This window comes from Malania oleifera, chromosome 11, assembly GCF_029873635.1.
Source record: "Malania oleifera isolate guangnan ecotype guangnan chromosome 11, ASM2987363v1, whole genome shotgun sequence".
Taxonomy (NCBI): domain Eukaryota; kingdom Viridiplantae; phylum Streptophyta; class Magnoliopsida; order Santalales; family Ximeniaceae; genus Malania; species Malania oleifera.
The window spans coordinates 21,193,858-21,265,946 of record NC_080427.1 but is presented as its reverse complement, the minus strand read 5'-3'; the positions used below and the strand labels follow the sequence as shown (position 1 = coordinate 21,265,946).

General features: G+C 35.9%; 2 protein-coding genes across 4 annotated transcripts; both read left to right on the top strand.

Annotated features, from left to right (window-relative positions):
* Positions 1-30,111: 30,111 nt before the first annotated feature.
* Positions 30,112-50,990, top strand: LOC131167926 (isocitrate dehydrogenase [NAD] catalytic subunit 5, mitochondrial). Its single transcript, XM_058127005.1, has 7 exons — positions 30,112-30,395; positions 41,436-41,756; positions 41,843-42,004; positions 42,109-42,183; positions 43,032-43,141; positions 43,219-43,291; positions 50,313-50,990. Exons 1-7 carry the CDS (start codon positions 30,207-30,209, stop codon positions 50,502-50,504), a joined length of 1,122 nt encoding a protein of 373 aa, XP_057982988.1. The 5' UTR covers positions 30,112-30,206; the 3' UTR covers positions 50,505-50,990.
* Positions 50,991-54,181: 3,191 nt separating this feature from the next.
* LOC131167925 (adenosine kinase 2-like) lies at positions 54,182-62,905 on the top strand. 3 transcript variants are annotated; one of them, XM_058127004.1, is made up of 13 exons: positions 54,182-54,312; positions 54,459-54,549; positions 57,805-57,858; positions 59,382-59,428; positions 59,554-59,585; positions 59,676-59,777; positions 59,931-59,998; positions 61,296-61,372; positions 61,462-61,559; positions 61,643-61,713; positions 61,795-61,861; positions 61,962-62,145; positions 62,543-62,905. In XM_058127004.1, exons 2-13 carry the CDS (start codon positions 54,467-54,469, stop codon positions 62,683-62,685), a joined length of 1,026 nt encoding a protein of 341 aa, XP_057982987.1. In that variant the 5' UTR covers positions 54,182-54,312; positions 54,459-54,466; the 3' UTR covers positions 62,686-62,905. The 3 variants fall into 3 exon arrangements, with proteins under 3 accessions (XP_057982987.1, XP_057982984.1, XP_057982986.1); XM_058127001.1 differs by having other exon boundaries at positions 54,196-54,304; XM_058127003.1 differs by having other exon boundaries at positions 54,205-54,344.
* Positions 62,906-72,089: the final 9,184 nt, after the last annotated feature.

The following is a 72,089-nucleotide window of genomic DNA, read 5'->3' as shown; positions in this document are numbered from 1 at the left end:
CTATCTCTTGAGACAAGTCATTTATCTTCTTCATAAGTTCATCAATATGTGATTCTTTTTCTTTTTCAACTAATTTTGATGTATCAAGTTGATTTTTGAGTAATTCATTTTGTTCTTTTAAAGCAATGTTTCTTTTTATGACTTTTACAAATCTATTGTGTAAAGCAAAAAATTCATCTTGCATTTCTTTGTATGATGGCATACTATCACAAGAATCACTGTACGAATTATCACTTGATTCATCAGATGAATTGTTGTAGGAATTTAGCTCATCATTGTGCATCATGAAGCATATGTTGGCCACTTTTTGTTCACTTGATTCGTTCTCTGATTCACTTGAGCTTGTACCATCCCATGTAGCTTTCATCGCCTTATTTTTCTTCTTTTTGGCATCTTTTTTTAGTTGTGGACAATCGGGTTTAATATGTTCAACCTTTTTACAACTGTAACAAGTAGGGGGTTCATTCTTATTTTTATTTTCCTTTTTACTAGTTTCTCCATTTTCAAATTTTGACCCTATAAACTTTCTAGCAAACTTCTAGTTTCTTTTAAAGAATTTTCCAGACCTCTTAGTAATGAATGCTAGTTCTTCATCATCTAAGTCACTTGTATCTTTGTTAGTTTTGGTGCAACCCCAAGAAGGGGGTGAATTAGGAATTTAAAATTTGTCGCCTAGGTCTGCTGGATTTATCAACAGAATAACACAACCTAGGGTAAGTCTACACAATCAACAAATAAACATACACGTACAGTAAAAGTAAAGTGTGAAAAGTAAACAATACACGCAATATGTTGTCAAGGTTCGGCCAAATTGCCTACGCCCTCGCCTTGGCTACACCAGCACAAGGATTTCACTAAAACTCACTTAACGGGTGGAGTGGCAGCGGTTACAGTTAGGTCAATTCAAGGGGCTGACCTCAACCAACACGCCTTACCAAGATGGTGCACCTAGCTTTCCCAACTGAGTCTAAGCCAGTCCAGGACTATTCCACAGGGCTAGTCTCCCTCTTCAGGCCCGTGCCAGGCATACAACCAATGTGTATAAAATTTGTACACAGAGATACGCTTCTACACAAGCAGATATGTGCACCAGTACAGTTTAATCAATATTGCAAGGATGAATGATATGTAAATATGCTTAGTGCTTTAATGTGTGCTAAACACTCAATCAAGTATAGATTATCAGTCCAGATCTAGAGTGTATATCAAAGCAAGATTTGAAACACTATACGTGAATAATGCAAGATCAGATCAGGGTTTCAAATATACTAAGCAAGTTGATTCAAACAAATTCAACAAGATATTTCAATATACAAAGGACAATAGAGTGTTTGAAAAACTAACTTTTGAAAAGGATTTTGCACACAAAAATTATAGGTTTAGGTGTCTTGTAATAACAATGCAAGAACCACAACCTTCTAAATCTTCCCACACAAGATTTATCAAGTAAAATCCGTGGAAGAACATAAGGCTATACTCTCAAATAAAATCAATCAAACAATATACCAAATGAGAGTATTAGCTAGTAAGACTAAGCACAATCAGTTTAGAAATACTCACAACACTTAAATGATCAAGAAATATGGTGTATGAGTGTTTGGGAGTAGTATAGGCTAAAATAGGGTTTTGGAAGTTGAGAGAATTTTGGCCTTAATCAAAATGCTAATCCTTGCTAATTATGACAAATGAACAGGTATTTATAGGCAAAGAGGATTTTTTGACCGTTGGGGACACAATGGGAATAATTAAATTTGTTTCAAAAGCCATTAAGAAAATTAACTTTGTTTACCCCATTAAAAAATCGGTAAAAAATATTTTAACCCACGAGGTTCGAGTGCCCGAAATCTGAGTCGGCTGGCTGAACCAAAGTCAATAGCATTCTGTCTGAGGCTCAGGTGCTTGAATCTAAGTTCAATTAACCGAACCAACCAATTCAGTCACCCGAGCCCAATTTGAACGTGATCATTTGGTCACCCGAGTAGTTAAAAAGTGCTCTGACACAGGTTCAGGTGCCCGAGGGAGATACGCTCAAATTAGGTTCAGGTGCCCAGACACAAAGTCAATATATTGACTTGAATGATCGCTTGAGCCGTTTTACAAGGCTTGGATTCAGTCGTCCAAACCCTCTCACAATTCTCAATTAAGTTCATTTTTAGCCAATTTTAATTCCCCTGATATGAAGAATGATATGGAGACTTTGTGTGCTAAAAGTAGGTACCTAAGGTCCAACTAGGGTCTATTATGAACATACCTACCTACCATGCATGATGCAAATTATTACAAGCCACAGAGTGTACAGTCCATGATAAATATTACATCCCAGAATGAAGAAAATAAAAGATAAATACAAATACAACACAAAATTCTTCATTCTTTAGCACGAACACCACACACCATCATGGTATGTCTCTCAGTCCGAAAGCACGCACAAGGTGAACCTGCATGCAAGCCTTAGTACAACCATCAGTACCAAGAGTATTTGTCATGATCAAAACTGGGTGTGACCTATCAGGTCAACATTCTCCCCCTTTTTGATGATGACAAATACTTTATACAAAAGTGGGTACAGCCAAGAAAGACTCCCCCTGACTTTATGCATAAAGATAATTAAAGCAATGGGTAATTTTAGATTAACCATTGTTTACCCACTTCTGCCTCTTCTCCCCTTTTTGGCAACAGCAAAAAAGGTTAAGTAATATAACATGAAGGAAAAATATGTCATTTAGATATAGAAGGTACATTGGGAGGAATTAAAAAAAATTTGGTAGCATGTCGTTTGAAAATGAGACATTCCCAAGATAACCTTGTACCTAAGTGACCTGTTTGGAGTTTCAATAAAAGATATATAGCACATTTCAATCAATCAACTCAAACAAAATGTGCATCAAAGAAGTAAAAGTAGCATGCTGCACATTAACAATCTTAATGTTTTATACTCCCCCAAAGGATGATTATGCAAAGATGAATATTGATTTTTCATTTGGCTTTCACTTATCCTTTCAAAAAATATTTTAATATTAATTTTATCATAATCATTTTTGGTTGCCAAAACAAACATGTATTCCTGTTGGCCTTACTAGGTTTGGTACTCCATTTTGATGCTAACAAACAAGTAGGCTTTAACATGCTTTAGTTGAGTATTGTGTTTTGTCAAGAATTCATATTGAAGGTACCCATATAGCATGAATCAATAACTGATAGCATGGATCAAAGTCTGAAGACCATAAGAGCATAATGATTAAAGAAGAACAACATGAGAGCTCAAAGTTCAAAATATTCTGTGAGATCAGAGATTAGCGACAAAGAAAGTTCAAAACAAAGGAGAATTTTTGAGAAATTAGGACAAGTCTCTGTAAGTACTTTAAGTTTATTCAAGTATGAAGTTTTCATTTTGAAGCTCATTAAAAAAAGAAACTTAGAGACCATAAGAAAATAACTTAGAACATGTTTTCAAAGTTAAAACAAATTTATATTCCAAGTAAAAATGAGAGAGAAATCAAAAAGTGACTAAGGAAGAAATCAGTTCAGTTGACAGATGACTGTTTGGTTATAGGCAGACAACTGACTAAATTAAAGACTTAAAGTTGAAACACAAAAGCCTGATAGACGACTGTTAAGGCTCCCATATATGACTGTTAGTGAAAGGTGAGAAGTCTGTGAAAGTTTTACCAGACGACTGTCCGTATTATATGTTACTAAAAGGCTCAAAACTTCACATGGACAGACGACTGTCATCATATGGATATACAACTGTCACCTTATATTCTGATGAAAGACGACTGCCACTCAAGGGACAAACGATTGCCACCTTTCTGCCTATGAATCTTACTGTTATAATTAATGGACAGACGACTGTCAAGACTTCATAGTCATCTGCCTCACGGAAATTTTCTGTTTTCCAATGGATATAATTTTTGAAATTCAAAAATTTGGAAACTCAAATAAGTTTATTTTATGGAAACAAGTCTGAATATCCTTTGGGGAACAAGCAAAGAAGTTTTATATATCTATAAATACCCCCCAAGACTCATTGAATTAAACACCAAGATTATTAAGAGCTCACAATCTGCTGTCATATTCTCTCTTACTCTAAAATTCTGAAAGTACCTCATATTGCTCTCATCCTTGCTCGAAATTAAGAAGATCTTGCTGAATCTCATTGTGTTAGATCATTGAGTTGCTGATTCTTTCATTGAAAGATATTCACGGTGATAAAATTTTAAGAGCTTCATTCTGAAAGTTCATATTCTAAATTTACTGAAGTGCATTAGTGTTTTAACTTGTACTAATCAGCTTTTTGAGGAGCAAGTTTTTGTACGTGTTGTTTCTCTATCATTGTAACAGGACTTGTTGACAATTTGAGTATTGAATCGTTGGACCAAACAAGGGGAGATTGTTTGGAGAAGGCAAACTCTAGCTTTACCTAAGGAATGCTTGTAATTGTTTTTGTTCTAGCTAATAAAGGAACGGTAATAGTGAATCCTTTGGCGGTTTGGCCAAGGGCAAGGACGTAGGCTGTGTTGAAGCCAAACCTCGTAAAAATACTTGTGTTCTCCTTTCTCTACTCTTTTCTTTATTTTTCAAGGATATAGTCTGCGTGGTTGTTTTTAAGTTTTAATCCTAAATGTTTGGTTGTTAAATAGATCGAAAGGTAATTCATTTTGGATAAATCAGCATTGATTGCGAAAACCGAAAGGGACTACGTTGGTTGATTATCCTTGACCTATTAATCTGAAAGTTTATTTAAAAACTGAACATTGGGAAGAAGAATACTTGTGATACAGGGCTTATATTGAGAACAACAAATTTTCACATATATTGTTACTTAAAATTGAGAGTTTTATCTTGTCGTGATTGATTGTGATTGTTTCTAAGATTTGTAACTTAAAAGAACTAATTCTAAAAGAAAATTTTTTTAAAACCAATTCACCCCCTCCCCTCTTGGGAAGCTATTCCTAATTTCAATTCCCATAAGGTATAAGATAGTGAAAATATGTGGGCCTAACACCAATTGTTATAACTACATGGTAGAGAAGATATTAATGGTTAAATACCACTAGTTATATATATAAAAAAATGTTGTTTTGAAACGAACATGATATCGAGCAAAGATTTACTAAAATGTGCACATTGATACCACATTATTAACGTATTTTCCAAAGGATATAAAAATGAAAGCAAAATACATATTTATTTTCTCAGAGTCTAATGATTTTAAGGTTTAGTGACTCCCCCTAAGAATATATTTTTTCTTTATACATCAACTTGGGCATAATTTAAAAAGTTATTTTTTAAAAGCACAACTCAACTTTTAAGAAGTTTAGCACTTAGAAACAATATAGAGTTATGTTCAATAATTTTGAAAAAAATTTGGCAGCATTTTGTTTGAAAATGTGATCTATCCATAAGACCCTGCCAATTTCAAAGTATTTTAAATATGTACGTTGTAAGAACCCAAACCGTGATATATGGATTAATTATGTAGAATAAGGGTAAATTGGTAAATTGTGCAGAGTTTGTCGACGAAGTCCCTTCTGTTCTCGTCGACAAAATTCAGAGGCTCATCAACAAGGAGAAGCCGAGAGATTTCGAGAAACCGAAAATCTCAGGCTCATTGACAAGGCGTCCTCAGTGGCACGTCGATGAGGATGCCATTTCATCGACGAGGGCGGCCAAGTCAAGTGTAATAAATATCACTTTCCTTTGCTTTATCACTAAGTTATCTCAAGAATATCCTCTCCCTCTCTCTCTAGAACTTTAAGAACTCTCTCTCTCTCTAGGTTTCTTCGTCGTTCGTCACTTGATTCGTAAATCCAACGTTACTGCGTAGATTAGGGGAGGATTCTCTACGTTTTTAGCGAATCAGAATCTCGTTTCGAGTAGTTTCGAGTTTTGGGCTAAAATCGAGCTAAGGCTCAGTTTTCTTTTCTGATTCGAAATATGTATAGTAGTACGAGTTGTAAGCTTGTATTGTACTATGGTTTATAGGTTTTAGAGTCTCGGCACATAATTTTGGGGACCGTAGAATTCGTAGTTGGAATTTGGGTTAAGGTAAGGGGATTCTATTTATATCAGTTTATTTTCAAAATCAGGATCGATAAGCTTGTAGGCTACGATCGTATATATGTTTTGACTGCTTATTTAGGAAAAATCTATCGGGTAAAATACGAGATTTTCAAGTTACAGTTTTCAAGAAAATTTGGGGATTTCGGGTATCATCTCTGCTTTGTTTTGTAAAATCATTTGTTTTGTTTAAACTGTATTAGTGAGATGATTGTTATCCATATTTGTATAAAACTATATGCTTGAATTAGAAAACGATATGATTTGTCGTAAACCAAATAAGTGTGGAATGTATGGCTGTATGTAATTGTTCCAGGTATTTTGTAAAATAGCTATGTGGCGGCTAATTACCGTACGCTGATGAGTATAGAAAAGTGAGTTCCAAAATGATTCCAGGTTTTGTAAAATCAGCTATGTGGCGGCTAATTACCGTATGTTGAAACATCTATGTGGTGGCTAAATACTGTACGCTGCGCCATGTATCGGTTCATTATTGTGGGCGAGAGTGTTCGGCTCTATATCCGAGGGTGTGAAATATCACCAGTGTGTTTCGGCTAGTCACCGAGAGGTGTGAGCTACACTGTATTGGCAACGTAATCACTATGAGGCTCTGGTCTTCGTAAGTTAGTTGTGTATTAGTGTGACGACACTGACCGTATGTTTGGGTATCGTATGTACTGGAATGGATTTTTGAAAATACTGGAACTTTATGGAAATGTTTTCGATTTGTATTGTATTGTATGGTGTTATGTTTTATGTATAATAACACCAGTATGCCACACACTGATATAACCTGCTTTCTTCCTTTCTGAGAAGTGTCTCACCCCAAATGTATATACAAATGTTTTCAAGTCCTTCGGGTAGTCGAAACTAGCATCCTAGCATCCAGAAGCGGGGGTGTTGTTTAGCTACATTTAGTGCCTAAGTAGGTACGAGTTTTGTAACCGGGTTGTCATGATGGTTTTTGTAGACACCCGGAGTATGTATTGTAATTATGGGATTGTATATCTTAGTGTTGTATGGGTTTGTATATCCTAGTGTTGTATAGACTCTGGTATGGTATGTTATATGGATAGATGAAACATTTTTCGCTATGCATTTGATGAGAATGGATGTATATGTGTATGTGTATAGGGCATCCGTATACCCCACGGGGTTGGACCCTCTTATTGTATTGTATCATGTATGTTTTAATTGATACAGAGACAGGTTAGGTTAATATTTTCACACCTGGGACCCATCTATGGGTTCGGGGCATGACAACTTGGTATTAGAGCTTACCAGGTTGTTCGGTCTTGGAGACTTGGTTAGGTGTATTGATGTGTACATACCAGAGTATAGGATGTAGGAAATGGGTAGTGTAGGTCGAGCATTGTGTTGTTGTTAGACGGGGACTCATTGGTGGGGTTCTGTGTCCTTCCTAGAATGACTATTTTCAGAAATATCACGGCAAACCATTGATGGATTCGTGTCAGTGTAACGAGACAAGCCTAAACCTGTGGGATTGTTAGTTAACATGATTAGGTGATTGATTGTGTTAACTGTGTACAATATAGGAATTCTAAATGATTCCTATTCTATTTTCATAATGGAGCCCAAGGATAATAACTTGGAAAGCGGTTCCGAAAGAATTGCGAGTGATGAGACTCCTTCTGTGCCTCGTGGGTTGACGAGGCAGGTTATGGGAGATATTGAGCAGAGTGTTAGGAAACGCGAGAGCTCTCCTACGGATGCGGGGTGCACCATCGAGAGGTTCACACGCATGCACCCTCCGACATTTGCAGGAGGACCCTATCTAATTATAGTTGAGGACTGGGTCAAGAAGACCGAGAGGATTCTAGAAGTCCTCCATTGCACAGATAGGCAGAGAGTCCTTTACGCTACGTTCCATCTATCTGGAGAGGCCGGGCATTGGTGGACTACGATGAGTCAACTTGAGAAGTACAGAGCTGGTCCATCAGGTATGACGCGAGGCCGCTTTAAGGAGGTATTCTTCGAAAGATGCTTTCCGATTTCCACTCGTGATGCGAAGGCCAATGAGTTCTAGGTCCTGATGCAGGGTACCCTAAAGGTGCAAAGATATGCTGCCAGATTCATCGAATTGCCTTGATTTGCATCGTACTTGGTCTTGAATGAGTACGAGAAGACTCGGAGGTTTGAGAGGGGTCTGAGGAAAGACATCCGCCGACTTGTGGGGATGCTGAAAATCCGTGAGTTCTCTGTTTTGGTGGATAAAGCCACCATAGTTGAGAACGACCTTCGGGGAGATGAGGTGGTGCAGGATCAGAGGAAGAGGCCGGTATCTTCTAGTTCTCAGAGTGGTCCTCGATAGGGACAGTGGAAGAAGAAGAAGAACTACAGCTCAAGTTATCGACAAAACACCGAGCGGCAAAGTTATCAAGGGGATCCATCCTCTGCACCGTGCGCCAAGTGTCGTAAATGGCACGATGGCGAATGTCAGCCGTTTTGGGGTAACTACTACAACTGTGGCAAACTAGGCCACCTTTCACGGAGCTATCAGGCACCGAGGAGAGATACGCCCTACACAAAACTAGAACCGTGGAAGTAATCAGATGCCTCGGGGGAACTACTAGGCAACCACGGCTCTGGTGAGAGTATTTTCACTTACTTCAGCAGATGCAGAACATGTCGAGAACGTGGTGACAGGTACCATGTTATTGCTTTCGAATAGAGCTATTGTTTTATTTGATTCGGGAGCAACCGATTCGTTTATACCTGCTAGTTTTGTGAGGTTGTGTAGGGTTGAAACCCGAGCTATGGATGATAGATTGTCTGTGTCTATGCCAATTGGGAGTGTAACAACTTGTAGTAAGATGTTAGGAAACTGCCTAGTTGTAATTCAAGGGAGACTGCTACTAGCGAATCTTGTAGTGTACGACATGTCTAGTTCAGATGTCATACTGGGGATGGATTGGCTATTCTCCAGTTTTGCGGTGATTGATTATCATAGGAAAGTAGTAGTGTTCAGACCTCCTGGGGGGCAAGAGTACAAGTTTGTAGGATCGTGTGTGCGTTCTACGCCGCAGGTTCTATCAGCATTACAGGCAAAGAGGCTACTCTTGGACTGATGTCAAGGGTACCTAGCTTGCGTGAAGAAACCGTCACGAGAGGAGTTAAGGCTCGAGGATATTCGAGTGGACAACGAGTTTTTGGATGTGTTTCCTGAAGATTTACCTAGTTTACCTTCGAAATGTAAGGTGGAGTTTGCGATAGAGTTGCTGTCTGACAAGGCATCGATCTCTAAAGCTTCGTACCGAATGGCTCTAGCGGAACTTTGAGAGTTGAAAGAGCAGTTGTAGGAACTACTGGACCAGGCTTTTATTCGACCAAGTGTTTTGCCCTGGGGAGTTCTAGTTTTGTTTGTGAAGAAGAAGGACGGGTCGATGTGTATGTGCATTGATTACCGTGAGATCAACAAGGTAACTATGAAGAACCGTTACCCGTTACCCGTTACCTCGTATTGATGATCTCTTTGACCAGTTGCAGGGAATGCAGGTCTTTTCGAAGATCGACCTACAGTCAGGGTATCATCAGGTGAGGGTTAGATCTGAGGATGTAGCGAAGACTGCTTTCTGAACCAGATACGACCACTATGCGTTCTTGGTTATGTTGTTTGGTTTGACCAATGCTCCGGCAGTATTCATGGATATGATGAACAGGGTTTTCCATGAGTACCTGGACCAGTACGTAGTGGTGTTTATCGATGACATTCTAGTATACTCGAGGAGTTCGAAAGAGCATGAAAACCATCTAAGGTTGGTACTACAGTATCTGCGAGAAAGGAAGTTGTATGTTAAGCTGAAAAAGTGTGAATTCTGGTTGAATCATGTCACATTCTTAGGCCATGTGGTGTCTAAGGGCAGAATCTCAGTTGATCCTAACAAAATTGAAACTGTGGTTGACTGGACGAGACTGAAGAGTATGTAGGAGATTCGAAGTTTTCTAGGACTGGCAGGTTACTATCGTTGGTTCGTAAAGGGTTTCTCTAAATTGTTTGGACCTCTAAAACATTTGACTAGGAAGGGGGTGAAGTTTGATTGGACTAATGATTACAAGCAATGCTTTCTTGAGTTGAAGCACTGGCTGGTTACTACTCCAATATTGACCATTTCTTCAGGGGATGGCAGTTTTGTGATCTATAGCGACACGTCCCTGAAGGGTTTGGGATGTGTGCTTATGCAACAGGGTAAGGTAGTAGCTTATGCTTCTCGGCAACTTAAGGAGTATGAGAAGAATTATCCTACATATGACCTAGAGTTAGCTGCTGTTGTTTATGCCTTGAAGATCTAGCGACACTACCTGTACGGTGTTCAGTATGAGATTTTCATTGACCACAAAAGCCTCAGGTACTTTTTCATACAGAAGGAGCTAAATATGAGGCAGAGGCGGTGGCTAGAGTTAATCAAGGACAACGATTGCACGATCAGTTATCACCCAGGGAAGACTAATGTGGTAGCAGATGCATTAAGTTGGAAATCAGAGCATGCAGCAGTATTTGCAGTTGTAGCTCAGTATCATGTCAAATGGGATCTGGAAAGCCTTGGCGTAGAGTTGGTGTCTGGTGATCATCAGTCTTTCATTACTTGCTTGGTGATCCAGTCGACCTTGTTTGAGCATATTAAAGTTGCACAGGATAATGATGCAGAGTTAGCTGAGGTTGTGGAGAAGATACAGGAGGGGTTGGCTGCGGATTTTAACATCTCTGACAGAGGTGTGTTGAGGTTTGGGACTAGGCTGTGTGTTCCAAACAATGACGAGATCAGAAGGACGATTCTAGAGGAAGCGGGTTGTTATTTTTATACTATATATTCAGGTCGTACGAAGATGTATCGGGATTTGCGTGAGTCCTTCTGGTGGAGTGATATAAAGAGGGAGATTGCCCGGTTCATGGAGCAGTGTATGACGTGTTAGCAGGTGAAAGCTGAGCATCAGAGGCCGCCGGGGCCATTGCAGCCTTTACCTATTCCAATGTGGAAATAGGAGCACATTTCCATGGACTTTGTCACCGGATTACCGCTAGCGCTTCGTAGGAAAAATGCTATCTGGGTAATCGTGGACAGGTTAACGAAATATGCTCACTTTATACTGATGAAGGTTAGCTGCCCTTTGAGTAGTCTAGTGGCCTTGTACGTGCATGAAATAGTAAGAATGTATGGGGTACTGGTGTCCATTGTTTTAGATCAAGACCTGAGGTTTACTTCTCGATTTTGGAAGAGCTTGCAGGAAGCACTGAGGACGAAGCTTACTTTCAGTACAGCGTTCCACCCCTAAACTGATGGACAGTCGGAGAGGATGATACAGATCATGGAGGATATGTTACAGGCTTGTGTATTTCGGTGGTAGTTGGATCGAGTTTCTGACATTAGTGGAGTTTGCCTATAACAACAACTTCCAGGCTAGTATCGAGATGGCACCATTCGAGGCTTTGTAAGGTCGGAGGTGTCGATCTCCTCTGTTTTGGGATGAGGTTGGTGAACATATGGTGTTAGGAATGTTCGCCGCCACGAGTTAGAGTTCGAAGTAGGGGGTAAAATATTTTTGAGAGTCGCTCCGATGAAAGAAGTGATGAGATTCGGGAAGAAGGACAAGTTGAGCCCGAGGTATATCAGACCATTCAATATTCTAGAATGAGTGGGTCTGGTGGCTTACCAGATTGCACTACCCCCTGCGCTCTTAAGGATCTATGATGTATTTCACGTATCCATGTTAAGAAGGTACGTGTTGGATCCGTCACATGTTATTAGTTACGAGTCCTTGGTGATTAGGGATACTTGGGTGTATGAGGAAGTACCTATTCAGATTCTGGGCTGGAAGGTTCAAAAGTTGCGTACCAAGGAAATACCATTAGTAAAGGTATTGTGGCGGAATCACGCGGTTGAGGAAGCTACCTGGGAGTTAGAAACGAAAATACACCAAAAGTATTCGCAGTTGTTCTGAGTAGTAGTTAGATAGTAGGGTCGGTATAGGTATGTATATATGCATGTAGTACTCTGTTATCGTATTAGTATTGTGTGGTTAGTCTCTAGGAGAGTCCTGTTTTTATTGTGAGCTTCTGAGGCTGTGTATGTATGTAACCATGGTATTCCTCCACCATAAGTGAGGGAATGTATGTAGGTATGTATGTATGGTAACGGGGCTGCATATAAATGGCCGTCAATTCTTCTTAAACTATGTATGTATTCGGTAGTATAATTGAGTTTGTAATGAGAGATTGCAAATTTCGAGGACGAAATTTTTGTAAGGAGGGGAGGTTGTAAGAACCTGAACCATGATATATGGATTAATTACGTAAAAGAAGGGTAAATTGGTAAATTGTGTAGAGTTCGTCTACGAGGCTAGAGTTTGTTGACGAAGCCCCTTCTGTTCTCGTCGACGAAATTCAAAGGCTCATCGACGAGGAGAAGCCGAGAGATTTCGAGAAACCGAGAATCTCAAGCTCATCGACGAGGCCACCATCTCATCGACGAGGCGTGTTCAATGGCTCGTTGATGAGGGCACCATTTCGTCGACAAGGGCGGCCGAATCAAGGGCTATAAATATCACTTTCCTTTACTTAATCACTAAGTTATTTTAAGAATATCCTCTCCCTCTCTCTCTAGAACTTGAAGAACCCTCTCTCTCTAGGTTTCTTCATCGTTCGTCGCCTGATTCATAAATCTGATGTTACCGTGTAGATTAGGGGAAGATTTTCTATGTTTTTAGCAAATCAGAATCTCGTTTCGAGTAGTTTCAGGTTTTGGGCTAAAATCGAGGTAAGGCTTGGTTTTCTTTTCTGATTCGAAATATGTATAGTAGTACGAGTTGTAAGCTTGTATTGTACTGTGGTTTATAGGTGTTGGAGTCTCGATACATAGTTTTGGGGACTGTAGAGTTCGTAGTTGGAATTCAGGTTAAGGTAAGGGGATTTTGTTTATATCAGTTTATTTTCAAAATCGGGATCGATAAGCTTGTAGGTTACAATAGTATGTATGTTTTGACTGCTTATTTAGGAAAAATCTATCGGGTAAAATACGAGATTTTTGGTTTATAATTTTCGAGAAAATTTGGGGATTTCAGGTATCATCTCTGCTTGTTTGGAAAACCATTTTTTTTTTTAAACTATATTAGTGAGATGACTGTTATCCAAATTTGTATAAAACTGTATGCTTAAATTGGAAAACGATATGATTTACCATAAACCAAATAAGTGTGGAATGTATAGTTGTATGTAATTGTTTCAGGTATTTTGTAAAATAGCTATATGGCGGTCAATTACTGTACGCTGATGAGTATAGGAACGTGAGTTCCAAAATGATTCCAAGTTTTGTGAAATCAGCTATGTTGCAGCTAATTACCATACGTTGAAACAGCTATGTGGCAATTAAATAACGTATATTGCTCCATGTACCGATTCATTACTGTGGGCGAGAGTGTTCGGCTCTATATCCAAGGGTATAAAATATCACCAGTGTGTTTCGGCTAGTCACCGAGAGGTGTGAGCTACACCGTATTGGCAACGTAATCCCTATGAGGCTCCAGTCTTCACAAGGTAGTTATGTATTAGTGTGACGACACTGACCGCATGTTTGGGTATCGTATGTACTGGAATGGATTTGTGAAAATATTGGAACTGTATGGAAATGTTTTCGAACTGTATCGTATTGTATGGTGTTATGTTTTACGTAAAATAACACTGGTATGCCACACACTAATATAACATGCTTTCTTCCTTTCTGAGAGGTGTCATATACAAATGTTTTCAGGTCCTTCGGGTAGCCGAAACTAGCATCCTAGCATCCGGAAGCGGGGGTGCCGTTTAGCTATATTTAGTGCCTAAGTAGGTACGAGTTTTGTAACCGGGTTGTCGTGATAGTTTTTGTAGACACCCGGAGTATGTATTGTAATTATGGGATTGTATATCTTAGTGTTGTATGGGTTTGTATATCCTAATATTGTATAGACTCTAGTACGGTATGTTAAATGGATAGATGAAACATTTTCCACTGCGTATTTTATGAGTATGGATGTATATGTGTATGTGTATGTGTATAGGGCATCTGTATACCCCACGGGGTCGGACCCTCTTATTGTATTGTATCATGTATGTTTTAATTGATACAGAGACAGGTTAGGTTACTATTTTCACACCTAGGACCCATCTGTGGGTTCGGGGTGTGACATACGCACAACCCGCTCCATAGAATTCAAAATTTTAAAGTAAACGAGCTAAGCATAAGTATTTAAAATCCAAGGTCAAATTTCTTATTTACACACAGTTTTCACTTTCAACCTTTTTGGCAAATGTCTACAGAAAATTCAGCAGCATGTCGATTGTAAACAGGACATTTCCCAAAATTAACCTGCACAAAAATGATCCTCAAAGAAGCAGTATCTCAAGAGTTTAAGGCATGCGAGAACCTAAATCTACCAACAAGCAATTCTCTATCACTGCATTTGCCATGCAGGAGACTTTCAACACAAACATGCTTTTAGTAGTATAGTCATGTAAGCACAAAAATCATGCAAGCCTGAATACTATCAGATATATATATGAACATAAGAAAAAACATAATCACCACAAGATAGTATCTGCGTGTGTGTGTGGTGAGTGTGATCGGCATAACAAAATAAAAATACAAGTTGTTTTAAGGTTATTACAGACCAGATGAAAGTGTATGTAAATAAAGCATAACATAGATCAAATAAAAGGTGGAATACGAAGCAACTGATCCTCACGGTGTACCACTAGGTCTCCCCATCATTGTGATCATCATCCTCTTCACCACTCGTCTCCATTTGATCCTCCCCAATATCCTCGTCACTCATCTCTCTCAACAGCTCACCGAGAATATAAAAGTTAGCCCGCACATCGGACTGGAACTCAGAGAACTTGTTATAAAGAAATTCAACTCTACCATGAGAGGAAGATGCCTGCTCTATCATGAAGGTCCTGAACTCCTGAAATGATGCAAAGAGGTCGGTGATGGCCGCCATGATCTCGGCATTGGACGGTGCATGGGACAACTCCTGCGGGATCTTCTGAGCTCCTAGGCCTCTTTTAGGAGCAGTGGGCAACCGCATGTTGCTAGTAAGCTTGTATCCCATTAATTTCATAGTGATGGAGTTAAAGATGTCAGAGGGCCTAACTTTCTTAATGGTAGAAAATGTTGTCCTGGTAACCCTCTCCCTAACAAATAGTCTAGATAAGATACCACCGTAGGGCATTATGATCCTCTTTCTAATGGTCTTTAGAAACATCTATCGTAGGATCAACCTGGGGAGATCTAACTTCTTTCTTGTGAAAAGGCACCACATCACAAAGCAGTTTAAATAAGATATGTGATCCCTAGATCCTGACTTTAGCAGTATATTACATGAAATCAAGTGGTGCACCATCTTTGCCTCCAAAGTCAGTGATCTGTAGTTGGGTGTGTATGCCAGGTCAACTACAAGATTCATCATAACAAGATTAACAAAGGTGCTCATCGTGAAATCTTGCTCACTAATCTAGGTGGAGGATGAATGAGGACAGATAAAATCGCCACGTTGGATTTGAAACGTCTCCACTAGATAAATGTCATCAAAGTGGAGGTCAGTCTCGAGTACCCTAGAGTAGTAACCCTGGCCATCCTGTGCAAGATTGGCGTAGAACAGCCAAATGAGCAGAGGATACATCCCCCTAGGTTGGAAGGCGATGAACTCGTACCACCCTTAGTACTGAAACATGTCCAGGACGTTATTGAAATGGGCTTGCATAAATTATATGTCTAGGATTTTTCCTAAGATGGGATCTTTAAGACAAAAAACCCTATCATACTTAATTCTTCTGTCGGGTGTAGGGAACCACTACTCAAGCGGAATGCCTACTGCAGCATGTCTATAGTCCCTTGCCATGATAAGAGAAAAATTTTCTTAAAGGGTACTAGGCTAAGAAATGGGAAAAATACAGGGCAGCTCTCACGGGTGGATGAAAAATGAGCTATTTTTCTCAGATTTTCATATATATCAATGTGGTTCAGGTGCCTAAGAAGAAGTTTGGTCGCCCGAACAACTATAATTGTATAGCCTCACTGAGTTTGTTCAGTTGACCGAGCAATGGTTCGGTTGGCTGAATTTTAGGCACCATTTTACAAAACCAAGGATCGATCGCCCGAACCTAAGATGAACTGCATCGGTCGGTCGCCCGAAGTCCATGTTTGGTTACCCAAAAGTAAATTCAGATACCCAAACCATATTCAGCAGCCCGAATGAATTTGAACGTAAATGTTCAACCGCCCGAAGAATGGTCAACGCCCTAGTCAGACTTCCAAGTTCGATCACCTGAAGTGCAAAAGCACTGTATGGTTCGGTCAGCCAAGCTTGGTCAATTTCTTCTGTTTTGACCAGTCCCAAGCTAAGACCCCTATGATTTATCTACAAGACTTGGGGCTTTTTGGGGACTCCTAATCAATTCTATGAATATAAAAGAACACCTAAAGGTCAAGAGGAGATGGGATTGGATTTGACTCTCCAAATTTGTCTTATTTTTACTCTCTTTCTCTTAAATGCACAATCAAACTTGGTATGACCCTTCTTCTTACACAAAGCACAATAGGTGTTGGTGTATGGACCGAAAGAGGTACTAGCATAATCTTTGGACTCTCTTACAAAGTACCCCATGTATAGATTTTTCTTCTTCCTATTTCTTACCCCATTGTAGCCTATACCTTCCCTATCTAAGGTCATTTTATAGCCATCCTAACAACTTATTAAAGTTGTCCTTACCTCTAGTGAATGTGTAAATGATCCTAGACTGGTCCTCTATTTTCTTTTCAAGCTCTTTCATTTTCAAATTTTTAAGACTCTTGTAATCATCCTAAAGTTTAATGAATTCTCTGGTCAAGTTATTTGCCTTTTAATCAAGTTCAGCAATCAAGTGGTCCTTTTTATTGTCATTTGAAACTTGAGATTTCAAAACAGTCAATTCCTTTTCTAATGAATCATTCATGCTTTCCAGTCTTTTAATTTTCAAATTATTTTCTCTTTCAGTAATAACTTTTGAGTCACATTTTTTAATGCATGCATCATACTTGTTTTTCAACATAGAATATTTCTTATTCGATTTAACAAGTAACTTATGAGTTCTAATATATTCAATTTGCAGTTCCTCATAAGTAGGCATGCTCTCACTATCACTACTATCATATGATTCACAATCAGACACATCATTCAAATCAGCATATGAATCATTTTCAAATTTTTCTACTAAAGCAGAAGCAATAGAGATAACCTCATCATCAGTTAAAGCAACAAAACACTGGTTACATCCCTCAAGATCAGTGGAGCTTAAGTCGCATGGAGAGATGACTTCCTTTTGCGTGGATGCACTATATCTTCTCTCAAGTTCATCCCAGATCTACTTAGCATTACTACATGACATAACCTCACATAAAACATTAGAATCTAAAGCATGCAGTACGGTATTCATGGCATCAAAATTTACCTGCACTAAGTTCCTATCATGATCATTCAGTTCACACTCATATTTAGGAACATCAGTACAACTAATGGATTTAACAGGCACACTATCACCCTGATCGATGACATTCCAAAATTTCCAATTTAAAGCTTTCACATACACAATCATTCTGAATTTCCATACAATATAGTTATCACCACAGAATACTGGTGAGTGTGTGATTAATCTTCCCTCACATGAAGGGGATGTACTAACACGAGCCATCATGATCTTTTACTAAATGACGTTTAAGTCTAAGTTATGAGGCTCTGATACCAATTGTTAGTTTTGGTGCAACCCCAAGAGGTGGTGAATTAGGAATTTAAAATTTGTCGCCTAGGTCTGCTGGATTTATCAATAGTATAACACAGCCTAAGGTCAGTCTATGCAATCAACAAATAAACATACACGTGTAGTAAAAGAAAACTGCGAAAAGTAAACAATACACGCAATATGTTATGGAGGTTTGGCCAAATTGCCTACGCCCCTGCCTTGACTACACCAGCAAAAGGATTCCACTAAAGCTTACTTAACGGGTGGAGCAACACCGGTTACAACCAGGTCAATTCAAGGGGCTGACCTCAACCAACACGCCTAACCTAGATGGCGCACCTGGCTTTCCGAACCAAGTCTAAGCCAGTTCGAAACTATTCCACAGGACTAGTCTCCCTCTTCAGGCCCGTCCTGGAATACAACCAATGTGTATAAAATTTGTACACGGAGATACGCTTCTACACAAGAAGATATGTGCACCAGTACAGTTCAATCAATATTGCAAGGATGAATGATATGTAAATATGCTTAGTGCTTTAATGTGTGCTAAACACTCAATCAAGTATAGATTATCAGTCCAGATCTAGAGTGCATATCAAAGCAAGATTTGAAACACTATACATGAATAATGCAAGATCAGATCAGGGTTTCAAATATACTAAGCAAGTTGATTCAAACAAACTCAACAAGATATTTCGATATACAAAGGACAATAGAGTGTTTGAAAAACTAGCTTTTGAAAAGGATTTTGCACACAAAAATTATAGGTTTAGGTGCCACAACCTTCTAAGTCATCCCACACAAGATTTATCAAGTAAAATCCGTGGAAGAACTTAAGGCTATACTCTCAAATAAAATCAATCAAACAATAAACCAAATGAGAGTATTAGCTAGTAAGACTAAGCACAATCAATTTAAAAATACTCACAACACTTAAATGATCAAGAAATATGGAGTGTATGAGTATTTGGGAGTAGTATAGGCTAAAATAGGGTTTTGGAAGTTGAGAGAATTTTGGCCTTAATCAAAATGCTAATCCTTGCTAATTATAACAAATAAACAGGTATTTATAGGCAAGGAGGATTTTTTGACCGTTGGGAACGCAATGAATATAATTAAATTTGTTTCAAAAGCCATTAAGAAAATTAACTTTGTTTACCCCATTAAAAAATCGATAAAAAATATTTTAACCTACAAGATTTGGGTGCCTGGCCTGAGGTTCGGGTGCCCGAATAAACTCACTTCAAAATTTACTTTTTAAAGGTTTAGGTGCCCGAAATCTAAGTCAGTTGGATGAACCAAAGTCAATAGCATTCTGTCCGAGGTTTGGGTGCTCGAATCTAAGTTCAGTTAATCGAACCAACCAATTCAGTCACCTAAGCCGAATTTGAACGTGATCATTCGGTTGCCCAAGTAGTTGAAAAGTGTTCTAACACAGGTTCGGGTGCCCGAGGGAGATACGCTCAAATCAGGTTCGGGTGCCCGAACACAAAGTTAATATATTGACTTATTCGGTCGCTCGAGCCGTTTTACATGGCTTGGGTTCAATCGCCCGAACCCTCTCAACATTCTCGATTAAGTTCATTTTTAGCCAATTTTAATTCCCCTGATATGAAGAGTGATATGGGGACTTTGTGTACTAAAAGTAAATACCTAAGGTCCAACTAGGGTCTGTTATGAGCATAGCTACCTACCATGCATGATGCAAATTATTACAAGCCGCAGGGTGTATAGTCCATAATAAATATTACATCCCAGAATGAAGAAAATGAAAGATAAATACAAATACAACACAAAATTCTGCATTCTTTGGTACGAACACCGCACGCCATCATGGTATGTCTTTCAGTCCGAAAGCACGCATAAGGTGAACCTTTATGCAAGCCTTAGTACAACCATCAGTACCAAGAGTATTTGTCATGATCAAAACTGGGTGTAACCGATCAGGTCAACAATCTTCCTCTTCTTCCCTAGAGCTTTCTTTTACTGCCTTAAGGGCTATAGATTTCCTATTTTTGTTTTCAGCATTTCTTTCATTCATAGCCATCTCACAGGTGAGAAGAGATCCAATAAGTTCATCTAGTGAGGTATTCTTAAGGTTTCTTCCTTCTGTAATAGTTGTGGCTTTAGGTTCCCAAATAGGTGGAAGACCTCTATAGATTTTTCGAATCATTTCATTAGTTGACTAATTCTTCCCTAAGGCATTAAGGGAGTTTATGATATGAGTGAACCTAATATACATACTTGTAATAGATTCTTCCGGGTTCATTCTAAAAGCTTCATATTCACTAGTAAGCATATCAATTCTATTGTCTTTTACATCAATGGTACCTTCATAAGTTACTTCAAGTTTGTCCCATATTTCTTTTGCTATTTTGCAAGCCATGACCGTATTAAATTCATTAATGTGAAGAGCATAATATAACACATTTATAGCACTTGAGTTGACTTGCAACATTTTATGATCTATTTCGATCATCTCTTTTTCTTCCTTGGGAACCTCTTTTCCATTTACTAGTTTGGTAGGAATTAAGTCACCATATGTGACAACCTTCCAAACTTTCCAATCCATAGTTTGAAGATAAATCCTTATTCATTGTTTCCAACAGGTTTAATTAAGTCCACAAAAGATAGGTGGTCTAGTTAAGGATTGACCCTCTCCAAAGTGAGCTACTCTTACATGTGTCATGTAGATCTTTATATAACTACTTTTTAAGATTTGTTATAACACGACTCTGACACCAATTGAAAACAAAAGTGTGGTCCCAAGAAGGGTGGTGAATTGGGTTATTAAAATTTTCTTTTAATTCTTTTTAAGAATCGTAACCTCTTATTAATTTAGAAATCACACAACAAAAACTTAATTGAATAATCAATCCACAAACCATTATTCAATCAATCAAATAACCGATCAACAACTAAACCAATCAACAGCAAAATACCAAATCAAGATATGATATGCAACTCTTTGGCAATTTTCAGCTTTTGCAAGAACTCAAGATATTTGTTTGTAGCCCTGTGTATATATGAATGAATTGTGCTTGCTCTCTCAACTAAGATTTTTTCAAACGATTAAACAACGTACTCCTTTTTAGGTTTCCTCAAAAGTTTAATCAAACGTACTTTCTTAAGTTAAGAGTCTTCTTAATCTTGGGTTTTGATTTTCAGCAACCTGCATTTAGCATACACACCACATAGTATATATATACTGAAAATAAAGGGAAGGGTAAAAGTGAGACTAAGATTTTTACGAGGTTCGGTTTATCCCCATCCTACGTCCTCGACTTAGGCCAATACCACCTAAGGATTCCACTATAGCACTCTTTTCCGGGCAGAGCAAACCTTTACAAGTCCCTTTTTAAGGGTTGAGATCCCTCTCCAAGCGATACCCCATGCTTGGTTTCAACGATCCAATAGCCCTGAACCGTCAAGAAACAAGAAACAAGAAGAAGAGATTTGTGTACAAGAATCACTCGCAGATAGAGTAGGCTAGTACAAGTATAAGCACAAAGTATACTTCAATGTAAAACTCAATATAATGAAATTGAAGCTCAATGTAAATCTATCACCGGTTCGATCTTTGAAAGATTCAGACTTAAAGCTCAATTTCATTGTAAGAGGTTTAGCAAAAACTCAGTTGAAAGATCAGCAAGATGTGAGCAAGATAGCCTTTAAGAATTGAGAGCACTTAAAAGTGTGTTGATTGCTGAAAATATTTCTTGGTAATGAAAATCTTTGCCTTGGGGGCTATATATAGAGTTTAAAAGTTAATTTCTTATTCCCCAAGTTTACTTGGAGTGTTTCTCAAGTTTGCACAAAGTTTGGAGCCCAAGAAACCAACTTTTGAAACTTTCCAATTTGTAATTTTTTAAAAGACTCAGTCGCCAGCCTCATAGGGTCAGGTGCCTATCTCAGTTTTATTTAAAATTCAATGTACTGACAGGCTCTTGTCAAAACATAGTCAGTTGCCTCAGTTGACAAGGTAGGCACCTATCTGGCTAGGCTGAGGCGCTTGTCACCATTCTGTCTGCCAGTCGTTAAAAACATAAAAAGGGTCAGTCGCTTGTGGGTGTTAGGTCAAGCGCCTGAGCAATTCAAAACACTTGTTTTTTAAGATTTTTATTTTAAAAACTCTTTTCTTTTGGGACCTTTATAATTTATAACTTTGGAAATTATATTTCAAGGTCTTTTTAAAAAATGGTTTATAGGATTTTAATTATCCCTAAAGAGCTTCAATGCATTTATATTGATTTTTACTTGAAGTACTTACATAGAACTTCTTTAAGACTCTAAATCCTTCAACTCTTGAAATCTTCATGTATGTCCTTGTTTTGAATCCATCTTGAGTTTCAACATTCTTTGAACTTCCATGATATTTGTTAGACTTTAAGCTTTCATGGGTTTTGTCAAACTTTGAGCTTTGTCACCATTTGATCTAAGCTTTGCTTGAACCACTTGTTTATATATTTTCATTTACTTGATCTTGAGCTTTCTAATATGTGATTCCTAAAATATTACAACTTCAAAACCTATTAAATTCCCTTCATTTGTTATCATCAAAATAACAGTCGTAACCTTGTTAGGCCAACAACGAGCATTTTTTTTTATTTGTGGTAAGAAGCTACGCATTTTCTTGAATCAATAGGAATAGTTTTTTTTCGTTGATTCATTGCCTTGAATCAATATTAATGTATTGATTTTATTTCTTCATTTATAGTGCATTTTTGGCATATTGGTTTGCACAATCACATCATGATAAAAGATCATTTTTTTCTCTTTTCGGATAGTTTTTCTAACTTCATTATCTTATTAGCAAGGACCGTTCTGTTCAGATTTAACTTATTCCCTTGAAATAATACAACAATTGTTACTCTTCTGCTACCTTTTCTTCGCTGTCTTCCATCAATGCTAGACGGTGAAATAATGGTCTTTATAATGTCATTTTGTGTAACTTCACCCAAGGAAAAAATAATTCAACTACTAGAGGGTTGATAATATGAATGGGAAAGCCTACTGAACAAACATGGTGATCTTGAAAAGTTATAATGATTTGTGAGAATGATTGCAATTCTAAAGATTTTCTAAGAGTGTGGATCTTTTGTTTCATATCACCATATTCAAGTTTGAAATGGTTCGGCACCTTTTTTTTTTTTTTTGAAAGTAATAAGATTAGACTACACAAATGGAGGTAGCTTGTTTTTCATCTCCTACCTCTTTCCATACCTCCTATGTTTCTAACTTCATACCTCAAACATTAAAGTTCCAAACTTTAATCAATGGGATCTTCTTTAAAAGATACAAATGCCTTTCTTATATTTATTATTTATTATTAAGAGTGTAGTAATAGATAATCATGAAACCAACATCTCTTCTATATTCCAAATACTACCTCACATTACTTTCTTTCTTTCCCAATTAAATAATTTGCATAGTTATTCATTTCTTCCAAATAACACATTCATCCAGGAAAGTGAGAAATGATTTGATATTTACCAACAAAAGTATTGATCCAAGCACGTTGGTCAAAGAGTTGAAGGAGAAAAGCACTGCTTACTAAAATGCTCAGGATCTCACTTAGGAAGGCGAGAAAAGCACTGCTTATTAAAATGCTCAAGATCTCACTCAGGAAGGCAATACTAATCCAGTAGCTAAAAGGATTTGGAGACATCGATCCCTACAAGATTAAAATCAATTTCAATGTTGCTTTTAGAGAAAATGATCAAAAAATTTTCACAGCAGCGGTCGCTAGCCCTTGTGAATTACTTAAAAGTTGATAAAATTTGTCAAAAATCGGGAACTCCTTTCATGTAGCACAATAATAAACACTTACTACTTGTAGAGTTGCAGCTACATGGACAAACAGTTCCCCTCTCCCTATTTTCTTTTTATTCCTTACTTTTGTAATATACAAGAAAAGCTAACAATCAAAAATAATTTTTTTTTTTGAATTTCACAATATTTAAAAAATTCAAATAATTTTTTTTTTTCATTTTATCCTTTTAATTTTGTAATATACAGAAAATCCATGAAAATATTTTTTTTCTACTTTTAATCTCATAATATATAAAAATAAAACAAAAAAAAAGTTTTATCCTATTGATTTTAACAATAAAAAAAAAAAAAGGAAAAAGTATTGCAGATCAACAGATCTGCCTACACACACATAGGATCCGCCTCCCTTGCAACTTACACAACCATAAACCATCAATCTTCCTCCTTACTGTATTCAATACACACAGTCACACACATGCACACACACACACACACTCACACCCACACACACTCACACACCCACGCAGACACACACACACACACACACACACACACACACACACACATGCGGACACACACTGAACCCACAGTTTACAAAAGAAGCGGTGACGGCAACGGAGGTGGAACGACCTCAGGTGAGCGGCAGTGGCAACAATGGTAGGAGGAGCTCACGCAAGCAACGACGGCGGTGGGGATTCTTGGAGAGGACGTGCACAGACCAAAAAGAAGAAAGAAGGGAGGAGGAAAGGAGGGAGGAGGGAAAGGAGTGGGGATTGAGGCAGGAGATTGGAAAAAAAGGGAGATCCGCACAAATGCAAGGGTTTTACTCAGCTAAAGTATTAGTGACAGCTTTAAAACTGTTACTAATACTTTTAAAAAGCATCACTAATAGTTAAATAAATAGTTTTAATATTTTTAAAATAAAAAATACTATTTGTAATGGTTTAAAAAAAACATCACTAAAAACAGACTATTAGTGACGGTTTCTAAAAATCGTCACTAATAACAGAATATTGGTGACAGTTGTTCATAAACCATCACTAATACTCTACCATTTAAAAGTAGTAATAGTTTTCCTACACCGTTATTAGTGATTGTTTTTCTAAACCGTTATGAGTGATGGTTTTTCTAAACCATCACTAATACTCTACCATTTAAAATCGAACCTATAATTTGTTGTACCAATGACCAGTCTTGCAAAAAAATACTACTGCAATGCAGCCTTGACACGTGAAACTTCATTATGAATGGTGGAGATTGGATTCTGAGTATTCGGTGTCGGTTTTCAGCCCATGAACAGAAGCCTCAGTTTTTCCCCCACCACAGAGAGAGAAAGTTGTCCAATCTTAATCAATAGCTCCGATCAACGAGCATTCGCCGTTCGATTGAGCTGAAAATTTACAAGGATGTTCATGACACGTGAAAATTCATTGTGAATGGTGGAGATTTGAGTCTAAGCATTCGGTATTGGTTTTCAGCCCATGAACAATAGCCTCGATTTTTTTTCGCTACCACAAAGAGAGAAATATGTCCAATCTTGATCAACTACTCTGATCAACAAGTATTCGTGGTCCAATTGAGTTGAAAATATATAGGGATGTTTATGACACATGAATATTGTTTGTGAATGGTGGAAATTGGATTCTGGGCATTTTTTATTATTTTTTTCAGCCTATGAATAGTAGCCTTTGTTTTGGTGAGTTCTTTCTTTAATTCTTGTAGAAGTTGATTTATGCCAAGGAATTCAATTTCTTGAAGATATTTTCTGATTGTATACATCTAGTTGAGACTAGAGAAGACTCATGTATTCTTGTAAGTATTGATAGTGGAATTGTTTGAGTGGACTACAGTCCCGTGACTTTTCCTTCTCACATCGAGAAGGTTTTACACGTAAAAATCGTGTGTCTTGTACTTGTGGTGTTTGGGTATATATTTTCCACATATATATTGCTCCATTTTATAGTTTCCTACAGATTCACACAAAGAGGGAGTTTGAGTATTGTTGTTTCTCCCAACAAGACCGTCACTAGTAGTCTTATATTAGTGACAGTTTTAGAGTACTCCTGGATGTGACTGGGTCATGACAACTGCTTTGACTCTTTTCTGGTGGAACCATTAGTACCACTTTTGATTTCACATTAGAGTCACCCTGGTAGTATTGGGTTGAACTTCCATATCCGGAGAGAAATCTTCCTCTTCATTGCTCCATTCACTTACTGACTCTACCTCGATCTTGGAAGGTCTTTCATTAGGATTGCTAAGATTCCTCGATGCAAAGGCATTGCAACCTTTCTTGTGCATTCTTGTTTGATCAGATGGTGAAGTCTTAGGATTACTCGTCTTCATAAGCACATACTTCATTACATTTGCTCGAGTCAACATATGACTCTTCTACTAGTTGTAATACCAAATGAAAACTCCAGCTTTGAATGATCTTGGTAGGACAAACAAGAATTCAACCTTCTTCCAGTTAAATTCAAGCTAGAAAAATTGCCCGAAAGTTCTTGATCCATTTTGAATTGTTTTTCATTTTAGTTTTTGAAGAACATACAAAAACATAAACTAGATAATTTTGCATTTTTATAAAATTTATGTGATAAATAAATAACAATAAATAATTTTCACACTTTATGTTTATGGAAATAATTTTATTTTTTCATTTTTTAGTTGTTAACGATATATAGTTTTTATTTCAAAATTTTCAAATTTATTTATAAAATTTAGAAAATATTTTTTAATTATTTAATAGATTTCTAACTCTTACATTGTGAATGAGATGATGAAGTTCAGATTTTGGATTTTAATTATATTGACCATATGTAAAGTTTTTCTAATACATAAATTCAAGTCCACACTCTAAAATAAATGATTTCAAAATATATTTTCTATAATTTTTCAAAAATTGAAAGCAAGTTATCTTTTTTGTAATTATATTGAACTCTATAAATAAAAAATTTTAAAAATATATTCTACACATTTAACCAAACAATTGATTTTTAAATTTTTAATAAGAATTTTTTTTAAAAAAAAATAAAAATAAAAAACGCTAATAATAGAGTATTAGTGACAGTTTTCATAAACCATCACTAATAATAGAGTATTAATGACGGTTTTTCTAAATCGTCACTAATAACAGAGTATTAGTGACGGTTTTTCTAAATTGTCACTAATATAGTTAAATAAATTATTTTTATATTTTTTAAATAAAAAACACCATGATAGTTTTGTAAAATCGTTGCTAATAATAGACTATTAGTGATGGTTTTTCTAAATCATCACTAATACAGTTAAATAAATTATTTTTTATTTTTTAAATAAAAAACACTATTAGTGACAGTCTAGGAAAACCGTCACTAATATAGTTAAATAAATTCTTTTTATATTTTTTAAACAACGAAAATTATTAGTGACGGTTTCATAAACAGTTACTAATAATAGACTATTAGTGACGAATTTTTCAAACCATCACTAATATAGTTAACTAAATTATTTTTAAATTTTTTAAATAAAAAATTATTAGTAACGGTTTAGGAAACTGTCACTAATAATAGACTAATAGCGACGAAGATTTGGAACCGTAACTAATATAGTTAAATAAATTATTTTTATATTTTTTAAATAAAGAAAATTATTAGTGACAATTTCATAAATCACGATTTCCATTAATCGTCATTAACAACATACTATTAGTGAAGATTTAGAGAATTGTCATTAATAATAGAGTATTAATTACGGTTAATTAACCGTCACTAATAGTCGATCCTTTTAGTGACACATTAAAATCGTCACCAATACCCCACAAATCATTGTTAATATTTTTTTGGGATAGTTCCCGCACGAAAAGTGGTTTCCCACGATGATTTGCACGGGAAAACTAGTTTTTAGTGACAGAAGTATTAGTGACGGTTTGATATTCGTCACTAAAAGTGTTGTATTAGTTACGATTGTCAAAACCATTACTAATATTGTAACTAGTAGTGAAGGTTTTTCAAAATTGTCACTAATAAGGCACTTTTAATGACAAAATTCAAACCGTCACTAATACTTCCGTCACTAAAAACTAGTTTTCTTGTAGTGGCTGCAATGGAAACACTAGCATCACTCTAAATAATTTCAATGATTTCATTTGCAACTAAGCTGGACTTCAATAGCGGGTGGTCTCGCCAGAGAGTCTTATTTATGCATGTATGGGGTCCTCTATATTGTGTAATATCAAAGAGCCTATGCTTTTTATGTTAACATGCGGGCAACCCATGTATGTGGTCCTCTGTATTGTGTAATATCAAAGAGCCTATGCTTTCTACGTTGACATGCACGCAACCTCCAACCACATCTCTTGTCTGTATTGCACCTAACCACCCATGTTTTTGGGATAGATTGCACCACCTTGAAGTTGTGGCGTGTTTGTGCATGGTGGACGTGCACAAAGTGGATAAGATCGATATCCTTCGTGTCGAAAATCATACCCTTCACAAATTTTGGGACACCATCCCATCAAGTGCCCTACAGGGAACTTTCAAATTTAGTTATGATATGACTAGCTTCAACATCAACCATGTACGCTAATGGTGCCACGTCGCTTGCCTTTCTCTGACCCACATGTGTGTTATGAGGAGACATGAAAACTTCTTCATGTTGAACCCCATAATCATTCCGTCCACCGGCTTCATCTATCCCTGCGTTTGCCTCTTCAAAATCCTCTTATTCCTCTAATTCTTGGTCACAGTCCATATCAAGTTGCATTATTTGGTTGGCCTATGTATACCCCCTCTCATTCATGACAATAGATGGAACTGTTTGGAAGTCTACTATAAACACAACTCCAATTGAACTTTGGTCATGCCTATACTCTATTGATGGTTGTGGTTCATGATAATAATTGTTTCCCACATTAAATCCTTACAAAGTAGCCTCCTCATGTCGAAACTCTGTTGATAAGAATTCTTAACTGAAATGATGTACCTGAGATGTCATTCAAATCTAAAGCCGTTGTCACCTATGAAAGGTGATCAAATAGTCTAATTGTCTCAGCACTATCGTATTCGTTATATGGTTGAGGATGGAGAAATGCTTCCCCTTGCATGGTTGGAGCTCCACCCATACTGCTGCTTCAAGGAATGCGTTTAATAAAAATCTCAATTTTATAAACATTCGGACAAGAACTCTGTAGGTCTAACGCAATTAGAACATCTGTATAATCTTTTATTGGGACATCGTCGTACAAAAAATTTCCACCACTCCCCTATTGCTGATATCTCAATGTCAATTCTAACATATACTCATTTGAATCAATATCTAATCTTTCATATATATTTTGTTTAAAACTTTCTAACTTCATCATCCTTCTAACTCGAATGGCTTCGTTTGCCTTGTGTTATACTCAATACCGGTAGATCCATGTATAATCTCACCGTCAATGTGTAATAAAACCATAACTTTATTAGCTGACGAATTTGACGCTATTGTGAATTTTCAAAAATAGAGTATATTCAGCAACTTAAAGATATTTTCATCATAATAATAAATATTTTGAGCAAATCACTATAATATGGAACAAATATATTTTCATTTACATAAACAATTATCTTATAGAATATAATAATACCTCAATACCTCAGTATGAAATGAAATTAATGTATAAAATAAAAGTAAAAACTAATAATTAGTTAAACCGTGAATTAGTTGACACCGTCGTTACTGACCATTGCAAGAAAATAATTTTAAGAATAAATCTCCAACAAGTTCATGCAATACTGGAAGGTGGTGAATGAGTTTGGAGGATAAAGGAAGAAGAATGAAATGAAAGCAGGAGAAATGGAGGGTGAAAGTGGGGGGAGGGGGTAAGATGAACGACTAAATAGGATACATGGCATGCAGGGCAGGGGTTAAGTAAGTGCACGAGTTGCATGGTTTGGTACGTGAATGAGTTTGGTAAGTTCATGTCTAAACTGACTTTTGGAAAGTTGATTTTGTTACTTTTCATGTAATAAATATGCATACATGTGGGGAGCTGGTGTTAGGACCAAACCAACTTTTGGAAAGTCGATTTGATTATTTTATATATATATATATATATTTATTTATATTTATTTATTTATTTATTTTCTGTGCATTGTGCCTATGTTAGTGTTGTCTTGTTGGCTATAAGTGCAGACGTAGAGAATTAACTTTTGGAAAGTTGGTCTCTCCCTTTTTCAATTTTTTTAAAAAATTTCTGTACTCTTACTGCTACGCAAGGTTTTTTTATTTTATTTTTTCTAAATACCAAATGGCTTTTGATACGAGTGAGTTGTGTACAATTCTATACTATTTACCGAATATAATTTATTAATTAAATATACAATAATATTATCAAATTATATTTGATTTGTAAAATATATTTATAAAAAATTTAAATAGAAAATTAGAATTCTTTAATCAATCCTTTATAAATAATAAATAAATAGAAGCAAATAGAATAAATATATTTTATTTTATTTTTCTTAATATTTTCGTAAAAAACTCTCATTATTAAGCGGAGACTTTCTTAATAAAATTGCCGAATCTTATTCTCTCTGTGCCCAAAACAGCTTCCGTCTGTGTTTCGCTCTGACGACCGACGATGGCGGCTGCGCGAGTTCTGAATCGCGTCCTTCGAGGCCGCTCGAACGACTTCTTCTCTGCTTTATCTCTGGCAAACCCTAACTCAGCTAGGGCTTTCTCGTCTCTCTCCTCTGATTCTAATCTGATCCGCGCCACTCTCTTCCCCGGCGATGGAATCGGTCCGGAGATCGCCGAGTCCGTCAAACAGGTCTCTTTCTTCGATCCCAAATCAATTCATCTATCTCGTTCTGTTTAGGTTAAAATGTTGTTGCTAATATAGTAATATCGTAGTTTAATTTTTCATATAACTGCAATAACCCTTGTAATAATCTTTGGTTTCATTGGGGAAAAAAAGGTAAACTTAGAGAGAAGTATCACTTTGCGTTTAAATCTCACAATTGAATTCCATGGAAATTTCATTCTATAGTAATTATTTCAACAATTTTCACCAAAAATTTAGAGAATTTGATAAATTTCAGATAATTCTTTGAAATTTCACTGAAATTTTGTAAGACAGAAATCGACTGCCATTTCAATTTTGACCACACGTTTTGATAATTTCTTGGAAATTTAAGACCATGCATGTGAGGAATTTCAGCCATAAACCTGCTTTAGAAATTTAAGTTTGTGCTTGGGCCTTGGTGACAGGCTTCCAATAAGTCAAGAGTTGGTTAAGTTATGTTTGTATTCCATGATTTTGTTCATAAGGGTGACTTCTAGAGGAATTTAATAGGATTCAGTCGGTTAATGGTTATTTATTCTTTTTTTCTCTTGTGTAATTTGCTTGAAAAATATTGAAGAAAAATTCATTATTAATAATGAACTAGTTGGTCTTCATTTTTCATTTCTTTTTTTCCCTTTTGATTAGTTGGGATCAAAAAGTGGTTGTTCCTCTTAGTTTTACATAATTTTTTTTTCCATTTCCTTTTTTTTTTTTAGTAAAGTTTGTTATATGTTTTCCTCCTAAAATTTTCCTGGTCAAAAGCTTGTAAAATTTTGATGCCTCAATTTAAAGTTCTGATTTGCCAAATATAACGTCAAAGAGACAATTTGAAGGCCAAAGATCCATGCGCCAGGCCAAAAACAGTGCCATGTAGGTAATACCCACTATAAACGTACGGTGCTGCTGGCATGGAAAATTGTAGGCGTAAAAATAAACTTTTCTCCTGCTTCAGTTACTTCAGAATTTTGTTTCATCAATTTAAAAGTTTTATTTTCTCAATACAACATCGAAGGGACAGCTTGAAACCTAATGCTCTGGTGCGGGGCCAAAAACAGTACCTTGTAGTTGATACCTACTATGGATATCTTGTGCTGCTGACATGGAAAATTTTGAGCCCTGAAATTAGGAATAGCTTCCCAAGAGGGGGGTGAATTGGCTTTTTTTTTTTAAATTTCTTTTAATTCCTTTGTAGAATTCTTAAACTAATTTGTTTAATTTGTTAAGCACTCAAGAACTTAGTTTCTTTATTTAATTCTTAACCATACAAACATCCAATTATTCAATCAAACCAATCAATTATAATTAGAAAGCAAATAACCAAGCCAATACACAACACTTATGTAATATAAAAACTCAAAATGATTGTTTGTTGATATTAGCCAAATTTGAACCAAACCCTGTAATGAATGAAAATTTATGCTTGCTGATGTAAAGCCCTGTATAGATGAATCCAATCACTCTTTTCAAATATTTAGAACTCAAATAAACTCTTGGTAAATTTATCTTTGGGATGTTAACCAAGTAACGTACTCCCGTATGATTTCCGCAAGATATGGTGTAACCAACGTACTCCTTTTCGGTTTCCGCAGCTCAAATCAAAATTAGACTTTAAGTTTACTTGATTTCCAAATATACATAGTATGTATAATTTAGATATTTAAAACATCCATGCAGTTGTATATGAACTAAAAATAAAGAATAGGGACAGAAAGAGTGAGACGGGGATTTTTACGAGGTTTGGCTTCAACACAACCTATGTCCTCGCCTTTGGAAAAACCACCAAAAGATTCACTAAACCTGTTCCGTTGACGGGTGGAATAAACCTTTACAACACTCCTTGGTTAAGGTTAGAGCCTGCCTTCTCCAAACGATGTCCCCTCGTTCGGTCACTCCTTACATAGTCTAGAGTCCGCCTTCTCCAAAGAATATACCCTCGTTTGGTCAACGATCCAACAACCTGGAATCGTTCAAAATCTATAAGTAAAATAACAAGAAGCTGGTGTACAAGAGATGCTCACACAAAGAGCAGGTTAGTACAAATTGAAATTATGTACTTCAAAAGATAAATATCAAGAAAGAAATACACTTTTGAAGCTTAACAAGGATTTCACCAAATTCCTTTTCTCCAGATGAGAAATCAGTAATCTAACTTCAGGAATTGATGAGCTAGAATCTCAGGATCACAACACTTTCAGTTTGCAAGAGATGATCAAGATGAGGCTTTGAAAGCAAGAGAGCTTATGAGAGATTTTCAATGCTTGGTGTGATTTTGATTTACACAAACCATGTATGGCTTTCAAACAAGTTTCCTTGTTGCAAAAGTTTCCTTAGAGAGTTTCCCAAATTGTTAGAAAATTTGGAGCTCAAAACGGCTATTATTAGATTTTAAAAAATTTGCCCGTTGAACAGTGTTCAGATGACTGAAGAGTCGAGTTCAGTCATCTGAAGTTCCTGAAACCTCTTAAAAAATGAACCGGACACAGGGTCAGATGATTGAAGAGTGGGTTTAGACGTCTGAAGTGTCAGGTTCAGATGTCTGAAGTGTCGAGTTCAGACGTCTGAACAACTACTGTCTGTTTCAGTTTTGTCCTAGAAAATCTTCAGACATCTACACTTATTCTTTAGACGTCTGAAGTAATTACTTCAGACATCTGAACAGTGAGTTCAGTCATCTGAACAGACAAAAAGCTGTTTTAAAAATATTTTCCATTAAAAAATGATTTGTTCTTTTATTCTGATTTTTACAAAACTTGTTTCAATAATAGATCTTTAGGTCTTCATAATCTCTTGGAAAAGCTTCAAAGCATATTTCAAACGATATTTAGCTTTGAAATACTTACAATATGTTTCCTAAGACTTTAAATGCCATGCTTGAGATCATTCTCATTCTTTGCTTTTGAAGTTCTTTGAATATTTGCTTGAGCTAGTTTTATCAGCCAATGCCTTTGTTTCTCTTTTAATCACTTGTTACTTTAACTTCCTTGATGATCCACACTTGATCCATTCTTGAACTTCACTTGATCCATACTTGATCCTTGTGAGCACTTTGACCTTACTTTCTCATATGTGAGCCCTGGAATAACATTACTCACACAAATATGTTAAATTCCACTTGTTTGTTAGCATCAAAACAAGATAATAAGATTTTAAGCCTTGTAAGGCCAACAAGCCCAAAAATAGACTTATCTTCATTCTCAATTACTTATTTAAAAAAACTAAATAGATATTTATTCAATCTAATTTTTGAGTTCCACGCTTTTGCTTCAATTTGGTTTTTTTTAAAACATGCCAGCTCACATGTTTCTGATTGTAAGTGTTCTTCGATTTAATTTTTTCATTTTTCCCATTTTATGTAAAACTTTGCCTGTGATGCACTCAATGCCCTAATGTTTTCACACATAGCCGGTCCCAAGCTTGAGTAAAGGAGGGTTGCATTGGGTAGATGGTAGCCAATGTAAACTTGTTAGATCTCGATGATATGAATCCTTACTGATTATTTGTTGAAGCGTGTCTTATGAGTGACGCATTGCACTTAAACCATACGTGCAGTGAAAAGTGGGCAAGGGTGGGCTCGGTCATCCTTGAATTGACACATTGTGTTGGTGCCTGGATATGGTGTCAAATATGCGAGGTTTCCCACGTCATTTTGGACTTCAGTGAGTAAAGAAGTTAGTTCATAAGATTAAGATTAGATTAGCAATGTGGAATATAGGGACACTTCTATGTAAAAACATGGATATAGTGGACATGATTAGAAAAAAAAGTAATGTAATTTGCCTAAAAGAAACTAAGTAGGTAGGAGGAGAATGCCAGAGAAATTCAAAAATCAGGATTCAAACTTTGATATATTGGAAAATAAAAAACATAAGAATGGGGTAGGAATGATTGTGGGTGAAGACTTAAAAGATAGTGCTGTAAACGTGAAAAAAGTAGGTGATAGAATTATAAAAATCAAGATGGTCATAGGTCAAGAGAAAATAAATGTCATTATTGCGTATGTTCTTCAAATAGACTTAGTAGGAAACTTTAAAAGACAATTTGGGAAGATATGGACAGTATTATACCAGGGATATTAGGGATTGAGAAAAAAATATTCATAGGAGTTGATTTGAATGGACACATCAGAAAGGATAATAAAGGTTATAAGAGTGTACATGGAGGACATGGATATAGAGATAAAGATAAGTCATCTTAGACTTCGTGATGTCATATGATTTTATTACAATGAATACTTGCTTTAAGAAGAAAGAAGAGCTCTCAACAACCTTCTAGAGTGGACAAAATAAAAATCAAATAGATTTTTTATTAACTATGAGGGTAGATCATGTATCATATAAGGATTGTAAAACTATCCCAGGTGAAAGCTTAATGACACAACATAAAGTTTTAGTGTCATATACATTAAAAAATGGAAGAAAAAGGATAATTAATATAAATAAGTGTGAGAGAACTAGGTGGTGGATACTGAAGGGAGAAAATATAATAAAATTTAAAGATTAAATGATCAAAGATGTTGATTGGACAATAGAAGATGGCATAGACACAAATACTCTCTGGAGTAGGGTGGTTAGCTCTATCAAAAAGATAGGAAAAGAGATTTTTGGTGAATTAAGAGGAGGTTTTTTTGATAGTGAAAAAATTTGGTGGTGGGATCAAAATGTCCAAAATGTTATGAAGACAGAGAATTTGAAATAAACCATGGCAAAAATGTTTTTGATGGGAAACTTTGAAGGTATAAAGAGGTGAGAAAAGATGCAAAAAAGGTTATCAGTGAAGCTAGACATAGATAATATAATAATTTATATGCTAGATTAGATGTTGTAAAAGAAGGGGAAAAGAGACATACTTCAACTTGTTAGAGCTAGAGAAAGCTAGAGAAAGAAAGAGTAAGGACTTAGATAATGTAAAATGTATTAAAAAAAAAAAATGAGGATGATATTGTCTTAGTTGAGAAAAAAACATAAAAGAAAGATGACAAAGTTACTTTAGTAAGCTGTTTAATGAAAACCAAGTAGAAGGCTTAGACTTAGATTTGATAAATGAGGAAAAAGCTAAAAATATGATATTTATTCAAAAAATTAGAATTAATGAAGTTAAGTTTGCATTAAAAAGATGAAAAACGGAAAAGCTATAGGACCAGATATCATCCTAATTGAAGTTTGGAAATGCCTGTGTGATAATGGAATTATATGACTTACTAATTTATTTAACACAATATAAAAAAATAAGAAAATGTTAGATGAGTGGAGGAAAAGCACTTTTAATACTTATATACAAAAATAAAGGAGATAATTAGAATTGTAATAATTATCGTGGAATTAAACTTATGAGTCATACAATGAAATTGTAAGAAAAGGTAGTTAAACAAAATTAAGGTTAGAAACAAGGGTCTTACAAAATCAATTTGGTTTTATGCCTGGGAGATTTACTACAAAAGCTATATGTATTTTAAGAAACTTAAATGGAAAAGTTTAGATTAAAGAATAGGGACTTGCATATGATTTTAATTGATTTTGAGAAAGCGTATGATAGAATACTTAAGAAAGTTCTATGGTGGGTTTTAGAAACATAAGGGTGTATTAGGTAGGTATACGGATGTCGTTAAGGATACGTATGATGGAGTAATGACCATAGTAGTTAAAAGCGCACCTGAGGCGCAAGGCGCAGTGAAGCGAAGAGGTTTGCGCCTCAAACCAGGTGAGGCGAGGTGACCTGCAAGAGGCGATGCTAGGCGAGACGAGGCGCACTGGGGCGACAGGCGCAGTGAGTCGCGCCTTGTGAATTTTTAGTCATTTAAAGTAGAGAAATAGCCACAGCCAGACCCGTAGCCCTCATTCGACTTGAACGAACATAGCCCCTAGCCCCTCTCGGCCCTTCGAAGCCCTTCGTGAGTTCGTTTTGCACATTCGAACCAGCAGGAGCCTTCGCGATCCTTTGAACCAGCAACGTGAGCTTGTCTGCGAGCCTTTGAACCAGCCGGAAGCCTTCGCTACTTCGTCTTCGAGCTTCGAACCAGGATCGTGAGTTCGTCTTCGACATTTTGAAGAAGCACGACCCTTCGCGACTTTGTTTCCAACCAGCAGGAGCCCTCGCGAGTTCTTCTTCTTCTTCTTCTTCCTGCTGCCTGCTGCCTTCTGCCTTCTGCTTCTCTTCTTCTTCTTCTTCCTGCTGCCTGCGTGCTGCATGCTGCATGCTGCTGACTGTTGCGTGCTGCCTGCTGCTTCTCTTTTTCTTCTTCTTTATATGTAAGCTTATAAATTAAATATTTTCTTTAATTAATCTAAGCTTATAAATTATAACTAATACATAATATTTATTTTTTTTACTGAAATTTACCTACTGTTGTTAAATTTGTAATATTTAGTTTAATTAATGTAAGTTTATAAATTATAACTAATACATAATATTTATTCTTTTTATTGAAATTTGGCTACTTTTTTTCCTCTTATTCTTTATATGTAATTACTAATTAAATATTTAGTTTAATTAATGCAAGTTTATAAATTATAACTAATACATAATATTTATTCTTTTTACTGAAATTTAGCTACTATTTTTTAATTTGTAATATTTAGTTTAATTAATGTGAGTTTATAAATTATAATTAATACATAATTTTTATTTTTTTATTGAAATTTAGCTACAATTTTTTGATTTGTACTCTTTTCTTTTGATGTTGAACTATGTTGAATTGTTGATGCTTTTGGGCTAAATTTTCAATTTTGTAATTGAATTTTTTGGTATTTTAAATTCTAATATTACTAGATATTCATATGTTCATATATCAATTACCCCAAATAGACATTTTACACCATTTTAATAATTGTGCGCCTCACCTTCATGAGGCGCGCGCCTTTGCCTCGCGCCTCGGCTTCAAAGACCCTTTGCGCCTCGGCTCGCCTTGTGCCTATAACTACTATGGTAATGACTAGCATTAGGACTACAAGCAGAAAGGCTAGGCAATTTCCAATCGCAATAGGTATACATCAAGGATTTGCTTTGAGCACTTATCTTTTTGCCTAGTGATGGATGAACTTATTAGGAGTATACAAAATTATGTTGTATGTTGTTTGCAGATGATATCGTCTTTGATTGATGAAATTAGGGTGGAGTAGAATCGAAGTTAGAATTATGGATAGAAGCTTTAGAGTCTAGAGGTTTTAGGATAAGTAGAAATAAACAGAATATACGAAATGTAATTTTAGTCATAATAGGAGGAATATTGGAGAAAATGTTATATTTGATGGTCATGAAATCAATAACACAAGTAGATTTCGATACCTTGGATCTATTATGCTAGCTGAAGGAAAATTGAAGAAGATTTGATGCATACAGTTAAAGCAGGTTGAGTAAAATAGAGTACTGCTTTAAGTGTATGGTGTGATTATAGAATACCCTTAAATTAAAAGGAAAGTTTTGTAGGAAAGTTGTGAGATCAACTATGCTTATATGGATAAGAATGTTGGACAACTAAGAAATAACATATCCAATAGATAATAGTTACCAACATGAGAATGCTAAGGTGGATGATTGGTATAATGTTAAAAGATAAATTAAAGAATGAACATAAGGGAGGGATGACTTTGATAGTTTGGGTATTTGCAATGTAGGCCAAATAGTGCGCTAGTGAGGAGGAATAACTAGCTATTTTGAGGGGTAGTAGAAGGGATGAGGTTAGGTATAAACTAACTTGGAATGAGAAGTAAGGATTTAATGGCCCTGAATTTGTCAAAGGAAATTGCCCACGATTGTGTAAATTTGCAGAAAAGAGTTCACTTATGCTATCTGCAATGTAGGCCAAATAGTGCGCTACGAGGAGTAAACAGTTATTTTGAGGGGCAGTAGAAGGGGTGAGGGTAGGTATAAACTAACTTGGAGTGAGAAGTAAGGATTTAATAGCCCTGAATTTGTTAAAGGAAATTGCCCATGATTGTGTAAATTGGCAGAAAAGAGTTCACTTATTGCAAACCTACCTAGTGGGATTTAAGGCTTGGTTTTTTTTTGTTGTTGTATTCACTAGTATGAATGCTTCTTTATTGTTAATGATAGTTTACAGCTTCCTCTGAAAAAAATATAGTACATTTAGAGAAGGTTTTATTTTTTATTGGGTTGGCATGATGGAATGGTAGATAAGTGTTTTTCTTTTTCTTTTCTTTGATAATTTTTTTGGTGGCATTTATTTTTGGAGGATTAGTTTCTGACTCTTGATCGGTCTGGTAGATAAGTGTTTTTCTTTTTCTTTTCTTTCTTTGACTTTTTTTTTTGGTGGCATTTATTTTTTGGCTGATTTGCGTATTAGTTTGGTGGGTTAGTTTCAGACTCTTGGTCAGCCCATTCCTTTGAAAAAATTTAATGAATTTCTTGTTAGTTTGCTGAGGACTGAATCTCAGCATTTTTGGTTGAAGAGGTCAGCCCTCAAGCAGGAGTTGGTGGATGGTATTTAGGTTTGTTGTGCATCTTCAATGGATGTTGGCTTCATTGTTGAGCTGCTTTTAGTTTTTTGCCTCCTGTATTGCTCTTACTTTTCTGAGTAATTTGGCAGATTATTTATTGATAAGCTTGATATTTAGAAGAGACTTTTTGTCTGTAGATTATTTTGTCTTGGAGTTTGACCTACGCTGGATGTGTGCATTTTAACTTGGCTGGGTTGACATATGTTTTCACCCTTCGCATAGGTGGTTTGAGTGACTAGATGCCTTGTTGAAATTTCTGATGACAAATTACTGATTTTTAGACGAGCCTACATCTATTGAGAGAGTTTAGTTTAATTTAATCCACTGTTGGTTTATTACTTTATTTCCTTGTCCAATCTTTTGATCTTTATTGTTGTGGGTTTTTAACTAATTACCTACATGCACTCAAGTCTTTGCTCAATAAATTCTATTATTTTCATAAATGATAAAAATAAAGTTCAATACTAGATCTGCAAGGGCTTATGCTTCTGTGAAACCTTATTTTGTGGTTCCAATGCCCACATGGAATAAATAATCTGAAAATCATTATTTTTTTTGCAACTTAGAGAAAAATTCTTATTATAGAAACTTATGTGTAATGAATCCATTTTATTTTAGTTGTCTAAAACATTTTGCCGTGTTAGCATAACTTAATATACCACTTCTTACTGTTAATGGTCTTCTTTAATAAAATCATGACTGCCATTTCATATATTACATGTTGTGCGTTGAATAGAGAAAAAATGTAGAAAATTTTTGAAATTTTGAATAAAGCGTTTTTTTTTTTTGGGCATAATCTTTTGTAAATTTATAACTAATTTATATGTACTCATGGTATAGAATGGATTTCCACATTATAATGCAACGGTAATGGTGTTTTATTGTTTTGAAAATTTTCTATGAATTGATGAAAGTAATTCAAATCTTGTAGGAAAGGTGGTTGTCATACGCGTAATATTTCTGTTCCATAGTTTTGCTCTTGACAGTAATTTATATTAATTTTAGTAAAAAAAAAAAAAAAAGAAAAAGCAGGAATTCATGCACATTGATGTGACTCCGTACTAGCAAGTTAAATTAATGGAAAGAACTGGATTTCATTTTTTCTGGTTTTTTGGCACCAACATAATGAAAATGTGATCCTTTCCTTTTGTTGTTATTCATGTTGGTCATAAAGCGAATGGAGAATTTTTTGTTTTGTTATGAGTTTGATACCCTTGAGGGAGAATGAAAGGCATACTGATGAAATAGTATGATCACCTCTGAAAATTTGGGGATTCATTTGATGGTGTTGTCAAAATTAATGAATGCACTCATGAATGGGTCCAGGTAAAAAGGCCTAAAGAATAAAATGTTCAGTTTTGGTGGTTAGTAAGAGGACGTGATTGCCCATGATTTAACACATTGGCTCTCAAAAGTAGCTGAATGGATAGAGAAAAGGTTGGCATAAAGTCTTAGTAATTTTGTCTGTGTTCAGTATATGATTAATTTGAATTTTGGTTTCACGAATTAAAATTTTATGTTAATATTTGTCCTGTAAAGTAGAGTTTCAGAGAGATATTAGAATTAGGTATTAGAGCAATTGTAATATTTTGATGGATGGCAAATTGGCAGATGTATTTATTGACAGGGAAAATAAATCTTTATCTTTTAGTTAAAATTTTTCCTTGAAAAACTGATGATTGATGTTATTTGTTTAGAACTTTTTTTTATTACTGTGTCCAAGGAATTTAAATTATTTACTTATCATCTTGATTCAAGAAAGAGTACTTTTGTAACTAAAAAACAAGATTAGTGGATCGTTTGGAACTGCTTATAGAAAAGTAGTTTTTTGGAAAAAAGTACTCATAAAAAGTAGTCTGCGATTACTTATGATGAGTACTTTTTCAGATATGTTTTTTTTAGAAAAATACTTTTTTATAGTATACTTATTTTCCTAAACTAAACAAAACACAAGTACTTAATTTAAGTACTTATTTTTTAAGATGTTCCAAACGGGATCTAGGGCTACTTGAGTCTGTTTATTTAAAATTTGTTTGTGCATGTATATATGTGTGTGTGTATTTGCTTTGGCTGCCATCAGATGCATTCTGTTTGATGGTGGTACAACACATGGATCACTTATTTATGCTTTCAATTGCTTAAGGTGCTACCATTGTATAACAGTGGACAATATATTAGTCTCCTGGAATGATTGTGTTTGTGTTTTTTGGCACTGTTGCATTTTTCCCTTGCTGCTAGGATTGGTTGCGCCTTTTCTAGGGTTTCTTAGCTATGACCTTTTTGCTTGTCTGTGGTTTTGCACTCTCTTATGCAAGAACTCTTTTTTGTTTTTTGGTATTTTTATTTACTTGAGTGAATCTTTGCTTCTTGTCCAACTGAAAAATGCTTGGTAGGGCACATGGAACTTCGATACTCATGGTTGTTTGTGTATTGTGTTAAGAGAAATACATCTGTGATTATTATTATTATTTTAAGTTTCTTTACTCCAATGTGCTAGTGATTGTGAATAAGTGCCTATTGTTAAATTTCATCCATTACATTTGTTGTTCTTATGAAGCTTATCATTATGCAGGTATATAGGACAGCTGATGTGCCAATTGAATGGGAAGAACACTATGTGGGGGACCAAATAGATCCTAGAACTCAAAGTTTTCTGACATGGGAAAGTCTAGAATCAGTACGGAGAAATGGGGTAGGCTTGAAAGGACCAATGGCCACACCCATTGGGAAGGGTCACCGCTCTTTGAACCTTACCCTCAGGAAAGAACTTAATTTGTATGCCAATGTTAGACCTTGCTACAGCCTCCCTGGCTATAAAACTCGGTATGATGATGTGAATCTCATCACCATCCGTGAAAATACAGAAGGGGAGTATAGTGGGCTTGAACATCAAGTAAGTTAGTTCAGCTAACATCAATATGTGCTCAGATAAATATTTAAAATATATAAATTGCATTGGATTATTGTATTTGGTGCTAGGTGGTGAGGGGTGTGGTTGAAAGCCTCAAGATCATTACTCGGCAAGCAAGTTTGAGAGTGGCTGAATATGCATTTCATTATGCCAAGGCCCATGGGAGACAGAGAGTGTCTGCAATACACAAAGCCAACATCATGCAGAAAACTGATGGTCTTTTTCTTAAGGTTTGTTATTTCCAATGATTAATATGTAGGTTCCTTAATTGTTTACTTAGCTACCTAAGTTGCTCCATTGCTCATTTTATATTTGGCTTCGCTTCCTCTTTCAGTGTTGTCGTGAGGTTGCAGAGAAGTATCCTGAGATAACTTATGAGGAGGTTGTTATCGACAATTGTTGTATGATGGTATGTGTTCTTACTGAATGTTGGTTACTTGTGTTGCTTTATTTGGTATTTTGCATGAAGTACAAAATCTTTGTTGTAAGAATGCCTTCAGCCTTGCTATTTGTGCGTTCCTTCCTTGCAATATTACTAGAGAAAAAAATAGTGAGGTACTTTAAAAGATGTTTCATAGAAATGTGTTGAAATCTATTAATGTTTTAAAAGGCTCAATTGAGGCTTGCCTCAAGGCAAGAAATGCCTAAAATGCCTTGAGGCTCAATCTAAAATACTGAATTCCAAAAAGGCTAACACATTACATGCAGAGGCTTACACATTTGTATAAAAGGCATACCTTTTGCGCCTTTTTAGTTGAAGGTTATGCAGTTTGGGTGTGTGATTCGCAAGTTAGTTTTGGCTAGAAAATTTAGCTACATGTTTATATAAAAGGAATGTCATAATATGAGTTGATTTCTAAAACTCTTGAACCCCAATCTTTCCAAAACAACTTAGTTGTATCTTGGATTACAAAATAATTTAAACTTTGTAAGAGATAGTGAGTATAGTTATCTCTTGTCATGATTTACATAATGAATTCAAGTTCTCAATTTTTGAATGGCCAACAAGTTTGCTAAGTGTATTTAACTTATTTCTACATTATATTTGTGATTTTCTTAGTTTTTATTTATTTTTTAAATTTATGTAATTTATTTGCATATTTTATCTGAAAATAAGACTCTCAAAAGGCTTATGCCCCAATGCCTTATGGCTTACGCGTCGCTTCTTAAGGTTTAAAACACCTTACTTTATGCCTTCACCTTTTAAAACATTGAAATCTACAAAAATGATGTGAATATTTTTCTTTGGATGAACAGCTTGTGAAGAATCCTGCACTTTTTGATGTCTTGGTTATGCCTAACCTCTATGGTGACATTATCAGTGATCTCTGTGCTGGGCTTATTGGGGGTTTGGGCTTAACACCAAGGTATCTGTAATTTTCATTTTCAATTTTTAACATAGCTATACATACAGATCACTTTACTAATTTGACTTCCCATGCAGCTGCAATATTGGTGAGGGAGGTATTGCCCTTGCCGAAGCAGTACATGGATCCGCACCTGATATAGCTGGAAAGGTTTGTCTTCAGGGCAATGTTATGATTTTTACAGTATCCATTGATTGATTTGCTTGCTTAAATATGCATTGCCCCATCCCTTTCTCTCACTAAATTGCAAAAACATTTAGGTCTAATGCAAGTGTGTAGCTATTCCTCTGTGGCCTTAGATGATTAGTGGAAAACAGCATAACTTGGTCTGATTATAGCCTCCTAAAAGAAGGAATTTTCATTCCTCATATCTGATCCAGCACTTACTGAATAAATTAATGTTGTTAACAGTGTTTTAAAAGGCTCAATCGAGGCTCGCCTCAAGGCAAGGCATGCTTAAAACACCTTGAGGCTCAATCTAAAATACCAAATTCCAAAAAGGCTAACACATTACATGCTGAGGCTTACGCATTTTGGGTGTGTGATTCTTATGTTAGAATTGGTTAGAAAATTTTAACTACATGTTTGTATAAAAGAAATGTCATAATATGAATTTATTTCTAAAACTCTTGAACCTCAACCTTTCCAAAATAACTGAGAGTTGTCTCTTGCATCATGAGAATAGTTTGAACTTTTTAATGATATAGCTATCTCTTGTCATGATTTATGTCATGTATTCAAGTTAGCAATTTTTGAATGGCCAACAAGTATTTTGTGAAGTACATCTAATTTTTCTTTTCTATATTACACTTGTGATTTTCTTAATTTTTACTTTATTTTAAATATATATAATATATTTAACAAATTTTTATCTTAAAGAATAGTTTGAACTTTGTAATGATATAGCTATCTTGCCTTTTGAGGGTTAAAACGCTTTGCCTTAGTCTTTCACCTTTTAAAACACTGGTTGTTAATAATTATTTTTTCATGATAGATTAATTTTATTTGCATAATCCTTTAATATTTTATATTTTATAGAATTTTCTGTTTTTATAATTAGATCTTTCAGATAATTTGTTGATGGAATAAAAACAAACAAATACACAACAAGTATTGTACACGTGTAAATAGATAAACAAGAATAAAGTTTATGTTGGGGAGCATGGATTTCCGGCCTTATTGGATTTATGTGGATTTGTATGAAACTCGATCTAATTTTATACCATGTTTTGTTCAGACCCACACAAATTTAAATGCAAGTTTATAGTGCCAAGCTGCAAATCCCTATGAAATGGAACTTATTAGCCTAAAGGATGTGGTCACATATGATACATAGCTTGTACTGGTAGATGAAGTGTCTTTAGTGAATGTCACAGCGAAGGATTTGGTAGCTACACATAAGCTGATTCTAGAAAATGCCACCTTGGATCATGGCTCACATGTTGATTCAGTGTAATCAATCACAATTAAAATCTTATGATTTGTGATTCCCCACAATTTTGTTTTGAATCTTGCATAAGAATAAAAAATAACCAAATATGTTGATTCACCTCCAAGAACAGCCTTTTCTAATGGTTTTCTTTTATGCGATTGGAAGTGGATCATGGCTCGCATGTTGAGTCAGTGTAATCAATCAGTTAAAATCTTATGATTTGTGATTCCACACAATTCTGTTTTGAATCTTACATGAGAATAAAAAATAGCCAATTATGTTGATTCACCTCCAAAAGCAGTCCTTTCTATTGATTTTCTTTTATGCGATTGCTTTCCATTCCTTTTCTAGATTGGTTCTGTGCTGAGAAACAGGAGAAAACAGAACTTCAAGTCTCCTATTGCCTTCACAAAATCATTCTTCCCTCATGGAGGGATGTAGTGTTCTACCATTTAGAATGGGTAGAACACTGGTCAAGGCGGTATTCATGTTTTACTGTAATGTTAAGATTCGGTGGTTGGTTTTTTACTAGTTTGCAAATTATTTATTAGTTTTGTTTAAGTTACTTTTTTTTTAATTTTTAATTAGAGAAAGTATATGCACGGAATATGCTTTTTTAATCGTTGATAAACATCAAAAGTTCATTGTTTTTTTTTTATTTTTTCTTGATTAATTCCTTTAAACAACATAAAGTTCTGTTTTTTATTAATTTTTCTTGACTCCTTCCCTTTTTTATTATTGAGAGAAAGCATACCCATGAAATATGATTTTTGATGATGTAAATGTATGCACATTTGGAATCAATTCTGGAAATTTGTTTCTGATCTTACCATTTGATATGATTCGATTATTGATTCTCAATTCTCGAGATTGGATTTTGATTCATGAATCATGATTTGGATCTTGATTTGATGACATCTTCATTGAAACTAGGGCACTAAAAGTCTTTCAAATTACAATTTCTTTATCTAAAAGGAATAAGAACATTTTTATGCTAATACCTTCCATGTTTCTTGTTTTGCTAGTACCTAAGAAATATAATGCTAAAAAAAATGTAGCTGCCTCATTTGAGGTAGATGGGTTTTTAGTTAGAAAGAAACTTGAGACATTTTGAGATTTTTACCTTGACCTTGTCTAGGGATGAATCCTAGGTTCTTTGAAATGATTGTATCTTAAGTGCTCAGGCCTTAGTCTATTCCATTTGGGATATTTTACGCATTTGAAGGAACCCTTACTGGAGGTAGAATGAAGTTTGGCCATGAACAATGAGATCTTACTAAATTTATGACTTGCAAGGAATTGGGAGCATTTTGAGAGATTGCTTAGAAATTTGATCTTTGTTACTTCTTTAATTGATCTTTGGGCAATCTATGAGCAGCAATAAGAGAATTGAAGGAAGATCTTATAGATAGAAGACCTACGTTATGTGGACCAAGTGACAAATGCCAAGTGCGAATGTAGATGTATATGTTCAAGTCATCAAAAATCAATGATCATGGTGCAAGATGAATGAAGTGTATTCATAACATAGCTGGAGGTGGTGGGAAACCTACTCATTTTGAGTTATCTTTGCAATTATAGATTGGGAAGGTATTTTGGTGAAGTTTTAATCTTTAGTGCCGGAAAGTTTCATTACTTCTTTGTTGGATATTCTTGTGGGTACATTTTCCACTTAAAGATCCCAATGGACAAGGAAGGTTCTGTCGCCCTTTTGTTGGATATTAATTTGGGTATATTTTTCACCATGAATTGTCAATTTGATTGAGAGGCCACTGGACTCAAGAATACTTCCCTTTCTTTTGTAGTTAGGACCCCCAAAACCCAAAGTCAGTGTGATTTTCTTATACACTTCCGAGTAGGGTTGTATTCGAGTTGAGTCAAGTTGATACAGTGGGATACTTGAACTTGACTTGAAAATGTTGAGCTTGGAATTCAATTTGAACTTGGCTGATCACAATATTGAACTTTATCTCGACTAGGTTGCAAGTTCTTAAAACTCGAGCTCTACTTTGTTAACCTCACTTTGGTTCTAAATTAATATAAAAATAATATAAAATAATATAATGTATATATAATATTAAAAATAATAAAATGACGAAAGCTCGTTTAGGATCACAAGTAGTACTATAAAACTCGAACTTGACTTGTTAAGCTACTCAAGTACTCTGAGCGACTAGTACTCAAGTAGAACCAAGTTGGCTCAAGTAACAGTGTGAGTCCAGCCCAAGTAGCACAAGTAGGCATGACTTACATTCCTACTTCTAAAACCCTTTGTAGAGTGTGATTTTGTAAATCTTCTCCCTCCACCTGTAGGTGTGCAAAATCCTTTTTCCTAGACATGCTTGCGCATATTTTGGCTTTTTTGTGGGTGCTTGGGGAGTTCTCTAATAGTTTGGCCTTGGATTGCCCCTTCACCAGTACATATTGCTGACTCCAATGGGCTTTATCTTGGGTCTTCGTTGTCTACTAACCAAGTTGGGCTTTCTCTTGATGTAGTAGGTTTGTGTGGGGCTTTGATTTGGGCCCAACATTTGGATGTAGTTGAGCTTTTCTACCCATGAACTTGGAGTTCTTTACTTGGCCCATATTGGTTTGGGAAAAAGTTGAATTTAAAGTCAAAATTTTCTCCAGATCCAGCAATTTGTCTCGCCTTATGATTTCCCAATGCTAAAGTGTGTTCCGTCTTACTTTTATCCTGGCTTGGTTCATCAGAATTTCCCAATTTTCAGAGGGGTGATTCTCAAGAAAACCAGCTAAGAATTGGGCTTGAAGGATCCTCCCATATTCATGGAGCCGTAATCGAGACATTGTAGCTCTTTCTTGTTTTCTCTTGATTTTTTTCCTTTTTCATTCGCTTTGAAGCCTCCCAAAACTTCTTACAGTCAAGCGCATATTCCCTATTTGGTATACAAATTAGATGAATTGCTCCCTTATGCATAATAATCTCCAATGAGATGAAGCAATCAAGGGAGTTGACCCTCAACCAGAGCATCACGAAGTGGTTGGATGCTCGATTGGGTGTTTGATATGTCTTCACCCGCAGATTTGGTGTTTCATAGGATAGGAATAGGTGCAGCTATGTTGCCAATCATCGCAGCTCCTTTTTTGGGTTAGATGAAGCAACATCATTTGGATCTCTTACAATGTTCCAAGGACTTCCTTTTTATTCAAATGTGACTAATTTCTTGAGATTGAAAATGCATGATCTAGCGAGATACCCTGTGGCTCGATCCTATGAGAAGGTTGAAGATTTGGTTGGGAGAAGTTAGGTTAAAGAAGTGGAGATAAGAGATGATCGAGGTTTGAGACTTGAGCAGATTGGTTTCTGGGTAAGGGAAAAAGTGGGTTGCAAAGGGTTGCCCTGGGTTTAGGAGAAAATGACAATAGGCGCATCTTCCGTAGATGAAAGGGAAAAAGAAAAAGACCAAGAGCAAGTAGAGCAAAGAACTTCTTCCAGCCAAGCACGTCCTCTTTGTTTGGTATACATAGGGTTGCAAATGAGCCAAGCCAAACTTTGCCATGCTCAAGCTTGTTTATTAAATTTTTACTTGAGCTCAAGCTCAAGCTAAGCTCGAGCTTTAATATGCTTTCTCAAGCTTGTTTATTATCCAAATGAATGAGCTGATGAGCTTTATTGAGTTGAGCTACTGAGATACTTATGAATGGTTTGGTTCTTTTAGAACCTCTCTCCGTGAGAGACAAAAGGCTCTTAGGGTTTTTATGCAAAAATGTGAAAAGAAGCTCTTACTAATGCTATCTTGGAGTTTTTTGGCTTCGACAAAGCAGCTTACTGCCTTGGGCATTGCCCTATCACTAAATTCAGGTTATATGAAGTTTAAGCTAAACAAGTCCATGCTTAGACAGTCCTTACTTTTAAACGCACTGCAATCTATCAAGCTTAATTCAACCTTATTAAATGAGTCCATAAATGAGCCTAATCCAAGACTATTAAACAAATCTGACTATGCTTGTAACTGAGCGGCTCATGAGCTGAAATGAGCTAAGCCCGTCAATGTTCAGCGAGCCTTAAAATTTAGGCTTTGGAATCACTTGTATATATAATGAATGATCTTGAACAAGCTTTTACTGAGTTGAGCTCCAGAGTCACTCATGAGTGGCTTGGTTCATTTGTAGATTAGATGTATTATTCCCATATGCATAATCTTCTCCAATAAGATGAAGCGGCCAAAGGAGTTGGCTCTCAGTTAGAGCATCACGAAGTGGTTGGGTGCGGGTAAGTCTTCACCCACGAATTCATTGTTTTAGAGAATAGGAATAGGTGTAGTTGTGTTTCCAGCCCTAGCTGCTCATTGGCGCCTCCTTCAAGAGTGAGATAAAGAAATGCCATCTGGATCTCTCTAGGGTGCACAAGGAGCTTCCTTTGTCTCTTCAAATGTGAATCATTCTTGCTGATTGAAAATGTGTGATCCGATGTGATACCCATGGAATCGATCCTATGAGAAGGTTGAAGATTGGGCTGGAGGAAGTTAGGGTTTAGGGAAGCTAGGGTTCAAGGAAGTTGGATGAGTGAAGATTGAGGTTTTGAGACTTGAGCAAATTAGTTACAGTACGAGGGAAAAGTGGGTTGTAGAGGGTTGCCCTTGGTTTGCAAGGGAATGATAGAGGCCTAGCTTCAATAGACAAAAGGGATAAAGTGAAAAGTGGGAACAAGAAGAGCAAAGAACAAGAGGGAAAGGAATGTTGGATGCCTAAGTTACATATGATTGATTTTGTACTGAAGTCGTGAAGAAAATGGAGGAACAATGGAGGGGAGGGGGAGCCAAAATCATCGCTGATGGGTGAGTTCAGCTAGAGTAATCACCATTGAACATGTTTTTTTTTTTAAATTTTTTTTTTTATTGTTAATAAACACCAAATGTTCACTTTTTTATTATTTTTTCTTGATTTTTTTTTTATTGTTGATAAACACCAGAAGTTCACTGTTTTTATTATTTTTTCTTGATTACTTCCCTTACACAACATAAAGTTATGTTTTTTATTAATATTTTTTACTCAACCCTTTTATTTGTTTAGAGAAAGCATATACATGAAATATGAATTTTTTTTTACTGTTTCAAATTTTAATGTATTTTACTATTTTTTTGTTGTACTTAATGATGTAAATACATGCACATTTGGAATCAATTATAGAAATTTGTGTCAAACCTTGCTATTTGATTTGATTCGATTTGACTATCGATTCTTGATTTCCAAATTGGGATTTCAATTCTTGATTTTTAATCTTGATTTGATAACTATGGTAATCATCATTGAAGCTAGGGTATCGAAAACCTTACAAATTGCAATTTCTTTATTTAAAAGGGAATAAGAACATTTTTTATACCTTGAGTGGATTATACATTTTATCTTCCATGTTTACTATTTTGGTAGTACCTAAAAAGATTATGCTAAAAATATGCCCCTACTTCATTTGAGGTAGATACATGGGTCATTTTTTAAAAAGAAACTCTATACATTTTGAGGTTTTTTCCTTGAGCTTGTATCAGCAAATTCTGGAGTAAATTTCTCATTCAAACAAAAAGCCTCGCCCCCGTGCGCCCGCCCGGGGGGGGGGGGGGGGGGGGGGGGTGGGGGTGGGGTTGCAGAAGATTCTTTGGTTCTGCTTTTATATTTGTAATTATCTGAAGGGTGATTTCTGGATTTGTTTGCTTTGACAATGTTTTGTTCATTTTCTAAATATCTCTGTTTTCATTTATGCTGTGTTTAAATTGAATATAGAATAAGGCAAACCCAACTGCTTTGCTGCTGAGTTCCGTCACAATGCTGCGACATTTGGAGCTCCATGACAAAGCCGATCGGATCCAGGATGCTGTTCTCAACACAATTGCTGAAGGGAAGTATCGAACAGCTGATCTAGGTGGCAGTTCATCAACTACTGACTTTACAAAGGCAATATGTGATCATCTTTGAAGAATGCTTCTATGATTTGATTTTTCACATTTGTTGCTTCGTATCCTTCTTTTTGGAGCCTTGTCTAAAACCCTCTCTAGTTATATCGGAAGGAGAATAAGACCACATACCTTAATGGCTATGAAGAATTTTGTTCTCTCAGTCCCAAAGCGAATCAGATCACAGGTGGAGGAATAAGAACATGGCCTGATTCACCATCTCACTGGCTTATGCAAAAAGTCCAGAAATAAAGCGGTCCAGATTTGGTTTCGAGGGCTGCTTTACCAGGGATGAAGGTAACTTCATGGTAGTGCAGGCCTATCCTCCTCCAGTGGCACAGTATTCTTGTCCTTGCCAACATTCATGAAATAAAGGATTCACGATGTGGTGTTGTTCCTCCTTTCATGTTTATCTTCAGTGTTTTAGACATTACATAATTTGTTGCTTTTTTGTTGCAGATAGATACTGCCTATTATTAATTAATTATTCATTTTCTACTGGGAAAAATATCCAGAAGACTATTTCTTATTTAGATTTTACCGCACGAGCTCTTTTTAAGTGTGCTGGGTGAATCAAATGCAGCTCCCAACTTCGTGTGATTTCACAAGTTTGAACATTTCTGCATTTTTACATTGTCAAGTTTATAGTGAAGCTAAAATTACTTTCGCATTATTTCCAAGTGAAATAGGTGGCAAATCAAATGAAATGTTTAGCGTTTGTTAACAGTGTCTTACATAGATTTTAGTGCTAAAAAAGTACTCGCAAAATTCTGTAGTGCGCCAACTTGAAATCACCCGTGTAGTGCTGCAAATATTCCAATCAGATCCATTTGGGCTTCCAACTGGGACCCATTTGGAGGAAGGCGCGCTCTTGGCTTGACAATAGTATCAATTGCTTTATTTGTCAGATTAATCTTGTATATGCTCTCTCACATGGAGTTAAAGCTTTAAGTTCAGAATTAAATTAAAATTGACAAAAAGGATATTGTGCAATTTTGCATAGTATTTGCTTAAATCAACATAATTTTAAATTTAAGATTCACTAACAAAGCATTAGCAATTATAAATATTTGTGCAGGAAAACTAGAAAATTATTATTTTTAATTATTTTTTAAAATATTGAAATTTTAAAAAATAAAAGGATTTTTTTTCTTGTAATTTTGTAGAAAATGAATATAAAATATGAGATATGTTTCTCACAACTGAACATATACATGTTATGTTCGAATTATATATTAACTAGAATATGCAAATAGTTGTAATTCAATATAGAGTATTTTGCATCTTTATTTATTTTATATATATATATAAATTTTTTTTTGTTCCAGTCTACCTTTTTAAAGGCTTGTTTAGTTGGGGAAAAAACGGTTTTAAATTTTTATTTTTACCTTTTCATGTAATTATAAAAAAAATAGCTTATTTGTTTTTATTTTGTAGTTTTTGAATATGAAAAAAAAAAAAAACTGAAAAGAAAAAAAAAATTGGAGACTATTCCTATGTATAGCATAATTTTGTTTTCCATTTCTCATTTTCAATTAATTATAAAATTTTATTTTATTTTAAATTTTCTAAATCTATATAAGAAAAGTTGGAGCCCGTCTTTTATTGCTTTTCAAATTTCTAATTTCTTATATATATTTTTTGAAAAATTAGACACCAAGATGTAATCACGTAATTATTTAAAAATCTTTAAAAAGAAAAGGAAAAATGTTTTTACGACTAAACAAAATTTTTATTTTTGAACTAAATTTTGAAAAGTAAAAAAATAAGTTAATATTTTTATAATTATTTAAACAATTTAATTCCAGCCTTTTGACTATATTTGAGTAGAAAGCGGAGGAAATCTGTGATATGTAGATTTAATATACACTAGCGTTTAAGTAAAACAATCATATTCGCATATTGAGCTAGTAATTCTATACCGTCTTCTTCTTTTTTTCAAATTATAATTTCTAACATGCATCGATATTCACTAAGTTGACTTGAATAATAATAATAAAAAATGCATTAAATTGTCATATCATATGCCAAAAGTTTAATTTTTAAATTTAAAAATAAAGATCATGAAAATAATCCTCGATCCTTTGATTATACAGACTCTAACCATATATTAAAATAATAACTTAAAAGTTCGTGTGAATAATTTTTAATCATCTTTAGATGCTAGACAACCATGACAAAATTTCGATTATAATATTCCCTCATATCTTCCGTATCTTGTGTTGATTTGATTGCTTTTAAATATAACTGTAAAAAGCCCGCGTCATACGGCGAAGTAAGGTAAATTTTAATAAAATATTTTTGAATAAGCATATAAATAGATTTAATATATGCATATCTTAAAATAAATAAGAAAGATAAAAACATTCATTTAAAGAATATTTTTGCCCCCAAGGATTACTTAGGTGAAAAACTCAGGACTCTCCTAGTTAAATGATTAGGGTTTGAGCCTTGAGGGTTATAACTTTCCATTGAGATAATGCATTAGTATTAAGTGGAGAAGGGTAGAGGGGTGAGCTTATTATCCTGTTCGATTAGTCGAGTGTTAAAAGGGTCTTAGATACCATCGTTTAATAATAATAATAATAATAATAATACAATGATTTTATTAATGTAAGAAAATGGTTTCATGATCGAAAAATAAAAATGAAATATTTTAATACAATTTCGGTATACAATCAAATTCATATTAATTAGCTTTAGCTTTACGTGAAAGAAAACATGAGTTTTAATGATGCCGTCTATTAAATCTATAATTGCAATCTATACCAGATAAATGATTGGAACCGGTAACTCAAAAAAGAAAGCATGAGATCCCAAATGGAAAAAGAAAGATTCAATGTCCATGTCTTGAATCAAATGAGGAGGACAAAAAATATTAATTTACTATAAAGTCAAAATGATATAATGATTCAAATGAAGTAGTATAATAACTTAGGGAATAAATTAGTAAATATTTTAATTAGCATGGTATTTAGGTGATAAGTAAAAGTATGATGTTTAGGTAGTAAGTATAATTTATTTCAATACACTTCTCAATTGATATGTATTAGTTTTAGAAGTAAAAAAAAGATAGCTATAATTACAATCTTTACATAAATGGAAAGAAGTGAATGAATACAATTCCTCAGATCATGGAATGGAATCGAACCTGCCCCATTGCCGATGTGGATTTGATCACCTCCATGGTATGGCCAGAGTGTAAATTGAGGTTTTGTAAATCATTTGTTAGATGATTTGTGGAGCCAGTGTCAGGGTACCCATTTATGTCCAGAGCTGATGAGGGCGAGGTCACGTATGCTGTCATGGTTGGAGGGGCACCTTGGCATGCATGATCGAAGCGATAGTAACATTGTATTTGCCACACACTCGGCAAGATGGTCTCAGGTTTGGTGGGTTACTTTGATGTGAATTTCCTCGCCCACGTCCACCACGACGCTTGAATTTAATTCTTGAATAAGAAACAACATTTTGTTTTTAATTTAACAAAAAAAAAAAAAAAAAAATTTTTCATGTGAAAAAGGCTTCTCTGTCAACGAAATATTTTCCTTTTATGTTAAAAGGGCCGTATTAATAATTATAATTTTATACATGAACAATTCTGTAGTATTCTACAAATAGTAATTGTAAAAATAGAAATATAATTATTGGATGAATAAATACTTTTGTCTAGTAATGAATTTCCATATTCTCACCCAACAGAAAACACTGGAGACAGAATCTGGTCAGCAAGCAGGAAATGTAGGTGCCGTCCTACTCCACCACCCACTCCCCGCGGCCCCTCCCCGTCATCATCTTCACAACCCCTCATGATTTTCAACTGTGAGTTGGTGAGTCAATGGGGGTTGGTGACTCTCTCATGGTATAAACATCCCCCAGATCTTAGTCTGCTCCGTCTCTCTCTCTCTCTCTCTCTCTCTCTCTCTCTCTCTCTCTTTGTGGATTGCTTGACCTCTGGCTCTCGGTTCTCCTTCAGCTGGTGGAATGGCGACCGAGGGAGTTCTCTTGGGAATGGGCAATCCCCTCCTCGACATTTCTGCGGTCGTGGACCAGCAGTTCTTGGACAGGTAATTGAGTTCGAGCCTCTCTGACTGCTATTTAAAAAGTTTTATACGCGGCCAGGTCTGGATTTGGTAATTTGTTGCCTTGGTTTCGACCTTGTCGACGCTGTTTGGAGTTATTATTTCTCTTTTCGTGGTCAACTTTGGATGGGATTTGCCATAATACATTTGGTTTGGATCTGTACACAGTGTTTGCAGCTCTTTCCTTCTATTTCTGTCGCTATGTGAAACTATTAATTAGCAGCATTTATGTTGTAGGCTTGTGTTTATTTGGACAATTATCGCACCTTAATCTAACTGGGTTAGCTATATGGTCAAGTTCATTTTTGATGGTATTAGATTGCCATTATAGCCTCAAAGTTTCCCGTTTAATCCAAAACCTACTCTCATTATTTAAGGAATTAAGTACTCAAACATGAGGGGGAGTGTTTAATCATTACCACATTCAGCTCAATCTAATGGCTTCGGCTTTGAGATTCAAGCTGTCATTAAGCAAGCTCTTGATGGCCTCTTTATATGCCAAAAAGATGCGAACTTTGACCCCCGCTTTTTCCTTGATGATTTTGAATTGAGGGGTTCTAGGTGTTGCCACATGATTTGGGGTTTCTAAAAGAGGGTAATGTTACTAGCTATTTGTAGAAAATTTCTCTCTACCCTATGCTTTGGAAATGCAATAATCTTTCTTGAAATGACCCATGATAACAAAGTCTTTCCAAAAATGTGGTTAAAGCTTTTCTCTATTACGTGGTTTTAAATGAAGGCAATAGTAATTTTTGGGGTCTTGATACCACCGCATACTGCTGCAATGGTGCAAATAAAAATCATAGCCACAGGCATCTACTGTGTAAAGGTTGCTAATAAGCCATTATAGGACTCCACTGCAGGTGATGACCAAAAAGTATTATTCCTTATTTTTACGCTTCTAATGAATTAATTCATTTTTTCCTTTTTTAAATCAATCCCAATCAGCCATGTGAAGATGAGGAGATGAAAAGACTTTAATAGGGTTGATTAGGATGCAAAATTATAAATTTTTTTTCTGTATTCACTAGAACTGTATTTTGAAGATTGTGAATAATATTTTGTTAACAAAATTATTTATTTTGATAATATTTGTATTTGATATTTCCTAATTGTTCTACAATCTTTGCTTTTCTAGTTTTTATTCAAGTTGTTAGTAATTTATTTTTAAAGATAAATTTTATGATTATAGTATTACAATTTTAAGGCTCAGGTTATTCAGCAAACTTGCTGGTCTGAATTTATTAGATTTTAATTGCTTAAACTAATAAAATAATGGAACTTGTTTAATTTATTCTATCTTTTATGTGCTTATTATATTAATAGAATGTATCATACTACAAACTAATATATCTTATTTCATTAATTTATCTATCACACATATGATTAATAAAAAATGAGCAAGATAATTTCAGTCAATAGCACATTAAAAATATTATAAAATTTATTATCTATCCTTATTGAACAATTTTAGTTAGTTGTACTAAAGAATTCAAAATACATTAAAATGATTTTTCAGAAGGATTAGGGGCTTGAAAAAGCAAGTATACAATATACCAATATAGACAACGTCATACCTCCAGGATGTGATTCGGGTGGTAGTGCGGATTGTGGGAGTGCTTTTCATGAGGTCAGGTGTTCAAACCCTCTCGGGTTCGTTTCTGCCCTTGGACTCCTGAATTTACCCTCCCTTTGGAATTGTGGGGTCAACTTTAAGGGGCGCAGGATTAGTCACGTGAACCGTCAAACGGACACGTGGAAACCTGGTGCGTTGTCCAAAAAAAATATAGACAACGTCATGTATGCAAGAAAAGAATTTACTTCAATGACAACCTGATTTAGGGGCAGCATCAAGGTTCTGTAGCTATGGGGGGATTAGAAGAAATAGAAGGGAGGAAGAGAGGGGAAGGGAGGAGAGAGGAGATACTAGGGGAAACTCACGTTCAATAAACAATTCTAAATCATCAACAATTGCCTACAACATGGCTTTCATACACTATCTATAAGAAAACCTCTTTACATAAAAATTACACATAAACCCCTAATACTTCATTACATTACAAACATACCGCTACTTTACACAAATATTACAAATAACCCCCGAATACATATAATCCTATTCTAATTAATAGTAAACACATAGTAAACTACTAATTAAACCCAAAAATTATCAATCCAGTTCTTCTTAAGTAGTCTCCAACATGGATCTTCCCAAGGTCTTGCTTCTTGTCCTACATCACACCCACTTTGCATTGTGTAACATTCACTACTTTTGCTTTTTGCTACATCCATTACCATTATGCTTAGCTGCTGACTACCAATATTTTAAACCATGCTCTCTATCTCTGTCATAATCTTTTATGACACATGATGCACTCTGACCTTGAATCTTAGGCTTACTGTGGATTGACAAGTTCAGTCTTACATGCTTGAGCTCACCATTGTGCTCTTTACAATGTTTGTCTAGAGATTTCAGTCATGCTTTTGTTGTTGTGTTGGACTAGATTTGAATACCACTGTTTGAGCTTTTGTGCTAACAAAATTTAGGCACGCTAAAGATAAAGTTATTTGATGCACAGATTATGTCAAAATTCTAAGAACAAATTGAAGTTCTTTTGAGATTCTATTTGCTAGTATTCACACACTGATGCAAGTGGAGTCGTGTTAGTACAGTCATAGTCATATTTATCTGTTTTACATTGTCACTTTCATGGACTTCACATGTTTATTTTGTTCTCTGCATTTATTTTGGAAATGACTCTCAAGTTTGATGCACAATCTCAATGGTGTGAAGAATTTAATGAATAATGATTATGTAGGCTATAATTTTGTGGGATACCTTTCCTGATGTCACACCGGAAAGAAATTATGATGATAGATTTTCAAATGTTACCTATTCATTGGCATTTGTTTCTCCTACCTAGTCCTGACACCTCTCTCTCTGGAAGGTGTTTTCAAACCTCATACACTGGAATACAGTTTAAAATCTGGCCTAGATCCCTCTCATTCCCTAACCCCCTTTCTTTTATCCTATAAATTAACTAGGACATGGGTGTGAAAAAATTATAGTCTGATATTTTGCTTCAAAGGTTTATAATTGATTTGTGTTGGTGAGATTGATTATACATCTTTTAAACATCATTGAAGTGCCCCCTGTTTTGTGTTTAGGTACATTATGTTCTATGTTATTAATAGTTGAATCACTTGATCTTGAATATTTTTTTTTCTCTTCTTGAACAGATATGGAATCAAGTTGAATGATGCCATTCTTGCAGATGATAGACATGTATCTATGTAAGCAACAACTTTGTTTCCCAGATTCAGATTGAATGACTTGTTGATCTAGTTTACTTGGTAGACCAACTGATTGTAAGCCTCAATCTAATATTGTATGTGCACTCACTTTTTTGCTGTTCAAGGGGTCCGCCCCTTCCCTAGACCCCACATAAGTGGGAGCTTTGTGCACTAGGCTGCCCCCTTTTTTTGGCATTTCTTCTCTAACAACAAATTGTAGTGGAAGGTACAAAACTACAAATATTCTTGCTTCTTTGTAAGACTAAATTTGTGTGCAATGTGATTTTTGTCTTAGTTTTTTTTATCCGAGTTATGTTTATTTTTGGGGCCATGTAAATTGAAAATTTTTAATCATTACATGCATCACTAACTTGGTTTTTTACAAGTATGGATTAGAAACAAATTTTATTGTTGGATGTTGATATGATATAACCTCATTTTAACACGATTTCTGTTTTGCTGTTAAATTTTAGACATAATTCAGTGTCTTAGATTGTTTCTCATTCAGAAGCTCCACAGAATCACATTAACGAGTTTGACATCCTTTCATCTTGCAATTCATAGTTTGTTTTTAGGTGGCAAAATCAGTAAAGAGAAAATAATTACAATCTAAAAGAGGGTGATAAGTCCTCAAAAGAAAACTGGGGAAAAAAAAAAAGAAAAAAAAAAGACATGTTGACACACACACAACTGTCTAATCCAACTAATTCAAATCACCCTTTCCAAACTCTTCCCATCATAATTAATAGAATATTTTAAATTGGCAAACTCTCTTAATCCCTTTTATCATCTTACTCTTCCCACAATCCAGCGTAACCACTTTTCCTGTTGAATCTGCTCACCACAATCCCATCTTGCCCAAAATATAAATATCTAATGTTACTTTGTTAACCTTATGACCTGTCAAACAATTAGAAATAGTATATTAATAAGCATTGTAAATCTGATTGGAATTTTTTCATCATTGAAAGAAAGGGGAAGAAGAATGGAACTAACTGGAAAATTTTATTTTATGATTTTCACTTTGATTGACATGTCTGTACTTTCAATTTGAGTCAGTATCCATGCATTGAAAGTTTGCAACTTCTATATTGTAAGATGACGTGTTTGTTAAGTCACAATATATTGCCATAAGTGTGGCTTCCTTTCAAAGGTGTGGGAGCATTGTTGAAGGTCTGGATTTACTGAGGTAATGAGCCTAGCATGCATGAGTGAGGAGATTGCGAGTAACTGACTTGATTTTCCTCTTTGTCTCCCTTTTTTCTTGCCACACTCCATTTAGCTCATTTTTCTTATTTGAAACCTGAACTGACTTGTTTGTCTTCTTTTGTGCTTTTACTTTCTTGTAATGTATATTCTTGGTTAGGATATTCAGGTTTCAAGACCTTTTTTTTTTTTAATATTCTTTATATCTATTTTTCCCTTTTGACTGTACTACATTATTTACTATTAATTAAATTGGCTTCTTTGTCATCTGCTGTACTTCATTTTCTGGACCTATATTATATGGCTTCATTTCTCAGGTATGAAGAGATGACTTCCAAGTACAATGTGGAGTACATCGCTGGAGGTAAGTGTGATGATTGTGCAAACTACAAATTTTAGCTTGTTGAGATATAGCTTCTCTAATTTTGTTGTCAGCAATGTTGGGCCATTTGTTAATGATGGGTTTCATGATTTTTCTTTTTTTTGCAGGTGCTACTCAAAATTCTATCAGGGTTGCTCAGGCATGCTTTTAAAATTCTTATTGGAAACTAGGAAACCTGTCATGCTTTCTCATTATTACAGTAGACTGAGTTTTTGTGTACTCTCTGCAGTGGATGCTTCAAATTCCTGGTGCAACCTGTTATATGGGTTGCATTGGAAAGGACAAATTTGGGGAAGAGATGGCGAAGAACTCAAAACTTGCTGGTGTAAATGTAATTTCTTCTTCTCCTTCTTCTTGTGGACACACTTTTTTTCTTCCTTGTTGGGGGAAAAAAAAAAAAAAAACACACACATAGAATTTCTCAGGCACCAAATTCTAGACTCTATTATATGTTTGGCATAATCTGCTGCATGTGAACAATCAGGTCCATTATTATGAGGTTGATTCTGCACCAACTGGTACTTGTGCTGTATGCGTCGTGGGTGGTGAAAGGTAAGTTAAACAAAAACATACATCTTCCTCTCATTATATGTGCCAGTTAAACAATAACATCCTTGGTATTAGTTTTGAATGAGCTACGTCCTGCATTCTTATTTTGTCCAATTAAATTAAAACTCTAGATGTCCATATGTTGCAGCCAGGCCCCTGCTGCATGCTGTTAATATGCAAATTAGTGCATAATTAGAATAGAATTGTCATGCTGACTAATGCACATTATCTATTAGTTGTGGTTGGCTGCATGGATCTCTCCAAGAGCATTGTCCTATGCTGTATGCATCTCCACAATTGAAGGTTTCAGATTTTATCAGAACCCTTCTGGTTATATTCTTCCTGTTAGTGGCATCTTAATCCATGAGCTTACAGCCGAAACATCTCTCAACTGAATGACATGATCTTTTTTATCTTTGTTTGGATGTTCCCATGTCAGATGCATAATAGCATCTCTTTGTAGCATTCATTTCTATGCTGCTTCAGTTCCTGAATCCAATTCTTTCTCACATAAAAGTAAGTCAACATGATTTGATTTGTATACTGAAGTGGTGCACTTGTCAGGTTTTGATGCTCGACCTTGATAGGAACTTTACTCACATAATCTTTATTATATTGGTTAGACTGCAGCGAGATTATGCTGAGAAATTTTAAATTCCAACTTTATGGCATGAAAATATAGAAGACTGATCATTAGTTTCCAAATATTGTGTCATTGTAGTTTTAAAGTTGATATCTATTATGCTGCCCCTTTCGGACGCTGAATATGCTCAGTAGAGTGGACTTCCCACTCAAGCAATTCCAACTGTAGAATTTCACCATGTGAACTCTAATTCTGGTGGTTGCTCTACATGGCTGCCAGCACAAACCTCTTTGATGTAATGGAATGTTAAGAGGAACAAACAGAGAGCTAATTTGTTTCTTTTTGAGCATAATACCATCAATAGCTTCTTGCATTTTAATTTTGAGTAGTGGTTTGGGACACCAAAATTGTTTACCAGTAGAAGATGAAGTCAGTCAATAACCTGTTCTTTATTTCATCGGTCATTACAATTTGAAGCTCACATTGGTTCATTTACTTGAAAAAATTCTGTGGACAAGTGGTCCAAACCTTACTTGAATCGTCTTAGGGGTGTTCAAGCTTTTTTGCTGTTTAAGTGGGTTGTTTTCAGTTCCCATTGAACAATAGCAGAAACAAGTACTTCACAACAACTCATATGCGCTTGAATCCTCTGCAGAATTCTGGAGCAGGCTGTCAGCCAGCTGGACTAACAATGTTAATTATTGGATGCATATGCAGGTCACTTGTTGCCAATTTGTCAGCTGCAAATTGCTACAAATCTGAACATTTGAAGAGACCAGAAAATTGGGCATTGGGTAACCTGTCTATCTTTGCATTTCCTGTCTGCCTCTTCTTGGTCTAGTCATTGCGTTTCTTTAGCTGATTTGGCATCCTACATTTACAGTTGAGATGGCAAAGTACTTCTATATTGCTGGGTTTTTTCTCACAGTGTCCCCAGACTCCATTCAGCTTGTTGCTGAGCATGCAGCTGCAAACAACAAGGTATCATATTGAAAATTCTGCTTTTATTGTGCTGTGCCATGGTTTCTCTATGAATTAGCCAGTTATTTTTTGTGCGTCTACAGGTTTTCACGATGAATCTTTCTGCTCCATTTATCTGTGAGTTCTTCAAGGATGCCCAAGACAAAGTTCTGCCGTAAGCCCTTCTTTGACTTCCTTTGTGGTCTTAAATAAAAATAATATGGGCTAGTGTTGAGCATGCCTCTTCGAGTTTCAGGTACATGGACTTTGTTTTTGGAAATGAAACGGAAGCAAGAACTTTCTCAAAAGTTCATGGTTGGGAGGTAATTGCTGTTTATAGCTAGATTTCACAATCTTATTACGTAGATTTCACAATTTTTGTTATAGATGTTTTACCTAACTGTTGTCGTTCTTCATGGCTAGACTGAGAATGTTGAGGAGATAGCTTTGAAAATTTCCCAGTTGCCCAAGGCATCTGGCACGCACAAGAGGATCACAGTGATTACTCAGGGAGCTGATCCTGTGGTTGTTGCCGAGGATGGGAAGGTTAATTTGTTCCCTGTGATATTGTTGCCCAAGGAAAAACTTGTTGATACCAATGGTGCAGGTAAATACTTATTTTTTTTCTTTGATGGCTAGAATGCGGGTATAAGATAAAGATACCCTTACAAAGCATGTTTTCACCAATGGCAGTCCAAGAACTGTGTTTTGGTGCACATAATTCAGGTTTCGGATTTAGATTTTTATGAATTTGGATGAAACTCAATTCAATTTTGTTGAGTGAATATTCAAACTCTCACAAATCTAATCCAAGGTTTGAACTCCAACCTCCCAAATTTGGGATGAAATGATGTGAGTCCAATGTTAAATCAAATGGCTTCAACTGCCATGAGAATATTTTTTTCCAATTTGGCGGCCTTTCTGCATAACCAAGTACTACTGGCTTGATCATGAAACAGAAACAAAATATGACCAACAATTCAATATATTGTTTTTTATGGTAGGGGATGCATTTGTTGGAGGATTTTTGTCCCAGCTGGTTCAAGGGAAACCGATTGAAGATTGTGTAAGAGCTGGTATTTATGCAGCGAATGTGATCATCCAACGATCCGGCTGCACATTCCCAGAGAAGCCTGATTTTAACTGAGTGCTTCAATTTTTCACCCGCTCTTTCTCAATTTATGTTGTAATTTTGATTGTTGCGGGAGATCTTTGCTGGTTTCAACTTCTGTATTTTTCCTGATCGCCTGCACTGAGTAGCCCTTGAAAATGCTTATTTATATGAATTTACACTACCACACCCATACTCATATAAAAGAGGAAATAGAAACAACATTCTCCTAATAAATATATTGTGCTATTTTAAAGTGTTCGTAGTTGGAAGAAACAACATTCTCCTGATAAATATATTGTGCTATTTTTGTTGTGAAAATTGAATGCACAACAGAATAAAACGATCTTATAAACGCAGCAACCAATAGTGAAATATATAGAACAACAGTCACGTAGATTATGATGAAAGCAATAACAATGACACAAAGTAACAGACTTAGAATTGTCGATTGTTTCATTGCACTTGGACCAAACCGTCGACGGTTATCGGGAAATCGTTGACAGTTTCCTCCTACAAGTCAACATTCCTATTTTCTTCATGTTTTCTCTTTGTATATGCTTTCTATTCAATCATATGAGCTATATATTACAATAATCTCCACCTTGGCGAATAAACGGTAGGAGAAAATTGAAAACCTAGACCCGCTACTCCACATTGACCGTAGGGCATTAGGTTGGGAACGCTTCCCGTCTAGCAACTGGAGACATAAATCAAGTCCAAGCAAAGCTTGAACTTGTCCGTGGCAGCTTCGGCTTCTGCCAAAAAACCCTGACCAAGATGTAGATATAACATTTGGAGACAATATCTTGGACTTCCAATAGATAGACATTCCCACAACAATAAACATATATCTTGTTGTAGATCTTCTGTCATCAAAGTATCCCGCATAGTCTGCATTCACAAATTTCACAACTGACGGATCACTCTGTTGCCTGCTGAAACACCACATTTTGCGTGCATAGGGAACCTTTGACATGTCTCGAACATCACCGTCCGTCCTTGGGTACCAAGCAGTAGACAATTTACATTGATTCTCCACAAAACCACCCTGAGACAACCACAATCTCTCTGCAGTTCTGTTCACAAAGCCACCTTGAGTTAACCCCAATCTCTTTGCAGCTCTGTCCTTGCAAATCTCCAACCTAAGACTCTTCTTGGTCATACCCAAAACCTTCATGTCAAAACCTTTTCTCAATAGAGTTTCTAACTGATTAGCCTCAATTAAAGCCTTCCCAACAAATAACATGTTATCTTCATAAAACAACAGAAAAATCACCCCCTTGCATCCTATCGCCCTCTTCCCTCCTGGAAGTTCCACCAACTCCTACATCTGGTTCATATAGAATGACTCCATCTCCTCCACCATAGCACCTATCCATCTATTTTTCTTTGCACCACATCTTGAAAAATAGTAGGAATCTTGGAGGTAGTAATGAGCACAAAAGACACTAGAACATCAAATTCATACTTGAGTGGTGGTCTGATAGTGCATCTAGATCCATTGTGATCCTTGCTGAACTCTCGAGTTATAACTCCCTGCATTATGAACAATGTCATCTCTATCCTAAGTCTATAACTCCATCTGCATCACATGCTCATTGCTGTTGCAGTTTTTTGGCACCTGTTTCTCTTCATTTGCATGAGTACGCTGCACCATGGATTTTTTTACCAAAAACCATGTATCTACTGATCACCACCTTATTTGCTATTGGATCGCATAGCTTGAACCCACCTTTCTTATACGCCAGATAGATGTACCATTTAGACATTACACCAAGCTTAGATCTCACCTCACTAGAAACCTGCATGGCTGGACCTCAAAACTCTCTCAACACAGAGTAGTTTATGACATAACCTATCAAAACCTTTCCTATAACTATCTCATCTAGTGATACTCTTGGCAATCGGTTAATCGAGAAACATGTCATACTAACTTTACCAAGAAGTTCCTTACAAGCCCTGTGTACAACCTGCCATACTGCTAACAAAACCCATTGACCAGAACTAGTGTACTCAGTTCCATTGTCTGACCTGAGGATCTCTTTCTCTGGTATGATTTTCCACCTCCGCCACAAGTTAAACCTAACAAACATCTTTGACTTGTACCGTATGAAGTACACCAAGACCTTTCGTGATAAACTCATGAAGTACATATGTCTACCCTATGTTGCTACCCTCAATAGTCCCCAAACATCTGAATAAATATAGTTATGAATACCCTTTGTCTTGTATGTGGTTGTTTTACACAAAACAGTAACCTGACTCAAATTCTACAACTGCAGCTTCACCTACAACTATGGTACCCAACAGTGCATAGATATTTCCCACTAACTTCTGTCCCTTCATCACCATCAAGTCGCCTTCACACACCTTCATTATCCCACTTTTAGACTTGTAACTATACCCGTTACAATCTAAAGCGTCCAATGAAATCACATCCTTCCGTAGATCCAGTACATGCCTTACATCGTATAATGTTCTCATAACACCATCATACATTTTAATTCTTATGTTATCTATTCCAATAATTTTGCATGTAGCATCATTTCCCATTAGAACAAAACCAAAATTTACTAACCAGTAGGTGTTGAACCAATTTCTATTTGGTGGATCATGTGAGAAGAACATCTCGAATCTAGGATCCAAGAATTCGTGAGGCATTTTGAATGTGATGAAACATATAGCATATCACCATCACTGCTCCCTGAGTCTCCTTCTTCCACTACATTTGTAGATTTTGATGAACCCTTTTAATTTTCAGCATTCCCCTTCTTCCACTCAGACACTTTGATTTTATGTGCCCAATTTTCCCACACTTAAAACATCTTATGTCCTTCTTCTTCCCGAACTGCGACCAAGACCCGCTCTGCAACTTGCTTCTCTTATGTTCCTGATTACCGTTCACTACAAACCCTTCACCTTGTGAAATCTTATTGTTGATTTAGGTGTAATCCAAGAGGGGGGGGGTGAATTGGGTATTTTTAAACCCGATTTCTATATTTTCCAAATTAAATGCAAGAGTTTGAGGTTGATTTAAATTTATTTTATCAATGAGTTCCTTTTTTTTTTTTTTACCCAATTAAGTCTGTGTGAGGTTATTCAAACATACACACATGAAATACGAGTAATGAAGTGCTGCGCGGAAAATAAAAGGATCAGGGAAGAGAGAAGGCAAACGCGATTTTACGAGGTTTAGCCAACCTGGCCTACGTCCTCACCTTGAGCAACCCACTCAAGGATTCCACTGTAATCCCTGCTCCTTAAATTGGGACGGAGTTTCCCTTACATCCGCTGCTTACAAGAGATACAATTTCCTCATAATCCGCTGCTTACAAGAGGCACAACTTCCTCCTAATCTGCTGCTTACAAGAGAGACAACTCTCTCCTCAAACCCAGTTCACAACCCGAATCGTGATTACAATATAATATCAAATTTGCAAAACACTCAATGTTACTTCTAACAAAGTTAGTGAGTACAATTGAAATTCTTAACACATAATCATATGATGAAACTTGAAGGTCAATATGTATGTAACAATACAATCGTTAATGAATGAATATGCTTCACAAAATTTCTCTTTTATCAATTCTCCCAAAATATTTGTATGAGTAATAGCTTTGAAGAAAAGATGCTCAAATATCAAATATGATCATGTTAAAAAGTTTTTCTTGAATATTATAAAGATCTAACTCGATAAGCTTTCTCCCAAATTTTTGACCACAATATGATCTTTGTAATATGCAAATTAATATATATATGATGTGATCACCAAAAATCAAAACCTAATATAAGATTTTTTAGAAAATATCCCTTAATAATACATATAGTTATGAACTTCTAAGGATATTTAATCAAATGGTTTTGAAGTATAAAAAATATCAAGTCTTTTACTAGATACACTCTTAAATAAAAAACTATTCAACCAATGGCATAATCTTTCACAAGTAATGATCTTGTCAAAACAATCTCTATATGTATATGAACACTCAAAATCAATCTCTCTAATGATATTCAATAACAGATGATGAGATGAGAAACTCTTGAAATTAATAAATGGATTTACCAAACCTTAATACCAAATAGAAATCAAGATGTGTATATGAAATCCTTTTGTTTTTCTAAGTTGATTTGCCCAAGCTTGATGAGCATGAGCTGGTGTGCAGGCAATCGTATAGCTATATGTTCAAGTTTCTCAAGTTTCTTTCAAAGAGATGTTCTCTTCTCTTCTCGTTGATCTTAACTCACACACTAGGGTTTAGATGTTCAATATATAGGTATCTTGCCCTTAGAATAGATCTTAACCGTTGGATCAAAGATTAGCTCGCGTGTTCTTTCATTAAAAATTAAAATTTTAAAACTTTCCCGCAAGTTCAGACGACTGAGGATAAACACCCAGACGACTGAAGTTCTTTAGAGTTTCAAAAAATTAACCTGGACACAGGGTCAGACAACTAAAGTTGGGGTTCAGTCTTCTGAAGTGTCAGGTTCAGAAAATTGAAGTTTGAGTTCAGTCTTCTGAGGTGCTTCTGCCAGGTTCTGTGTTTCACCATAAATTCTTCAGGCGACTGAACTTAATCTTCGGTCTTCTGAAGAAATTCTTCTGACGACTGAGCGTAATTTCGGTCTTCTGAAGTTGCAACTTCAGGCAACTGAATGTTGAGTTCGGTCTACTGAAGTGACCTTTTCTTGGATTTTTTCTTTCTAGTTTAAAAATATGTTTTACTCTCTTTCTTGACTCTTTTATAAAAATATTTTTTGGGGTTTTAAAAATATTTCTAAGTCTATAGATATTCCCTAATGATGTTCATGAAATGCATGAGTCCTAAGGTCATTCTAGGGTATATGTTGAGTCTCAAATTAAATCATATGAATATGTAAATACATTAGCTCTTAAGTACTCATTCCCATGACATTCTTGAGCTTGTTGCTTTCATCTTCATTCTTGTACTCTTTGAGTTCCATGGATTTTGCTAAGATGTGTAGATTTTGCCAAGATGTGTATGCCTTAATCTTCATGGCTTCCATGACTTGTTATCTTTCTGTGCATGCTAAATATTGTTCATATTCACAATCTCAATGTTCAGATCAAATATCAAGTGATTTGTTATTATCAAAACCGGATTGGACTCATAGAGTCAACACTTATCGTTGGCCATATTTCTTTGATGAAAACTCAGCAATACGCTTTTTACCTCTTCCAAATTCAGGGTTTATTTACCCTATGTTAGAGTGGTAACCAAGTTTTCATACGCGTGAGATGTAGGTAGAGAATTCAATAACATCAGCATCTTGTATTCCTCCTCGAACTTCACATCAACACACATCAAATCACTTACAATCTGATTGAATGCATTGATGTGTTCGTTCAAATCTGAACCTTCCACCATCTTAAGACAATACAATCTTTGATTAAGAAATAATTTGTTCGATAAAGACTTAGACATATATCGACTTTCTGTTTCTGCCAAATTGCTGCCACAAAATCCTCATCCATGACGTGATATAGCATGCCATCAGCCAAACAAAGTTGAATAGTCGATACAACCTTTGCTTCCTATTCATTCGAACTTGTTTCATCCATGCTTTCCAGTTGAACTCCGTATAATGCATTCACCATACCTTGCTGCACTAATAGATCATTAACTCTTCTCTGCCATAAACCAAAGTTTCCTCTTCCATCAAACTTGACAACATCGAACTTTGCAGGAGAAGTTACAAAAGCCATTACAACAATGCTCTGATACCAATTTGTTGTGAAAATTGAATGCAAAGCAAAATAAAACGATCTTATAAACGCAACAACTTGTTAAGCTGAAATGGAAACGGAGAAAATATGAAAATGAAGAAAATGGAAACGCCTTGAAGAGGATGAGCTGCAACAGAGGAGAATGAGCATTCCAAATTCATTCCATAAAACAACACAACTATCACGTGCTCAAATAATCCATTAAAAACCATGTGCTCATTATCCATTAGAATGCAATAACTCCTTTCCTTTTGATATCTATCCTATGTATCTATAAATAAAAACATTTGTATTGTGTGAAGTGTGCAAGTGAAGTGAGTGAGCGAGGAGTGTGAAAGTGCTGAAGGTGAGAGAGAGAAAAGTGTTAGAAGAGTTGAGTTGAGTGTGTGTCTCATCCTCTTATTTTTCTCCCAGATTATAGTATATTCGGTGTGCTCCGTGAACGTAGGTTAGATTAGACCGAATCACATAAATCTGGTGTTCTTATTTTGTGTGATTATTTTGCTTGTGTGTGTGATTATTGTTCATAGATCCCTAACAAGTGGTATCAGAGTTAAGTTGGAGCAAAGTCGCCAAATCAGAGCAAAATTTCCAAATTGGAGCAGATTGGAGGTCCTAGGAGCTATATTGTGCTAATTACGTGTCTAAGGAAAATTCTGTCTAGGAAAGTGGGACTTAAGTGGTCCATTGTGACCCCCACTTCCCTGGGAATTTACCTGGTGTAATTTAGCACAATCATCACTGGGCTCCACTACCATGTTAGCACTAGGCTCCACTGCCACGTCAACAGGCACATCAGCACTAGGCCCCACTGCCACGTCAACGCCACGTCATCATTGGGCCCCACTTGCCATGTCAGCGCCACGTCATCACTGGGTCCCACCTATCATGTCAGTAGTTTGTTAACAACGTTAATTAACATCATTAGTAACGACGTCAAAATATTCTGTTAAGTGGGAGTATATTCTGTTAAGTTTAACGGAAAGTTGACCAATTTTGACCAGAAGGTTTGACCAGATTTTCTTTGAATGACTTGAACCATTTCTAAGGTTTTCAGTCGTTCCGAATCCAACCATGCTGTCCATTTGAGTTGATTCCATCTCTAGATTGACGAATCGAGATGTCGAACGAAAATAACTCAAAGATTGCGATGTTTAACGGCACCAACTTCGGTTTCTGGAAGATGCAGATTGAAGACTACTTGCTTGGTAAGGAGTTGCACTTACCATTGAAGGGGACACTAGATTCCATGAAGGAGGATGAGTGAGAGTTTCTTGATCGAAAAGCTCTCGGAGCTATCAGGATGATGCTGGCAAAGTCTGTTGCCTTTAATATCAAGCACATGACAACTACGAAATCTCTTATGGATGCGCTCTCCAACATGTATGAGCAGCCATCAGTTGCCAATAAGGTACACTTAATGAAGAAGTTATTTATCATGAACATGTTCGAAGATGAAAGTTTTAGTAGACATCTAAATAATTTCAACGAGCTGTCAAATCAACTCGCCTCAGTTGAAATCAAGTTTGATAGTGAGATCTGTGCCTTACTGATTTTTAGTCAGTTACCTGAGAGTTGAAAAGGTATTATTACTGCGATCAGTAGTTCCGCAAGAAAATCAAAGCGAATTTTGATGAAGTCACCAACATGATTTTGGCGGCAAGAGATCAGGATGTCAAACACTGCTTCCACTTCAAGTTCAACATTTAATGTGGAAAGTCGAGGGAGAGATTCATGGAAAGGAAGCGGACATGGCTGATCAAACAATCGCGGCAGATCTAGGTCTAAGCGATCCAAATCTAGAAATCCCAAAGGTTCACAAGGCACAAAAAACATTGATTGCTGGAAATGTGGAAAGTTCAGTCATTTTAGAAACTAGTGCAAAGGTCTAAGAAAGGAATATGAGGCGAAGACAGAAGCAAATGTTGCTTCAGAAGAATGTGATATGTTGATATGCTCTTTAGAGAGCAAGAAGGAGTCTTGGGTCTTTGACTCTGGAGCTTCATTTCATGCCACTTGCACTAAAGATTGCCTAGAAGAGTATATACCAGGTGACTTCGATAAAGTATGGTGAGTAGCTTGGTGCCGCATGCAAGTCGCGTTAAGCTGTGTTCGCAGCTATTGATTATCAGATTTATTGTAATTCCTCAATCATTATTCAATGTATTTCCTCCAGCCATCTATAAATATAGAAGAGAGGTGTGTGTATAGTGTAGATGTGCGTAGAACAGAAGTGAGGAAGAGGGCAGAGAGAGAGAGTTTGTATTTTTATCCCGATTTCATAGTGAATTGTGGTATGCTCCGTGGACGTAGGTCAATTTAAACCGAACCACGTAATTTCTGGTGTTATCTATTTTTATGGTGTGTGTTTTTGCTCACAAATTCCTAACAAGTGGTATCAAATACTGGTTTGGAGTAGAAACGCCATATTGGAGAAATTCACCAAAAATAGAGCCCTGCCCAGTGTCTCAAAATTGAATTTTGAGGCCACCATCACGTTCATTTCATCGAGACGAAGCCAACGGTGCAAATCGGAGCTTGAAAGGAGCACAGACGGCACCATACGCGCCAACACGTGCCATGCCAGAGTCGTCCGTGTCTTCACGCGCCTTCACGCATCGGTGACCTGCCGGCCACGCGCCTGCACGCGCTCCACGCGTCTTCCTCACCTGGCCACTTTGACCCGACCCGGTAACCCGCTCCAGATCCGGACCGTACCCAACCCGGATCCATACCTGGCTGCTTCGTACTTGACTAATCGACACATGGCATCCCCATCAGTCGCCACGTGGCAACCACAGCAATTGAAACGTCATCTGCCAAGTCATCCAGTGGGACCCATAGAGTCTGCCAGTAGGTGGGCCCTATAGTGCCATGCCAGCACCACATCAGCAGTGGACCCCACATTGTCAAGAATATTCTGTCAGTCAGAGGATGTTGACCTTATAGGTCACGCCCGATTTTGATAATGACAAATACTCTTGTATTTGATGAATATCTAGTTCTTGTGTAGGTCTACATTAGCAGATACATTGATGGCACGAAGAGAAAATGAAGTTGAAGATCAAATCTCCTTTTGTAATGCATTTCATATCTAATTGGTCTGTAATATTACCTAGGGCTCTGGTTTGTAATAAGCTCACACACATCACATGTATGATAATACGTAAGATCAAACAAACCGTGAGTGAGAAATGACCTTAGAAAGACCTTAGGGTTTACCCTTCAGTCGATTGAAGGTCGACCGACACTGGACTTTTTTGGTGTATTCATAATTGGACATAAATGACCCTAAGACATACACATTTGCATTTATACTTGTTAGGCACTTCATTAGGATTTGTATGTATTAAAACTGGACCGAAATGCACACTTGGTGCACTTTCGGTCGACCAGCCAACACAATTCATCTTGGCCTGGTCAACCGAACCAGATCTAGTCAACTGTTGACCAAGGTCCTGGTCGAACGAAACTTTACAGTTCAAAATGCCTTGGTCGACCGAAACCTCTCTGGTCAACATTTTGACCACCTGGTCGACCAAACCAGGTAGTTCAAAAAGCCTCGGTCGACCGAAACCTTCCTGGGTCAACTTTTTGACCATCTGGTCGACCGAGCCTTTTTGTACTCCAACTACTTGGTCAATCGAGGGTCCTTCGGAAAATTCCCAACTGTCTGGTCGGCCGAACCAG

What these genes read in the sequence shown, in the direction of transcription:
- LOC131167926 (XM_058127005.1), top strand. Translation starts at nt 30,207, where the DNA reads ATGGCGGCTGCGCGAGTTCTGAATCGCGTCCTTCGAGGCCGCTCGAAC. An exon ending in CTGATGGTCTTTTTCTTAAG is followed by an intron (nt 42,005 to 42,108) that starts GTTTGTTATTTC and finishes TTCCTCTTTCAG; the next exon opens with TGTTGTCGTGAGGTTGCAGA. An exon ending in TCGACAATTGTTGTATGATG is followed by an intron (nt 42,184 to 43,031) that starts GTATGTGTTCTT and finishes TTGGATGAACAG; the next exon opens with CTTGTGAAGAATCCTGCACT.
- LOC131167925 (XM_058127001.1), top strand. An exon ending in ATTCTATCAGGGTTGCTCAG is followed by an intron (nt 59,586 to 59,675) that starts GCATGCTTTTAA and finishes TACTCTCTGCAG; the next exon opens with TGGATGCTTCAAATTCCTGG. An exon ending in ACCAGAAAATTGGGCATTGG is followed by an intron (nt 61,373 to 61,461) that starts GTAACCTGTCTA and finishes CTACATTTACAG; the next exon opens with TTGAGATGGCAAAGTACTTC.